Raw genomic sequence first — 72,089 nt, forward strand, 5'->3', positions numbered from 1 at the left:
ACTTTCGATCGGTGAAATCTTTATACGATCCAATTATAAACTTTATTTGAAGTCACATGTAAACATACTTTATATTATGGAAGCTTCGAAATTTCTCGCCACTTAATCTTGACATCGTTTTCACACGAAAGCTTCGAATTAATGATTATTAGAAGTGATACGCGTACTTTCGCGAAACAGTACATTCATATATAAGAAATCACATAAAGAAATAATAATTTTATAATAAATAAATATAAGAAAAAAAAAGGAATGAAAAATAGATTCGATTGTTTCGAAAAGTCGATCGAATTTCGATTATTTTCTAAATATAAATAGTGTGAACGAACGCGAGAGAAACATTTTTAAGACGACTTTTTAAGTGACGTAGAAAATTAAGAAACACTTTTAATCGATCGTAAAGTTTTATTCTGATAAAATTGGATGCATCTATACAAGTATAGACAAAGACCTGTTTCCACGAATCGGTTGAATGGTTTGTAATTGACAATACTGTCGCAGTTAATTAGAGGAATGCAAACAGACTTTATCACCGATCTCTGATAGTAGAAGTGCGTAACAGCACTGAAGTGATTACGAGTCGCATTAACCTTCCACAATGGCCGCTTTAATGGTGTCACGGTCGATGTTTTGTCCGTCGCTTCGCATTGTTAGGAGCCGCCACTCGGGGTAAATGAGTTTGCTGGTACCGGAGACGGCAAGAGGATGTAGTAACTATCTATCGCCGGTACAACGAGAGAGTGGAGAGAGTCTATGAGCTGGATCGTTCTATAGTATTTGAGGAACGCTAGACAAGGAATTCATCTTCTAGGTACTTGCTATCGATCCGATAATTCGATAATTCAAACGTCGTTGATAAAGACTTTTTATTAGTTTTCTTCTTCTTCTTCTTTTTCTTCTTTCTCCAATTTTCTTCGTTCGATACTCACTTACAATTTAGATATTAAAGGGAAAATAAGGGAGATATATTCGCGAGGGTCAGAAACGTTTGAAAAACGAACGTATCCTCGAGAATAAATACGTTCTCCTACTAAAAGCGTGGATTCCAATTTGCTAGAATGTTCGGAACACGTACGCCCAAGGGACTGTTATTTCTAATAGGAGATTTTCAAAAGTTGCACCCACAACCCTCCTCGTTAGGGAGGTCAGTAATTGCATGGTAGCAACGTGCTAAGATGCCTGTTCTTTCTTTCTTTCTTTCTCTTTATTTTCTTAGGATCGACCAGACGTTTCCTGAGCCCAACGACGAAAGGACCGAGAGAAAGAGATTGAAGAAAAGAAAGAGACGAGACAGGAGGGAAGTTAACGGAGACGAGGGAAGAGAGTGCGAAGAGGGTGAGAACGTTATCACTAGAGATCACGCTAATCTAATGCCTTCGTCGTCCTGTACGGACCCTCAGTCTGATCCAACCTGACTTTTTCTAACGATTCACTTCTTGCCCTCTTCTTTCTTCCTCTTTCTCCTCCTCCTCCTCCTCCTCCTCCACCTTCTTCTTCTTCTTCTTCTTCTTCTTCTTCTTCTTCTCCTTTACCTCCATCTACTCGTTTTTCTGCTCGTCTACGAGAGAATCATTGGCCTAGCACCAATCCGTGGCTACACAGAAGAGCCCATCCCCGTAATTATCCGATAAGCAAGAGAAAATGCTTAGTTATCCCTATGTCCGTTGAGATACATTCGGGACAATCTCCGTTCAATAACACCAGTTCGATGAGAGAAATGATAATTTGAATATATATTATGTATTTTATCAGCTACGATTTCCCATCGCGTTAATTTATTATTAGATTTCGATCGAAACAATATTAAATTTTAACGCGAGAATATTTTACATCGTTGTGTGTAACTTTAACGCGAATTTTGAATCGAATTGTCGTGAAATAAGACGTAGATCCTCGTTCAAGCAATTCTCCTAACTCGATCGTTAAGTTTCGAAGTTTGAAGTGACGTTTCTCGTGATAATGGACGAGTCGTTCGATTCGATCGGCGTTATCGAATCTGTCGATCATATTTTTCAGGTGGACATTTAAATTTCGATCGAAACAATATAAAATTCTAACGTGAGAATATTATACATCGTTGTATGTAACTTTAACTTTAAGTTTAAAGCGAATCGTCGCGAAATAAATCGTGATAACGGACGATCGGCGTTATCGAATCGGCCAGCCAGATTTTTCAAGTGGACATTTAAATTTCGATCGAAACAATATAAAATTCTAACGTGAGAATATTTTACATCGTTGTATGTAACTTTAACTTTAAGTTTAAAGCGAATCGTCGCGAAATAAATCGTGATAACGAACGATCGGCGTTATCGAATCGGCCAGCCAGATTTTTCAAGTGGACATTTAAATTTCGATCGAAACAATAAAAAATTCTAACGTGAGAATATTTTACATCGTTGTATGTAACTTTAACTTTAAGTTCGAATCGAATCGTCACGAAATAAGTCGTGACTCTTCGCTCCAGCAATTCCTTTAACTCGATCGTTAAGCTTCGAAGTTCGAAGTGACGTTTCCCGTGATAACGGACGAGTCGTTCGATTCGAGCGGCGTTATCGAATCGACTGGCCGGATTTTCCAGGTGGACCGTTAAATTTCGCCGACAAAACAATAACGAATCGTTCGCCCGAAGGATCGTCAAACAATAAATAATGTTTTTGCAATAAATAATCGTATTACTCCGAGTACGCGTGGGGTTTGGCCAGTGCGTTACGCTACGTTCTCCCAATGAACCACCGACCCTGGAAGTCAGGGGTCATGTGCGTGCAGTTGCGATGTTATCGCGATAATCGACGTTCGATAATATCCTCCAATAAATTTGACGCGATAACCAAGAGGATTTATATTATTGGAATACCTCCGACCATAAACGCCCATTAGGATGTGCTCCGGGACAATCCGTTTCGATTGAACCTTGATCGTCCGCGAATAAAACGATGTTGATCGCGATACCGTTACGACGGATTCCTTTAATCGTTATTTTCTTAATTATCTTTTCATCTTTCACTTTTTATTTATTTTTTTATCCCTCACCCCAACCCTCCACTCTTATCTCCCTTCTCCTACTAAGTTTAATGGGAAACGATAATGAAAGTATTTTTTTTTTTTTTTAAATTTCTGTTAAACGTTTTATCGCAGGAACACTATTTTTTATTTTCTTCTCTTTGCTTTTCTTTCTTACTTGATTTTTTTTTTTTTTTTTTTTTCTTTAACGATCAATAAGAACGTAATTTATTCCTCCCTTCTTCGGCGATCTTTGCCTACTTTCTTTCTGCTCGTATGAAATTTAATGGGGAGAAATAACTTGGTAGCCGGTACGAAGGAGGAGCAATAGAATTTCTAGTTGTAAAAGTGATAATACCGTGGACCGGCTGGGCAGAGTGTCTCTAGGATCCACGTACGATAGCTTAGCGACTACATCTACGCGTATAAATTTTATGAACTACCTTTATGATCGCATAAATGTTTTATGAACGTGAGAGTCTTTACAGTCTCCACTCGTATCGCTTCGACTACCGGCGATTCTCTTCCAAGTTCAAAGTTTACTCCGATCTTGGGAAATATCGAGTAGCATCGATGTAAATGATTGATATTTTAGAATTCGATTGTTTTAGACTTTGTCAAAGAATGACTCATTGATAGATTCCATTCTTTGTTTTTCTTTATAGACTTATTTCCGAAGTATAGAATGAAAAGTTTTATTCACCGCAAGTATCCGTTGTTTCTTACAATCGATTTTTTTTTTTGCTTTCTATCTCCCCTTTCTTGCAGAATTCTGTTGATTTTTTTTTCTATCGCACCCTAAAATATCGTCGTCATTGGGCTTAATCGTGTAATAAAATGTTTTTCTCTCCCCTTGTTTGTCTAGCCGCCTCCCCGGCGCTTTCTCCTCCTTGCGAGAAACTTTGACCGAGGAAAAATAAATAAATTGTCATGGAACAATGCCAGATATCTTCCTTTTCTCTCTTCCCACTATTGTCTATAATTTCTTCGAAAGCATTCTCTACTTTTTTTTTCATCTCTCTTCGTTAAGTCCAGTCCGATTTATATTTGCAAATCATTGAATAAAATAAAAATAGCGCTATTTCTATTCTTACTATGACTTTTATTTTTTTTTGGGGGGTGTTTTATAGGATATCTCGTAGCAAAGATATTTTTTCTAAAAAATTCTTGATAAAGTAAATCAATTTAAATTTATTTGATAATCTCTAGTGTAGTCTGGTAAATAGAGATGTTGTATTCGTAACACTCTTCAGACTTACTAGGGCAAATAGTTTGTATAATGATAAGTGGTGAAATGGATAGGACAGTAAGTGTTTTCTAAGTGTTGTGTTGTCTAAGTGTTTCGTTTAACGAGTCAGGAATGTCTTGCAGATTTGCTGGGCAACGGAACAAGAGAGATTGCTCGGTCGAGTCCGTGAAAATCTTAGGAAATCTGATTTAAACATCAGGCAGGAAGACTGAAATTGTTATTAACAATTTTCGATGAAATAGAAGCGTGAACTATAGTAAACGGAAGAGACACAGTGTATATAATTCAGCGACAACCAAAGGAGAATATGTAACAGCTTGAATTTTTCCAACAGTAAGTTCGAAGATTTTAGCGACGATAATAAACCATATACGTGGACATGGCAAAATTTTACTCTTTATTTTAAAATTGAGGTACGATAAAGGAAGGTGTCGAGCCTGTTTAGGTGATCGATATGTAAGTACTTCCGATAGCTAGTCCCATGTAATCTTTGAACTATTCTTAGCTGTATCGTTTTATTCGATAATACAAATATTAAGAAAAAAATATCTAAACATTTTCTATTTCGAATAATAAATTAAATCGATTAATAATCGACTCTAAAATTCAAGTAGTACGAAATTAATAAGTAATTAGTATCGTTACGAACGTAGGATTTTATTTAATTCATCGATTCATTTTATCCATGATCCATCGATTTTAACATTCGCTGGAGAATAAGACTTCTCTTTCCCTCCTTCTTTAAAAATGCAAGAAGAGAAACAGTTATAAAGTACGATATCGTTCAAAGGAGCGGTGGAAAAGCGCATTTATGAGGCACTTACTGTTTTAACTTTTACGCGCTCGTTAAACCAATGGCCGAGCTCGACTGGGCCGGGCACACCGCCGTGGCATACGCTTCTTCTCCTCCCACGCGTTTACTTGTAGCTTGTTACACAACGTGAAATCTCCTCGTTTACATGACTGGAGCACAAAAGAGAGAGAGAAAGAGAGAAAGAGAGAACTAGCGTCGACGTACATACCAAGAACTCACGATTATACGACGCGAAGCAAGGCAACCGCGTTTTCTCGCTCGCTCGCAAGAAAATAAAATCTGCAACATCTGCCATATACAAGAGCCGTTCGAAGTTGCCATAACGGCAAGTGATTTTCCACCAACCACCATCACCATCGCCATCGCCACCAGCATCACCACCACCAGCACCAGCAGCAGCAGCAGTAGCAACAGCAAGTAGCAGCACCCCTTCCGTGCTCTCAAGATTTTCGATGCTATCGAGTCGCGCGTAGAGTTTCTCATTTGCGTTTCAAATTCTAACGGCGCTTTCCCGCGGACTTAACTCGAGAAAACATTTTGCATGGGAGCGGTAACGGTGGACTTCCTATTCGGTATTAAGAAAGTGGAAGCTCGAAATTTATTTTACGATCGAGAGTACGACCGCGTGCTGCTATCACCATCCCCTCCTCACTTCTTTTGTTCCCATCTACTCCTCGTCGAAGCTTGGAAGAGAATGAAGTTGAAAATTGACGGAGCTTTTAAGCGTGTTTATGGGAAATTGGGAGAGAAGAAAAAGTATAAAGTAACAGAAGACTTAGACCGGTAGGAAACAAAACTGATATTATTCTGAAAATCGCAAAAGTCGTGAAATATAATCGGTGACGAGAGAAACCGCAGGTATTATCGAACAGGTTTAGATTCTACGCAACACGTGCGACAAATTCCAATCGGTCCCACGAATGTGCAAAAGTCGAATCAATTTCGATTGGTGAAAGAAGTGTGAGAATTCAGTATGATACAAAGAGAGAGAGAGAGAGAGAGAGAGAGAGTGAGAGAGAAAGAGAGAGAAAGAGAGAGGTGGAGAGAGTGTATAAGAGATAGCCGAGGATCGACGGGATGCAGGATGCATCGAAACGAAAATCGAGTCGATATCGTTTTGGATCATAGACCGATCGGCCTAGTTGAAACGAATCGGTCCAAGCCATGGAAAACAGTTGCAATTTATTCAATGCCGTATTGGGCGATCCGCAAGCCGAAAGCCGCACCACCGAATTGCACTCTATTGGGCCATAACAATTATTAGCATTGCAACGACGGAACATGGAAGTGGCACAATAATATGCATAGGGTGGGGCTTACACCATTTCCATTACATTAGCCCTCACAGAAGCGCTCGCGATCGTACCAAACGATCCGGAAATAAAGCGGAATTGCATATCGGAAACTTGCTTGTCTGGCTCATCGCCAACGCTAGAGCCTCCTAATTCTGTCCCTTTTTCCGAAAAATCGACACTTTATTCGTGTCTCCTACCTCCAACCACTTCTAAGTCTCGTCTGGCGTTAACCGTGCTACGGACCAATCTCGAATCAGCCAAGGTGCCTGTGTAAAGAGAGACGATATTCGGAGATAAAGGATAAAGGGTAACGAACGATTCTTCTACTGATGAATTCGTCGATTTATAAAAGGAACGAACTACTATTCCTATTTAAAATAAAACATATTTAAAACGTAGTATGAATAAATAAAAACTTTCCCTTATACTACTGAGATGACGTAGAATATCTAAAAAAAAAAAAAAGGACGAAAAAAGAAACGAAAAACGAAAACGTGCGTATCGCGAGATATAAATCGTGAATAATAAAAATACATAGGGCGCGTGCGGTTCGATTTATTTTGTTCCAGATCGCTTTTCGATCGTTAACGAACAGTCGAATCGATTATAACGAATCGACTGTTAATCTTAATTCGAGCATAGCTACGCGTCGCATGTGTACGCATCGTAGGAGCTACGACGCATGGCCACATCGCACGTCGAATCGCGCAATTAGAAATGGACAGACAAATCGCCTATCGCCGGTCGTACCATTGGCCCGGCGTAAACTGGTAATTAGCCGGGTACATTCGGTGAAAGCACTAACACGCTCCGTCACCGATTTAATTACTCTATAACTCTTGCCATCCAACCCCCTTCTCTCTCTCTCTCTCTCTCTCTCTCTCTTTCTCTATCTACCTATCTATCTCTCTCTCTAGTTTCAGGAATCAACAAGGCAGCTCCACGATATCATAAATTATTGCTAAATCGTCGAACGTCATTTAGACTTGCGTGTTCGTGCGCATGCGCATAACGCGAATGAGCCCTTTTGTGGGACGATTAACCGACTCGCTCTGTTAAGTCCGAAATACGTATCATTAATTTTCCTGTTTGAATTCCATTTAATTTGTCTACCATTATTTTCTATTTATAAGCTCGAACACCTGTCCGTATGTTTCGTACGTTCGACGGAATGGAAATTCAATTTTTTTTTCAATTCTATTTCTTTTTTCTTTTTTTTTTTCTTTTTTTATACAAATATTTGGCACCGAAGTTATAAGGATTATATTATATTAATTCGTCGCGTCTGATTATGGCAGAGTTATGATAACGTTGTCTAGTAATGGACATGGCCCAAACGTACGAGATCCTTTTCAAAGAAAATCCATTTGCTGCAGAAGCAGCCGAAACTGCTCTAAGTCGCGTTCAGGTTATACTCTAATAGCTGACCAGGCCAACTATCAGCGCTATTGCTTTTACTACCTTCATTCGCTGCCGTTGGCAACGGCCAATTATACCATCGACAGATATCACTACGTGAAAAAGATTGCAATTGCTGATATACTTTTTAAGCAGAAGGCGTTTATAAGCTCTTCTTTACTCCTACTTATCCGAGAAACGCCATTATCGAAATTCCTCGGTCTCTTTTGAGATATTTTTGAATTTTCTTACGATCGAGATCTTTTTTACGAGATTTTCTTGATAAAAATCAATACAAATTTTATTCTAATGATTTTAGACTCGCTATATGGAATGTTTAATTTTTAATGTCAAAGCTTATTGATTGGCTTGACAATGTTTTATAATTTTCTAAGCTTCATGTACTTTTTGAAAATGTGTATAGAACTAGCGTATTCCTTGTATTGATGGATGAAGCAAATAATTGTTAGAATAATAATAATGATAATAATATATAGATAATAATTTATAGAATAATATAAGAATAAAATAAATATATTATATATAACAATAGGAATAAAGTAAAACACGTATATGAACACGTTAAAACATAGTGTCCCAAATGGACCAGACGGTCCGATCCATATTTCAGTAACATATCGATGGGATCCCATAGAATAACTTTTTAACTTTCTTATTTTGTTTCTATTTTTTTCGTTGGAACTTTCATGACGTAACCCGAAAAGTTTTACCGGTGTGAATCCCAAAAGCATACAAGGACTTTGAGAATCATTGTCTTAACGCATTGTATATAGATCACGAGACATTTCGTGTTTCATATTAACTAAGAATTTATTAATTATTTAGTAAGAAATCAATTTATATTTTATAGGCGTATAACAGAAAAACGAATCTTAATCGGCAATTTCTCGTTTTATCTATTCAATTTTCTCGCAACTATTTATCTAAATTATCTAACTATTGAAACAAATCTAAATCTATTTCCGTATATAATTAAATATCAATTAATTGCGAATCCGAACGTAGAAATATAAAAACAAAACATTTAATCCATAACGCGTTACAATGCTTTTAACTTCAGTATTCACATTACAGTTACACCAGAATACATCAGAAAATATAGCGGATGAACAAACAATATTAAATCATATCGTATGAATAAGATATGATATCATATATCAAATAACAAATAAATTACTATATTAAATACGTCACAGTTGCTATATAAAGTATTAAATATCTTTTACAAAATTCAAGTTGTCGGTTTTTATCGAATATCCATTGGATATCATGGAAGACCAATGGACGATCGACGAAAACTAAACTAGGGAATCATGACTTAACTTTAACAAAATCAACGAGACCGTACATAGACGCGACCTTTTGTCAGAATTTCAAGTCAGTAGTTACTGTAATCTCCTTCCACGATGTCTACGGACCGCACTTAGTTTCTCGTTCCCACGATTCCTAAGTCCTTAATAGAATATCCGCGTATTCTCGTACGAGCCTTTCATGCGCGGCAAGGTATACACATACACATGTACATCCACATCTATATATACAGACGTACGTATATACATACATACATATGTATGTATTTGTTTCCTCCGAGTTTCAGAGAAAACTTTATTTTGAGAATCCGTAGGAACGTGCATCGTCGTCGTTACTATCGGCCATGCCATCTCCTTTGTCAAAATGGTGGTGTGACGGTAGTTGGACAGGCCGGGGATAGAACGATGAAGTTCCGGCCATCGACGCCCACGTTAAATTTTGCTCGGCCAATCCGCGATTTCGAGGACCGTACGAATATTCTGTAGCCTTGTTGTCCGCATCCATCGTCCGTCGTCCTCTGTTCCGCTTTTTCACTGAAACGTCGAGCTTCTCTGATCCGACTAATTTTGGACGTAACTTCAAGCTTCCATTATACGCTAGCCTATCTCTCAACGATATCTCTACCTTTCTCTTATGGTATTTCTATCTCTCTCTTTCTCTCTCTTTCTCTTTCTATCTTTCTCTCTTTCTCTTTTTCTCTCTTTCTCTCTTTTCATCATTATATATATATATATTCTTAATGTAATGTATTTCTTTTCATTTCATCACATATTTCATTAAATTTTTTTTATTTTTGCAACAATGTTCGAACGATCTATTAGAGTGTAGTTATTTATTATTAGTTTTCGTAGAATTTTTATTAATTAGATTAGATAGAGTTTGATCTTCGAGTCTATCTCTTTCTCTTTCTTTTTCTTTCATTTCGATTGGTATTACATTGATTATACGCATAGACATGCGTAAAACCGATGTATAGGGGAGTATACATTGCGCTCTCACAGATATATATGTACACACATATATATAGTTATTATTTATATTTTTATGTATTTATTAGGTAGTCCATCTATTTCGGCAAAAATAAATGATATTAAAATAAAATATAATTTCTACCTAGACGCGTGATTATGACTACGTTGACTTTTTATCATTTTTATGCTCGAACAACGTACATATATCGTCATGCCACCGCATAACAAACTGCAATGAAGCATTTCGTTAACGAACCGACATATGTTGTTAAATGTACGCAACGATGAATCCATTTTCCACGAGAGAGCAATCGAACCAATTTTCCGCAAGGGTTGCGAAGCGAATTCGTTTGGGAAAGTCAACGCGTGCATTATATTTCTCGTTTGGACACCTCCTAGTTATCGGAGAATCGACGTTTCTGAACGATACAACAAAGAGATCATTCTTCCATTCGTTCTTCCATGCTACTTAGGATTGGCTTGTTCTTTTTCGTGATAACCGATAAGAAGAAATAACGCTCCCCAAAATCCTACTTACGGACCCTTCTACTTCTCTTTATCCAACGTATGATTTCTTTTCCGCATTATTGTCTCATCTGGTGACTCGGTCAAAGGATAATCGTACTGTGAAAAAGGAAAAGAATCGATACACACATACATACATACTCACACACGCACCTTATGTTTATATATACATATAGGTGCTTATATGTGTGTGTGTTCTTATATATACGCGTATGTGAGTATCTATGTATATATAGTAGGTAAGTACATAGTACGGTCCATTCGGTTGGACGACAATCGGTCTGGACGATGCTTCGATTGTCTCCCTTCTTTTCGAGAATTAACGTCGATTTCACATATCCTGCAATCATCCTGTCGTTTCAAAGTACGAAAGAAAATGATCGACGACCTTTCTTTGAGGAGATCGAAGATACGTAAGAAGTATCTACACGTTCGAAACTTTTCAACTCGAAAGACGAACCTACAAGAGGGTGAAAGCTATAAAACATGTGACTGAGAACGATAATTTTTCTTGCAAAAATATCGATGTAGATAGAAATTGAGAAGAGGACGACAAGTAACAGATTAGAAGACAGAAAGAGAAAAAATGAGATTCGATAATCGATTACGAATTTTTCTTCGATAAAACTTCCTACAGATTTCGTCAACAATATTCTTTAATAAACGTTTCGCATACTTTAATAAACGTCTACAAATCCATGTTAAATTTAATGTTTGAAATAAAAGAAAATAACGACCCTGATTAATACAGTAGATACAAAAGTTACCGTATAAAAATTGTCACAGGACGTATATACGTGTTAAAAGATCGGACACGACTGTGTTATCAATGATTTTCAACTCCATAGACTCTCTTAACAGAACGGTCAATATCTTTCCAAGCGATTAAATCTGGATAAATTGTCATGAATGGACCGATCGAAAAAGTAGAGAATACTCGTTTCTATTCTAGCCCCGCTTATAACCCCATACCTCGATTATCTCAAAAGAAAGGGGAATTATCGGGAGACTAGCTCCCGATGAAAAGTTCGCAGCACGCTACGAAACCTCTACTCGCATGGAATTTCATTCTTCTTTATCTGTTCCCCGCTATCCCGTCGGTCTTTTTACAGCGTCAATCTTTTCCTTTTCATCTCGACGAAATGATCCGCCGGGAATTTTCTACTAAGTCCAGAGACATCGAAGCACGACAATAGTCTCATGATAGCATTATCAGTAAAGGATTGGCGCGCGCGTGCGCGCGTGCTCAAAAGAGAGACAGAAAGAGAAAAAGAGAAAGAGATACGTATGTATGTGTGTATAAGCGTACACGTATACGTAGTAGTATTGAAAAGAGAGAGAAGAGTTGAAGGGAGACGGCGTCAGGAACGTATTTCGTATTGTGCACGTCCCAAACCTGAAGCCCAAAATATCCACGAGAACATACGGATTCTCCTATACCCAAAGAGAGAAAAGGAGGCATAGAGAGAGAGAGAGAGAGAGAGAGAGAGAGAGAAAGAGAGAGAGAGAGAGAGAGAGAGAAGTGCACATATCCTACCGACGAGTCCACCAGCAACTCACCGTGTCACCAAAGCGTTATTGTAACGACGTACGTATTGTTCTCTTAACTTCGCAACTGGATTCCCTCCGGTTACCCACGTACGCATCTATCCAACCTCCGTTTTTATCTCTGTTTCTCTCTTTCTTTCTTTTTCTCCCTGTCTCTCTCTCTCTCTCTCTCTCTCTCTCTCTCTCTCTCTGTTTGTCTCTCTTTCTTTCTCTCTCTTTGCCTCTTTCTTTCTTTCTCTGTCTGTCTCTGTCTGTCTGTCTATTTCTTCTATCTCTCTCTGTTTCGTCTGTCTCTCTATCTATCTCTCTGTCTTCTCCTCTTTTTCTTTCTATTTATTTTTGTAGCGTCCTCGTCTGTGTTGCCATTCATAGAAGATAGAAACGAAGTTCGACGAAACGGTCTATAAGCCTATACGATAAATTTCGAGAAGCCACGTTTCTATAGACAGTTTAATAATTTTGAAAGCTTCAGTTATTTCCTGGACGATCGAAATTCGCTCACATTATTAGAAAAGAAAAAGATACGGTCAGGGCTGGGTTTGCTGGATTTGATTTATTTTTCGTTTTTCGATGAAACGTGGCGAAAGAAAGTATAGTCACGGTATACGCGATACGGCATATGTATGTCAACATATACACCGATGTGTTGCATGCGAATGAATGGAAGTAAAAAAAAAAGAAAACAAAATAAACGAGAATGATCGCGTAGGACGTAAAAGGTCCCTCGTAATTCCTCGTAAGTCGATGTACATAAGTCTTCGATAAGACGAGATATCAGAGATTGTGAGAACGGTTAGTCGTGGACCAACTGTGGGAAAAAGAGGATGGAGGTTTGCGGATCGACGCTCACGGTATAAAGACCGATCAACCGGAAAACGTCCAAACTCACAATTGGCCTCAGGGAATATTTCATTTGGTAGGAATTTTTTCGTCCATTTTCTTTTCCCAGTCGATTTACTCTTTTTCTCTGTCTCTCTTTCCCTCTTTCTCTCTGTCTCTCTTTCTTTCTCTCTTTTATTTTCTGTGTCACCATTCTATTCTATTCAGCAACAAATTCTGCTCGGAAAATATGGGCGAACGTCTAAACACAAATTGAAATAAACACGTAAGATAGAAAGAGACGAAGCGAAAGGGGGAAGAAAATCCTATCGCAAACGACCCTTGGATCGACGCGATCATCTGGAAAATTCGAAAACTCACTCTAGCCCAACTGGCGTGGTCACTCGACTGACTCGTTATCGAACGCATATAATCGTTTCCATGTGTACCTTTCACATCGATAGATAGTACGAATCAAAGAGGAATGATCTTGATTTGGAATCATTCGACATTGCGTTCTTTGCGAATAAGAAAGATCAGACAAATGATATTCGTCGAACGATATTTGTATCAGAAGAGATATTGAATGTGTTATCGTAGTTAGTTTCACTTTCAAGGACGATCGAAAAGGGTATACCATTTGAGAGTACTTTTCTTATATTTTGTTAAGGACCGAGAAAGCTAAAAAAAAAATTGTTATGATGTTCGATGCTTTCACGGTAGACGAGAAAGCTTTTTCTATTATCAAGTTTATCGACGTAGACAGCGTAGTTCAGAAAAAACAATATAGAGAGAGCGAGAGAGAGAGAGAGAGAGCGAGCAAGAGAGAAAAAAGAGAGAGAGAGAGAGAACAAATGCGTCCTGCCAAGTTGATCGTTCCGCTTTCCTTCTCAATATTCACGCGTCACGAATAAGATGATCCTTCGTATTTATTATCATCGAGAGCGTACCGAGCATAGCCCGGTCAACGAAGCGGAAAGCAATTCCGCGCGACACCGGCACGCCTCTTCTTGAAGCGTGAAATCCGAAAAAATCACACTCGCCAGGATGAGTAATTTTTGTTGGGCTCGGTACCCGAGGAAACTTTCCTTGTTTTATCGTTATATTAGGCGAGAAAAAGGGATAAGGGTGAAAAGGTCCAAGCAGGAATTGAGCTTATCTGGCGGCACCTTTGCGTAAAGGCTGCTTCTACTGGTCGATACTCCATATGGAAACTGTATAAACGTATGTCGTAGTGAGCCCCAAGGGTCTTTCTTTTTCTCTCCCCCTGTCCTTCAGTCTATCCTTCTTTTTCTCAAGCAAACGGCCAATCGACGTCCATCGACGTCGAGCTTGGCCGAAGGACCTTCTTAGTGAAATCGGTGACCCTCGTGATTTGACTACTTCCTCCGTCCGACCGAATTATCTCTGTTTGAATAACTCCACCGTAGTTCGCGACACTCGACGTTTGCAGAGCTTATTTAAATAAATGTCCGAACGTGACATATGCGACTTCTTTTTATCGAGGACAAGGCGTGTCAACGACGATGAGGAGCTTAACAGGCTACGAATGTCCAGACTTTTCCGAATCGAGTAACACGAGTTTGACTATCGTCTCTAGGCGACCCTTCTTCCCTATCCTGACGTATAGTTTGGAAAATTCGGGAAATCGATTGGACGAGGAGAGGATGTTGTACGTCTCTACTCTTGGCTTCTTGGGTGCCATCGAATGGAGATACCTATAGGGTCGTAAGAAGAATCGGAGACACCGGATAATCCGGTGGCTCTTGCCTAAGTCTATGCGTGTGTCCTTGGAAGAGAAACGAGAATAGGTACTACGCGATAGATGGAAAGAAGGAAAGAAAGAAAGAAAGGAAGGAAGGAAGGAAGAAAGAAAGAAAGAAAGAAAGAAAGAAAGAAAGAAAGAAAGAAAGAAAGGTGGATCCTTCTAAAAGAAGAATCGGAATCGGAGAGGTGTGTGGGAGGGGAAGGAGGTCACGTCGAGTTACTCTCACAGTCGTCATCTCAGATCAATCACGGAGTACGGGTAACGTAATCGGAAAGTCCTTTATATCCGACGAAACTAAGTTCCGAGGCAATTTGCGTCTCTCTTTGTAAGGAGTAAGGAGTAGGTTGGGTGCTAGTAGGAGGTGGAGGTCGAGACGAAGGAGAAGGGATGGAAGGAATCGGGAGAAAGAGGACCAAGGGTGTCTTCTGCAGAGGCTCCTGCGACTTTGCATCGCTTCGAGCCGGTTTCAGGCCATACCTCTTCTCCCCATTGCTTCTCTTTCGCGTATAAGGAATAGGGGACCACCCTTCCCTCCCATTTCCCTTCTTCGTTCTTATCGTACTCGTACTCTTTTCCTACGCGAGAATCCAGCCCTCCTTTCCTATCCACTTTCTTATATACGTCTCGTCTGCTCTCTTCGCCTTCCTTTTCTATGCCCTTCGTTTCCACTTTCTACGTACCTTGTTTCTTACCTGCCTTCTGATACTCGTCCCTCGTCCACAATTCCCTCCAATTCTTTTCTCGAAACAAGTTTGTAAAACCCAATTTTCCTGTAGGTTGACAAGTCATCTAGTCGCAAGCTCTAAACTCTCTCTCTTTCTTTCTTTCTCTTTCTCCTCTCTCTTCGAATGGTGTGTTCTATCTGTCTCTATATATGATATTTCTCCCTCTTTTATGGCGACTCTAACAATCTGATATCAAGATAGAGTTTAGCCTGACTCTTTCAATTCTTTCTTTTTTTTTTCTAAAACATGAATAAATTTTCAATTATGACCACTGTATAAAGATCTTTGCTAATTAAGCAAACATTGAAATCTTTATTGTCCGACGAACGTTTTGAATAACGCAAAGATATCTCGATAAGACGATTAAAATAAAAATACGAGAAAATTAATCCGATAATGTCACGAGACTTGCCATCCAGAATTCGATATATATCGCTGGTTGAGAAAGCGATAACGTCGAGGTTGTAATCAATCTTGAAGGAATTAGATCTTCCTTCACCACTAGCAACGAGAATAGTAACATCGGATCGATCTCATAAATTCTAGATACGAATGATTAATTAACGCTCATCGAGGAAGACTAGGGAGTTAACTTTTGTGCTTTGCTCGATTCATCCTTCGAATCTTGCCTTTTGAAGCGATCGAAATCATAGGAAAGGTCAAATCTCTCTCTCTCTCTCTCTCTCTCTCTCTTTCTCTCGTTCTCTATTTCATATGAATCTGGGTATAATACCATTTGGCCCGCATTTACGGCCGCTGCTGCTATCGGTCGCCGTCTCCAACGTCGACCGGCTGTGAATTATACGATTAATCTCTTACCGAAAATTGGGTTACCGGAGTGAGATTGCTCGGTTGAGGATATGGTCCGATAGTTATAAGCGAGCGAACGAAGAAAGGAAATTTCCTTCGCGAACCGACGTTCTCGAGTACCTACCACGAAATTCCAAGTTTCCCGAAGGCGTTCCAACCGATAATAATAATTCTTCCTGGTTATATGATTAATAACCGTGCGATATGAATCAATGACACTGAACGAGTATCATCTTTTCGTATTATCTTACGTTCAAAACAAATCAAATTACCTTTAGACTTCCGAAATGACAATAAAAGATTTTTAGAAACTACGCTTGCTCTTTTTAATATCATCGGTAGATTTTTTATTTAAGATTTAATAAGGAAGTAAGTAGGATTATAAAGAAGAAAGCAAATCGTTTTAATTTGAAAATGAAATTCCCTAAAGAAGTAATTCGGTTAAATCGCTTTGTAATTTGTGTACGCTAAGGACACATAACGTAGCTTACCTATTCGAAAGAACGATACTTTAGATTCCCCTTTGTAGATTACGTCGATCGAGTCGATCGTTAAAACACCGAGATCCTCCTTTAAACTTTTACGAGGGCTCCTCTTCTCGTATTTTCATTTGATATCTCTGAGCGAATCGAAAACGCAGGTGTACCGGACAATAAGGAATTCGTGTTCCGCTAAAGAGTCGAGAAGAGAGTAGAGTGTAGATGGTTCGAAAGAGAGACAAAGAGAAAGAGAGAAAGAGAAAGACAGAGAAAGAAGGGAAAAGGTGATCTCACCGATTACAGGGCGAATTTAGAGGAGATCCCCTTCATGCTCTCGTTCTGTGAACGAAGTCAAGTAACAATTCCGGGATTACGGCGCTCCCGAAATGAAATTTCATTCGCGAGGCCGCCGCCTTCTCCCGGCACATCGAAGAAGCCGCGTCGTCTCCCGAGGGAGTTGCCGGTATAGCAGACAGGGTAGTAGCCGGGAACGCGAGAGGGTTGCAGCCGAGTTCCCCGCTTTCCCACCATCTTCCTCATTCTCCTTCTCTTCCACGGCACCTCTCTTTCAACAACTTCCACCACTACTACCACCACCACCACCACCACCACCACCACCACTACTAGTACCATCAGAACCAGTACCAGTACCAACGTGGAATCAGTCGCCTCCGGTCTCTTCCAATTTTCTCTTCGTTTCGAGAAAAGCGGCGGGAGATGCGCCACGAGGGAGTTTACCGGAAGGATCTCGTCTTGGGACGATATTATTCCCTTCTTCCCACCTTCTTTTACCCTTTTTTTACCTCCTTTTTTTACCTCCTTCACCTTCACCCTCCTTCTGTTGAGCTTCTGAACTTGAACGCTCGACTCGAACGGCGAACTACCGTCGCGTGCACGAGATATTTCTCTCTCTCTCTCTCTCTCTCTCTCTCTCTCTATCTATCTCTATTTGCATCTCTGTTTTTTCCTCTCCTTTTCTCTCTTTCTCTTTCTGTCTCTTTCTTTTCCTGACATCACGTCGTTGCGTCTTAAATTCTTCCGCGATAGTTCGTTATGTCCCTCCTTATTTTTCTTTTCGATCGTCTCCTGCTAAGCGACTGACGCATAATCAGAGCACGCCACGAGACAAAAGACATTTGGAATTCGTGTTTTAGGGGGATGGAAGAGTTAGTTTTCTTCTGCTTCTATACGTATATACATATATACTCTTTCTTTCTTTTTTTCTTTTTCTTTCTCCCTCCCTCTCTCTCTATCTTCTTCTAAATAAAACATTCACTCCTTTTCCATTCTTTTCCTCTCCTTTTGCCGGAAACTGGAAACGAGGTGTCAGCCACAACAACCAACTGCCGCACCTTGTCACCCAACGACGACGACGACGACGACGACGACGACGACGACGACGACGATTTTCCTCTTTCCATCTCGACTTCCTACTAACTCGCTATTCATTTCCGCGAAAGGAAAGAAATGCCATTCGGAGAAAAGATTCGACTTGCTTCGCAAACGTATCTGAAAATTATTCGAATCCTTTTTTCGAAGGGTTCCTTCGAAATTTTTTTTCTTCTTTACTTATTAAAGAAGTACTCATAAATATTTTTGTATTTATTAAATGTGGAGTCAAGAGTGAATCCGTTGGAAAAATTTGTTCAGTTTTTATTCTATAATAATCTTTATTTGGAAAACATTATTTCGAAAATTATATAAAAGATTGGACTTGTTTCGCAAGCGTATCCCGAAAGTTATTCGAATCCTTTTTTCGAAGGGTTCCTTCGAAATTTTTTTTCTTCTTTACTTATTAAAGAAGTACTCATAAATATTTTTGTATTTATTAAATATGGAAAGTCAAGAATGAATCCGTTGGAAAAATTTGTTCAGTTTTTATTCTACAACAATCTTTATTTTGATAATATTATATTTAACTCTAGCAATAAAGAATTTATCTCAGTTATTTCAGTTTTTAATAACAAGATGAATCTAGATCTTACTAGTATTATTTTAACACATCTTTTAAGTAGTAGTATTTTTAGTACTAGCACTATTTGATATACCTAACTTTTAAGTGTATATATTAAGGATAATTCCATTTTGTAGTATTTAAATACGCTTTGTTATTTAAATACCTCATTACTCATTTGGTTATCTCATTTTCTAACGAAATTTTGATCCTTTATGTTATAATTTATTTCTCAAGATATATTCTGTCGTTTTGAAATCGCGAATCATAACGAAACAGTTTTCGTCTATCTCGAGCAACGGTACTCGAATGGTCGTATTAAGTTTGCAAGAAAGGAGGGAACGTGTAATCGAGAGCAAGCCACCCAAGCACCGCAGAATATAAACGAAGTGGAAGTTAATCGCCGCCATGGCGATTTGTTCAGGGATTATTTGGACAAATCGAGATAACTGTCCGAACACGTTTGGCCCATATAGGTGTAGGCGTAGTCTCTCGTTGATTAGCATGCCACAGTACGGAGATAAGCGGCCTAGCCACACGACGATATAGTTGACCAACCAATCCTGATCGGTCTATAGAGCATTTCACGTACGATAATCCGCGCTATTGTCGCCAACGTCGTCGGGACCGTCCATCGATATTTACACTGTTGTAAGCGTTATAAAAAATATTTTTTGAAAAAGAAAAAAAACCGCAACACCATACGGCTCGTTTGATAAAAATTCATTACAGTATATGGAGGACAAGGATTAGAAAACGAATAATAAGGGATTCTAAAATTCTTCTATCCAACATTAATGATTCTAATTTACTCGAAGTAATTTAGTTCTTCGTTGGAGTTTTCTTAATAGGAAGCACGAGATTCACAAAGTCTAAAAGTTACCAACTAACACGTCAAACAGCTTTCCCTATTTCTCTTCCCTTCTCTTTCTTTTGACACGATCAGCATTATACTATGCACGTAGTTAGTTGATTCGCTGGCGTCAGCGGGAATTGTACGAGTAGGTGCAGCTCAGAATGCTCCTGTTGTTGGTCGGCCGATGCTCCACGCCGGCGTGACGTAGATAGGAAGCGAACAATAATTGATCGTACCCCCTGAGCTCCCGCCATAAGCCCATGATCCTGTTATTGCAGATACGCAGGGCACGGGCTCCAGTTCGCCTACCTACGTATCTAAACGCATCCATTTTACTCTAGTCCCGTGCATGGGGATTTTGCAGAAAGCGTGGCCGTTGAGAGAAAGAGAAAGCAAGGAAGAAAAAAGAAAAAGCGAGAGAGAGAGAAAGAGAGAGAGAAGAAAAGAGAAAGAACGAAAGAAGAAAGGAAGATAACGAATTTGATTGATAGATATGCCGTGATAGTATAAACTAGTACCGATCCGGCGCGAAACTACGAAGAGAAATAATTAAAAATAGTAGATACAAATAAACTAGGCCGGAGGATTACATTTTGTTTTTCTCGACGATTATTCTTCATATCTATCGAGCCGGCAAATCGATTCTATATTTCTTCTTTGTCTCGCTTTTTTCTCGTTAAACAAGCATAGCTTTAGTTCGGCCAATGCTTTTCCAAATTTTTCTCATAAAAATCACTTTTAACATACACTCATTGCAACATATTTTCATTGCGAGGAATAAAGAGAACATTCAATATATATTCAATATATATATATATATATATAGGTATACTCGAAACGATTCGAATGAAATGGATTCGAAATTTTACACTATTCTATTGAAATAACATAACGATCGAGCTCCATTAATGGTTTATGATAGAGGAGAAATTGTTCAAAAATGTATTCGCTGCGAGAAGAAAAAAGTTAACGCGTTTGATCTAGTCTATTTTTCTTTTTTCTATATCGACCTCATTCATTCATTCATTCATTCATTCATTCATTCATTCATCTATTCATTTATTCGTTCTTTCTTTCGTTCATTCATTCATTCATATCGTTTTTATTTCCCAAAAAGTATCGATTGACTGCAACAAGAAAAATAAATTCGACAGCGATAATTTATCAATAACATTTCGAGCCAAATATAAATTCTACTTTAACTTGATACCGTGTAACAATCATGGAACTTAACAAGAGAAAAGGAAACACAGAGTGAGAGAGAAAGTGATAGGAAGAAGTAAAGAAGAGTATTAAAAAGAATATACAAATAGGATGGCACCACTTCTATTTTTAAACGTTGCACGTCCTTACCATATAGATTGTGGCCTACACATACCATCGTCCATACAAGTGTAGATTCATTTGATATATGTTGCTGCACGAATAGAAAAGAGAAAAATTGAAAGAGACAGTAAAAAAAAAAAAAAAAGGAATAGGAACGAATAAAGGCACAATACAGTGGCACAAAAGTATCGAATCACTGGCAATAGTTCGTTTTCGATGAATCGAAACGCTTTCTCTCTTTCTCCCTATCTCTCTTCCCCTCTCTCTCTCTCTCTCTCTTTCTCTCTCTCTCTTTCTCTATTGATAGGTATGTATAAACATCATTATTGTATTTCTGTACGAATAAGCTAGCAATAGTAATAAATAGAAGGCCACTAACCTTGTCTACAGTAATTACATGTTATTAACTAAACTCTTGATCAAAAAATCTCTTTCTATCTCTTTCTTTCTCTCTCTCTCTCTCTCTCTCTCTCTCTCTCTGTGTATATATACAGAAGTATGCCAAAGCACTAGATTTCGATCGCAAACGTATAAATAGTAAATCAGAGGATGGAATCAGGTGAGCCAAACGTAAACGTTTATCGCGGATATGTATTGATCCACGAGCAAATGTAATAGTTTAATTCATTCGCACCGACATTTATTCTGGCGGGACGTTATTTATTGATCGAATTACCGACCACCAATAATAGCAGGATTGGATTTAAAAGAACTTATCGTGAAAAATTAGGATTTTCTCTCTCTTTCTCTCTCTCTCTCTCTTTTTCTCTCTCTTTCTCTGTTTTTCTCTCTTTTTCTCTCTTTTTTTCATTCTTTTCCGTGTAACTGGATTCCACGAGTAAAACAGATTGTAACTTTTACCGTTCGGAGTCCGGTACATGCTAGAACAGAGTTATTTACCGTGTTAATTTTTTTTCTTTTTTTTTTTTTCTTTTTTCTGAACAAGGGGTCGGTCTCCTATCGTTCGACCGAACATTCTCGTTACACAAAACAACATTCTAATTGCCAAGATCGTATTGCAAGGGACACGATTACAATAGACGCTACCGGATTTTCGGGGGTTTCTAAATTGCCCTTCTAGTACCGAACAGAGACGTCGACTGGCAAATCTGTCATTTTGGAATAGAATTAGGAGGCGAGGAAGAAGGGAGGACGATAGACACCCTTCTCCGAATATAATCGTGCAAAACCCCCAGGAGGACGAGACACTCGTGCAAGCACATCTGTTCGTATTTTACAAGTGTCCTTTATATGACAATTATTTATCAAATCTTTTTTCACACAATTTTTCTTCTTTTTTTACTTTAATCGTTTGCCAATAATGGTTGTATCTGTTTCTCTCCAGATAATGATATAAATCTTTTAAATGATATTTGTAATGTTATGTTAACATATCAGTTTTTAATATTACGTTAATTCATCCAGTTAATCGTGAAAGTTTTCTTTTACTGTTAGCATTATATCATTTATATGTGACGCTATCATTTCAATTTCAAGGAAGTTGTTAAAGGTAGATCAACGAAAGATCGGTAAATACTCAAAGATCGATTTCAAGACGTGTTAGAGCGGACAGTGAGTTTCGAGGATTCGCAAATCGACTATTTACGGGGAAGCAAACAGGGCGATAAGCGAATGTCTACGGGGTGTAATGGGCCTCAGGGCTATAAGCGACGGGTTCCGCTCAAGATTTGCATGACAATGCTCCGTCATTACGCGCCCAGCCCAATCAAACGTCGAGCATACACCGTTTGCTCGGTGAGTGTTTATTAGCGATGCGTCGATGCAAATGCCTCAACGCTTCTCTCTCATACTCAGATTGTATATGTCACGTGGTTGCATTAATAATTCGCCCTTTCGTAGATCTAGAATCACTCTCCGCTTCTCTTCTTCACTAGAATTCACTTTCGATATCTTCAGAGAATGCAAATATTCTCGTTCAACGATATCTTATTCTTATTATAAACTTCGATGATTAATCTTTGATTGATTTAACGTAAATGATGATATCGAATAAAAAATATGTTTATACGTGAATTAAAAGCTATTATCGAATTAAAACCATCGAGTCCTGTTTATCTTTTCGTTCCATAACTCAAAATTCATTAGAAGAATTATTTTTTATTCATAACATAATTTTCAGTTCAAGAATAAGAATTATCTTTCATTCGTAATATAATTCTCAGCTTAAGAATTACAACTGTCGTGTTTTTAAAAATATTTACATTTATTTATAAGTATATACTGATAATAATAAAATCAAGAAGCTGTGACGTTGTCTTTAGAGAAATTTGAAAGGGTCAGCGTTCTTGTCGAAAGGAATATTAAGTAAGTGCAGCAGTTAAATTCTTTTCGGTCTGATTTCGATTCTTTCGGACTTCCAAGGAATTCGATTTCTTGATAAACGATGACTTCGGTCTTTCTCTGTTAGATAAATTTGATGCTTGCATCTTCTTGTCAAGAACTCGTAATATATTCTGCTGTTATTGCTTAACAACGAAACAGAATAATCTTTCATTGCTTTTAGGATCGATCGAAGATTAGAAACTTTCGGAAAGGTAATATGCTATCTGGTTTCTTTTGTCATTCAAGTCATTTAACTTTCATAACTTTGAAATATCGGAAAGTATGTTCTTTTTTTTTCTATTTTCTCGATTATTTATACATACATTTTTAGAAATAATATATATTTTGTTACACTTGAGTTAAACGCACAAATATTTTTCTTATATTTTTCTCCACTTAATCTTTTAATTAATGCATTCTAATATATCCTATTTAACGAGAGCATTTCTTTTTTATTTTTTTGACATTTCGATTATCACTTTATTATTAACCATTACATATTATTTGAAAGAATCCTTTTATATAGTTTCTCATAATTTTTTCTTTATTCTTTAGATACGAATAACAAACTCACTTCTATTTATTCTTTTCGTTATCTCTCTGTTTAAATAACCTCTCTTCTTTCAATATTTGAATTTTCCCAGTGTTTTCATAATTTAGCTACGCTAATCGACTTATACGGTATCTGTTAACAGACAATTCTTTGAAACGACTTTATACGACGTAAACTTCTTTGTGTTATCTCTATCACAGCAATAGATTACCAACAGAACAACCTGAATAATTAAATAGAAACAATAAAGAAGAAAGATGCGGTTATTCAAACGAAGTAAGAATATTTTCATCCTTTTCCGACGGAACATGAATACTTTTACACCAAATAAATGATTACTGCAAACGAATACACACACAAATATATTTTCATCCATAAAATTAATTGACTTAGAAAACTAGAATGTATTCGAGTTGAGATTGAATAGATAATAACATAAAAAAAATATTCGTGTTTAATCGAGTATCGTGTTTAATCGTATATGTAGATCTTCCATAAATAGTAATATATACACACACGCACACACACACACATTTTTTGTTCAGTCGATACCAGATAAAGTTGTATTTAGCAAAAAAGGATCGATATGGTAGCTGACGGTATAGGAAAACGTCAAAGGCAGACCATTAGGCGACATTTCGGATTTCCACCATAATTGCGCAATTATTGGCCAGAAGTTCGTCGCACGAAAATCCAAGGGAAAGTTCGAAAACCCGAAGGCGTTTTAGTCGACAGCGACGATCTCGACGGGGTATCTACGAATTGCTATTCCCTCCTTTCCTATCTCTCTCTCTCTCTCTTTTTCGATTCGCATACACTGGTCCTCTCGTCTATACTTGGCAAGCTGTTCTCGAGACTCGCAGTCACCATTGAGGAACAATAAATGATTATTGTCGAGACTATTACGAGAATGGGACATGGGGTGGTGGGTAGAGGTCCCCATTGGAACCGTTCGGTGGTCAGTTTCTCTTTCCCTCTCTCTCTCTCTCTCTCTCTCTCTCTCTCTTCTCTTCTCTCCTCTCTTTCTCTTATACTCTCCAACTGGATGCATGTGACCGCGTGTGTACAAGCCGTACCCGTATATGTGCCACCATTATTTCTCGTATCTCGCGAGTCCATGCACGACTTCGTGCCTACCATCTACCCTTTCTCTCTCTGTCTCTGTCTCTCTCTCTCTCTTTCTGTCTCTCTCTCTCTCTCTCTCTCTCTCTCTCTTCCTCTTCTGTATCCCTCTGTCTCTCTCTGTCTCTCTTTCTTTTCATCCACTTCAACCCTTTGAACTCTTCCTTCCTTATAACAGGAAATACTCGAACGAACAACCTGCATTCACTTCAGTTGACGAAGATAATTATTTTTATCTTGATTTTTCTAGGAAGAAAATAATCCGAACGTGCACGTAAGATTTTGATGTAATCGCAATATGAAATATTCGTTTGAGATCGTTTCGTTCATGTTTCGTTTACGTTCCGTGCAAAGTTAAAACAAGGTTCGATTTTCTAGATGAATAAGCATACATAGAGTCTTACATAATTTAGTCGACTAAGGTGATACGACGGTCTTGAAATTAATTCCTAGACGCAATACTCTAGAGAGAGAGAGAGAGAGAGAGAGAGAGAGAGAGAGAGAGAGAGAGAGAGAGAGAGAGAGAGAGTGAGTGAAAGGACGTTTATTCGTGGCATGTCTAATCGTGAAAGTTTGACGATTGATTAGATTACTGCTAGTCGATCGAATGAGATTGGTAATTAATAGACTTATCATTGTCAAATATATCAGGTAATGTGAGGTCTATGAGATGCATTTATGTTCTAAAGGTTTTTAAGTTTCTTTTCTTTTGTTTTTTTGTAAAATTATTTACACCAGCTTACATCAGAAAACTGAAATTATTTTTCTTATTATTCATCTAAACTTTTCTAAATACATATACATTTTATACGACATTGATGCTATGATTGCATGACCACTATGAATTATTCTTCAGGTACTTTTTTATTTATCCGTTGGAAAATCGTTGATGCAAAAGCCACGCGATTGAAAAATGAGCGACTACAGAGAGTGTCCTTCAACATTGTCAGGCAATCTTGACACGTGATGACGACATGAACGGTGCTTTCATTCCATCAATTATCGAAATGACTGAAACACAGATGCCGTTTTTTAGTTTTTCAATATTGAAACGAAACAGCAGTCAAAGCAATGTTCAAGTTTCAATGCGTCAAGTTTTCTAAAAAATAATTAGAAAATTTATAAAAATTAAATGCACGTCAATGCATAAATAATTTAGTTTCTTAACTAAATTAATTTGAATTTTAAGCATGGACTATAAGGGATATCTATATGGAAACGTTTAGATACGATTATATATTGCATTTGTTAAATTCTTTAAAATAAGATTCGTTCGAGTGCGAAAAACGAATTTTACGTTCGTTTAATATTTACAAAACGATTTGAAACTTTCGGCGAATTTTTTTCATCGCGAACATTATAAATAGAGCAAATATATATGTAATATCTTGTACGATCGAACATTATTCAAAATCATTATCATTACATCTAATTTCATTGGAAATGAAAGTATCCGATCTTTGATCTTAGATCACTTTTCATTATCTTCCTTCATCTTTCAAAGATTTTTTTATTTTTTATTATTTTGATGATTTTAAATCAATGCAAATCAAAGTCGGGAAAGAATTATTAGATTACAGAGAACGACGTGAAGATATTGTAAATGTTTCGATAGAATAGAAAAGGAAACGAAACAGCTGATCTTTAATTTGCATACTTATCCAATATTTGTATTATCGTCGGTGAAAAAAAAGTTTCTTATAGAACAAAAGTTCTATAACGAGATTAGAAAAATAAAAAATTTGTATTATTTTTGTAAGATTTATAAAATAAAAAGAGAGATAGTCGTGTTTCGAAGTAGAGTCATTAAACGATAATAATATTAATTTAATTAACTCTATAGAAGCGCATGGTTCTGTTAATATTAATTTAATTAATTCGTTTAAAGTATATATATGGAATAAGGAGTATCATTTTTATTACGCATAATCATATTGCGTTTGAACGTATTATTCATAAATCATTTTATCAAATTGCCAGGAGATACTAGATGGCTTTCGTATAATTGAAACACTAGTATCACTCATAATGTAGAAGGACCTTCGTTAAGCACGATGGAAAAAAAATTAATGCAAAATATGCGAATTGAACGAGAACGTCGAAGCTTGGATACGTAATTTTGATGACGCTAGCAGTAGTAGGTCGTAGGCTTCGGTCGACATTACATTGATGGCACGATATAATTGAAATACTATTACGAGAAGTAATATTGTTAAATTATGTGGACTACTAACCAAATGGAAAGTGTTGAACGCGTAAAGTCAATTTTATATGCTAATGCGATGCAAGTGACGTCATATCGTACGTTAACAATTTTCGTGTTACACCGAGAGTATCGTTCTGAAAGTCCGAATATCTCGTTCGTAAATTAACGAAATGAAAACAGCAGCAGGTGAAACGTGTACGTATATATCGCCGGTTTACAATTAAGTAAAGTGCATTTTAAATTATAGAAATGAAACGACGAACGATCGATTTAATCGAAAGACTAAAAATCAAATCACGGAATTAATTTATTATACTCGCTCATTATTTTAATTTTTTATTTTTTATTTCTTACTTTTCTTTTCTCTTTCGTCAACCAATTATGATCTCAAAATATGCTGAAAAGTATAATCGATTATATAAAAATGCTTGCGTTTTAATAAATGTACTTAAACAATTTCACTGTATTAATTCATTTCAAAAAAAAAAAAAAAGGAAAAAAGAAGAAAGAGAATCGGAAGAGAAGAGTATTCCTCTTGCACTTATCAACAGAAAGAAAGAAAAGAAAGAAAAACTTAATTTATGCCAAAGGAGACTTTACGAAGTTATATCCGCTTCACTCGTTTCTAAAGTATCCGTGAGTTCGTCCATTCGCCCAGTTTAACAAGACCAGTTTCACGTGCTAACTCGTGCGACGATGTTCAAATGTGCGAAACGTGAGTTTTGCCCGTCTTTACTATAAATCCTAACGTAGACACTAATTGCACTGCGTGTAATGAAAGATAAGTACAAATAACGTGACTACATTCTAAATAAAACTCATCGAGTATATACATATAATTACATACATACATACATATATACATATATATATATATATATATATATATATATATATATATATATATAAAACGAAAGCTAGCGAAGACAAAATTTTGTAAAGATAAGAATTACTCTTTATTTATTAATTCATAATTTCAGAGATCGATGAAACAAAACAGAAGAGAATTAAAATATTGCGAAATAAGCAAACTTTAAATATTCACAATATTGTTGTTATTATTATTATTATTATTATTATTATTATTATTATTATTTCGAATAAATTTTCTACTTTTCTGTAAATGAGACTAAACGATTCAGTCTTTTTTTCTTTCCTCCTCATTTTTTTTCTCGCAAGGTAGAGAGAAAAGAAAAAGAAATAGAAACAACGTAACTGCGTTCCAACAGTTCCTACAGGAAGGAACAATAATTACGTACTTCCACGCGTAGACTCTATTACGATTTATCGCTTATCCCGGAGTTCCTTCCAAGAGTTAATCGCAGTTTGGGTCCTTCGATAGTATACTAGCTAAAGCTACTACCAGCATTGCTCTCACCCTTCGTGTGTTCTTCCCCGGAAAGGATGTGATGCCGGTAGATAGATATACGAACCTTTAGGTGATTACTTTTCGTAGTTACTACGTCGTTTCTCTCGTATCAAGTCGATGCATTTTCTCGGCTACGACGCGTGCAATTACTTACCCCACCGTTAGCGCCATTAGATAGCACCTTTTGTAAGGAGGGCTTTGAAAAAGAAGTTAAAAGAAGATTTTCGTTGATGTCGAGAAAGGGATGAGAGATCGAAAGATTACTTCCAAAAATGGAAGAGAGAGAAAGAGAGAGATGAAACATGCGAATAGAGCGAAGATAAGACTACAGTACAGAGGGAGTCTTTCCCGAAGCTCGATTATGATATAAAGTCGTTGGTGTGAGCCAAGTGAGGAGGCTGGAGAGGGATGAACACCCCTCTTGATTGAGTCGCCACCTCCATCGTGCCGTGAACACATGTGCTGGTGGCAACGCTCTGATTGGAAGCCAGATGGGCTCTTCAGCCTCTTACCTTCGCACAAATCGGTACCTTCTTTTTCTTCTTTTTCTTTTTCTTTTTCTTTTTTTTCTCTTCTCTTCTATCTCCTCTTCTCTTTCTTTCTAGCTCGGATACTTCCTCTATTTCGAAATACTCGAAAATCCTCGATGAAACATCGAAGGTATGGGTTCTCGAGTTTTCTTCACTGCTGAATTTTTCGAAATATGTCCCACGACAGACTCGATTGAAACAATAGATACGTTGATCGACGATATTTTCAAGGAGTACGATATTTCATTCGATTCGAGTTTTGAATTCTGATCGTCGGTGAAGATAACAGAGAGACAGGAAATCGGGAGATTTTCTAAAGGGAATTTCGTCCTCATCAATTCTATTCCTCTTTCTAAAACTTGCGGCAGTTTAGACGCGTTCAAAGTACTCTGTATAGCTCGAACGGCTTAACTTTATGGAAAGTTATGTGTGTGTGTGTATATAATATATATATATATATATATATACATATATGCGTATATATGTATGTATACATATATATATATATATATATATATATATATATATACATATATATTTGTCTGTGTATACGAAGAAAATGGGTAGGTACCTAGTGAAAATCTTCGCGCTTTACATTTAATATGATTTCTCGAACTTTTAGGAGAAAACTTCTCCCGTATCCGTTCTTCGTAGGAATACCGAGGACAGTTAGAATACATTAACGTATTGGTGTATGAAAAACTTTCCTTGGTTTATCCGGACTTGGAGAGATGCCGTTATATTGAGGCAGCAGGAATAATATTATAGAAAAAAATATTTAACAGTTGTTCGTGTGGCGTTACGCCTATGATTTTTCTTTTCTCTGCGTCTGGGTTGCGATTTGTCCATTCGATTTGATTCTTTAGTTTCCTATTTTTTTTTATTTTTCATACGATGATATACACGCGTGTATTATTGTCTTTCATCCCCCTTCTGTTTCACTTCATCTAAGGAAGAAAAAAAAGGGCAGAAAGAAAGAAAGAAAGAAAGAAAGAAAGAAAGAAAGAAAGAGACATAGCCATTGTTTGAAAATAATAAGCCATCTCGACGATAAGAAATCTGCCGAGCTCTAGGTGTCTCTCACCTGTATCCGCTTAAGCTCTTGGCACTATAGCGCGATCTTTACTCTCGGTTTGTCGCGTCTGAAAGAGAAAACGGCACTCCTTGTTCGTCGCTCCCTCATTTTTCCTCGCGGTAACGAGAGTTCGAGAAGAAAGGAAAGATGAAGAGTGAGAGAGAGAGAGAGAAAGACAGAAAGATACACACACACACACACAGAGAGAGAGAGAGAGAGAGAGAATGAAAAAGATAAAACGAGTACTCCTCGGATCTATTAAGAATGGTTTTGACGGTTGACTGAAAGACGGGCGAGAATAAGAGAGCCACTAACGAAGCCTCGCTTCCGGCAATTAGCCGTTTCGTCTGATGACTACTACTCGAGTTTATTTAACTCCAACACCCGAAGGTGCTATCCGAATCCGGTTGAAGGCCCGTAGTGCAGTAGCGCTTTCTTTAATCCCGTATTTACGAGGACTTGGAATTAGAATGCCAAGCTAGTCCAGTTTAGCCCTTTTAGATTTTGTGTTCGTTGTTAAAAGTAGTTTCGAACGGTGCACCACTACTAGCAGTGCACTATTCAGTCCGAGAATTCTTCGATCTTATCGTAGAATCGGTGAAAGGAGGGTGGGAGGAAGGGCGGGCCAAGGAGTCGAAGGGAGTGTCGTCCAATTTAAAGAGAACTTTTTCTCGAAACGTCCGAGCTCAACAGAGAGAAGAAAATAGAAAGTAAGCGGGCTTGTTAGGATGTCCAGATCGAGCAGGATGAGCTTCGAAGGTGTTCGGATAGCTCGGAGATATACAGTCGGAGTAAGAGAGGAGAGTCATGGTTTGGGGAACTGTACCCGTCGGCAGTCCCCAGGGGAGGTAGCGGCAGCCTTGTTGCAAGCTAGAGCTAGCCTGTGGTCGCTGGCTTGTTAGATCCAGTTTGGGGTTGGTGGCCATCCGAGGAGGGGGTTAGCCTTTGGAGGAGGGCGGTACTCTTCAGTAGACCGCAATCGGGTATGCAATTTACGTGGTGTCCGACCTTCGCGGCCCTCTTCCAGCCCTCCTTTCTACCTTTGCGTGTCAAACCACCCTCGTACGACCGTCCATCCCAACACATGTATTCGCACTTACACTAGAATTAGCCATATCAAGGGCTTAGCTTAGCTTCGTCAGGAGAAAGGGACACCGATGTTGCCAGATTTTCTATGACACGCAACAGAGGAATCGTCATGCGGAATCGGAGAGTCAAAAGGTGGTATTGGTGAAACGGAAAAGGAAAACCGTGGCCTGTCGGGAGCAGAAGCCTCGACGACGTCTAAGCAAGCATTGGGTTTCTTCCTTCTCGATAGTAAGCCAAGAGAAGCTTGAGATTTCATATGGTCGAGAGCTTATCAGCGTCGGTAATGACGCGCAGGAAATTGAAGGCGGAAGCAGATGGAACGCCCTGGGGAAGTGGTATAAGAGCCACGATGAATAACGTACCCGTTCGGAGACCCCGTCGAGACTTTAAAACCGTTTCCATTTCTATCGCTCACTAGTTTCGAAACGATCGATATATTCGATTCTTCCTTTCGGTTTATTTAATACGAAATAAAATTTAGTAGGTATTTCGACATGTCCATAGCGAATGTATTCATACGTTCTATATCCAATTATCTAAAAATAAAAGAATATATATGTGTGTGTGTGTGTGTGTGTGTGTTAATAAATAATAAGAAAATTTGGAATATTCAATAATTAATTATTTTTTACTGTTAATTACATCGCATCATAGATTGTATTGATTTAAAAAATCTATCTAATATATATTTTGTATTCTAATCGAATATAACTGGTTTTGGAGATAAAAAATTAGCAATTTGTGTTTATTAAGGTTTCTATTTTTAATTTCGTGCTTTTGAAGTTTACAAAATTCTTTTAAATTCTACGTCCCATATATATATAAGTACACATTTATTCTTGGAAAAGTTAAAGCTCTCTTTTTATCGCTTAAATCGAAATAGTTCAACTCTCAGGTGTCGGATCTCAGGTCGTGCGACACGTTCCAATGTAAATGTCAGGATAGGGCGGTAAGACCTTAGCGTAATGCTCATGTAAATCGGTCGAGGTTGCACCGAATGCCGAGACCAGTAGCATAATTCGCTCAATTTACAAGCATTATCGCGAACGTTGCATTTAATCGCGGAGAATTAGATTACACCGACGGACAAACGTTTCTACGTCAAATAGATAGTGCCATATAGGTGGGTACTCCGAATGTACTCATATAGTATTTAGAAGTACTTACGATGGTTTTATCGATTCGTGAATCGAGAATCACAGAGCGAAAAAGAAAGAGAGATCATCTCGACTAAACTGATAGAAAAAATTGTAAAGCGCACTTCGATGTTAATTTTATAATAATAAATTAAAAGCAAGAATACTGACAAAAAATAGACTTATCGTGAAACTTTTCTATGATATTCATATTTTTATTTCAGTATGATAAGTTGAGATAAAATCGTTTGAAGGAATATAGAAACTTGTTTCCCGCTTACCTCGTTTAAGATACAATATATCGAAATATTGAAACAATACTTAATAATCTTGTTGCAAATTAAATTTCAAATCGAGTGATTTCCCGAAGAATAAAAAGTTAATTTGATCAATGAAGTCATGTTTATTGTATGAATAAAAATTATTCTTTTTATATCAGCGAAGGAAACCTGCGTTATAAAAAAATAAATTTCCGATATAAAAAGATAAATAATATTTTATAATAATGATATTATATGAAATTAAATAATAATTCAGAAAAATATTTTTCTATAATTTACAAACAATAATAATAATTTTGGACCCTAGTCGAAATATAATTAAAATGAAGGTAATAGAATCGAATAAACGAAAACAAATAAACATTAAAATATCTATTTATTATATGAGCATCTTTTATGACATATTGTTGCTTATATAATCGATGTTAGTAAAATATAAACGATATTAGTAAAATAGTGAGCAAAAATTATTTTTATCGGGATAGCAAAGTCCAATTAGAAGCAAAATTTGTAAAATATATGAATGACAAATGTATTCATACATTTATACTCTTCATGTGTATCAACATAAATTTATTGAAATTTCATAAGAGAGTAAATAAAAAATAATTTGTTAAATTAGAATCGAGATACAATAGTCGAACAAATTTAAAGATTAAAAAAAAAGATAACGAAGAACTTCCCGAAATGCGTGAAAAGCAAATTCAGCGGCATAAACATTGTCATTAACAACATCATTGTATTTGATTACGAAATGATTTAAGATTTCAAAGGAAAAGAAGCCGTATCTGTGAAACTTTTTAAAGGGGTGTTCAACGTCGAAATATAAGGTTTTCTTAACGTCACGCGATCGGCAATAATTGCTTCGATAGTTTGATAATTAGAAACAACCTATCACGTATCTTCTTTTTTGATATTTGATACATGTATCGATTATCTCAGAAGATGAAAACAAATTTCTCGCTATGAATTTGAAAAAGAATATCAAAAATATTTGATATAAATTATTTAATATCGCACATCGTTCAGATAGTCATCGAAGATCCATTGATAAATGGAACCATTGATAACGGAGAAAGTTTTTCATATTGATATAGACTGAGGATATTAACAGAATTGAAAAATGGCAACAATTCGAAAGAATAGCAGGTTCCAGTGAATTGTTGAATGTTTTGATGAAACGAGAGTATTGGTACTTGTTTAAATTTATTTTGTAAATCTAGACGAAATAAACAATTCGTACTGATATCGATATCTTATCGTCCGTTCATACGACAAACGAAAAATCCTAATAAAAGATCGTGTTATGTCAAAAAAGGTAACCTACGTGCTAGTTTTACGCGCACGTTCCGAACACGTCGTCATCGTTGTCATTGTCGTCGTTGTCGACGTGCACCTACTTTCCTACGGATAAAATTTATGTATGGAAATATCCGCGTGAGCATTACGCATGTGGAATATCAAGACCAGCAGCTGGAGGCCCTCCTGTGACGACACTTCGTAGGAAAATGTATTTTAGCGTGCACAGTCGAGGCGCTAAGGTGGAAATATCGCGTTCGAGCGACCCTTTTTCCCACTCCGCGATCTCTTCTTCCTTTAGCTACCCTTCCCAATACATGGAAACACAGCTCCTCCAGGCACGACTTTTTTCGACGAGCATAGGCATCGAGAAACTAGAAAAGGGAGATAGAGAGAGAGAGATAGAGAGAGAGAGAGAGAGAGAGAGAGAGAGAGAGAGAGAGATCTTTTTTACATTCTCTTTCTCTATCTATCTCCTAGATGGTATGGAAATCTCATGTTTTATACACGCACGAGATGACAGTTTTATGAGTGGAAGACAGATTGTAGAGGATATTCAAGAGGATTTGATCGGAGAGATATGCAAGTAAATTATAACGAAAAAATATCGTTGAAAAGATGACGATGGTTTTAATAGATATTATTGAATTCTAAATTGAAAACAAGTGTTTATTATATATTATATATTTTTTATTCACACGAAAGCATTATAAAGTATTTAATAGCAATCCTAGAAATATTACAGTTTTAGAAATATATATAAATGCCTAGTTAGATTCCAATTGTTCATCATAATACTGGCTATATTAATTGTTTCTTTTTTTTTTTTGTAAATTATGGAAGATAGCTATTATAATAAGCGGTAAATAGTGTTAGACTATGTGGAAGATTTAGATGAAAATTATGATGAAGATTATGTGGTAGATACAACTTCAATTGTAGTAGATTCAATAGTAGATGCAGTGGTAGATGGAGAACTAGATGCAGTAGAAGATTCAGAAGTAGATTCAGAAGTAGATTCAGAAGTAGATTCAGCGATAGATTCAGTAGATTGTGCAGAGGTAGATGGAGTACTGGATGCAGTAGAAGATGCAGCGGTAGATGCAGAGGTAGGTTCAGTGGTAGATTCAGCGGAAGAGTCAGTGTTGGATTCATCGGAAGATTCAGTGGTAGAGCTAGTAGAAGTACTACTCAAAACTGTTGTTGATTTGGTACTGTCAGATGATGTTGTACTAGTTCCAACACTTTGTGATACTACATTTGTACTTGATTGAACAGTAGGTTGAACAGTAGAAGTCGATGATTTGTGATGGAATCTGTGATGAGGTCTGTGATGAAGTCTGTGATGAGGTCTGTGATGAGGTTCATCACGAGACGAATGTGGAAATAGTGAAAATAGTGGAAAAATTCGGAACGGTCTGAATGGTTTACGTTCAGCCGGCTTAGATTCAACTGATTTAGATCCACCTGATTCAGATCCATCTGGTTTAGTTTCGGATGGTCCAGGTCTGCCTGATCCAGATCTACCTGGTTGCGAAATTGCTTCGTCTGGTAGAATTCCAAAATTGAATTCGAATTTCGCTTCTGGTTGAATGCTTTCGATGCGAAATGGTGAAAGCTGCCGTCTTTGTCGACCAAGTCCAACGTTAAATGAGGCATTTTTAGAAATCTGCTTAATGTAATAAAAGTAATTTTAAATAGGAGTAACTTTTGTTTTTATTCTATATGGTTCATATTATCTGATATATAATTATCTGATGATGTAAACTTACCTCAAAAGGAAATAGGGACAAGCTTTTTCCAAAGTTGAAAACAAAATCCAATTGTGCCGAGGCACAAGTCACAATGCCAAATAGGCATATTACGGAAATCTGCATGATTGCTAGTTTTCTATTCTAATTCTGCTATACTACATCGATCGTAGTATATATACCCTTCTCATGAATGAAAAGTAATTAATTTTGAAGAAGATAAATTTTAATACGTCAATCGATCATTGGACAATAATCAACTATTAAAAATACTTGTTTCGCAATTATTACGAAGCCAAGTCTGCAGAAAGCTATCATTCATGTCAATAATAATGATATCATGTTATGAAAAATGTTCTTTGATGCAATCGTTACAACATATGTTAAATAACTAATTTATTGTTTTCAATTAAACGAGTTAATTTTGAAGAATTAAAAAAATAGATACAAAATAAAGTCATTATATTAAAAAATACAAACATTAAAAATATACAATAATTGTATTAAAATTATCACATATATGAAAAAGTAATAAGAATGACATACTATTATTTGATGTTATATTCAAGTATGCGGAAAAGATCATTATTTCTGGAGTACAAATAATGTCATTATTTATCCTTCATGCGAGTATCATTGTTATTGGCATAATATATGGTACAACGTCATTAACGTTTGTCGATTGAATAATAAATTGATTTCTATTCACAAACTGCGTATAAATATCTCGCATGAATTTTCAAAATTCGGAAGTGAAATAAGAAACATCCAAGCAACCATGAAGGTAATAGCGTTCTCTCTACTGTACATTGTGGCTTCTACCACAGCCTTTTCGGTAAGATTTTATAATAATGAAAAAATAATTATCGAATGTTTTATTGATTGTCTATAAGAAGGCTCTCTTAAAATTATAATTAATATTACAGATAAATTCTTCTTTTAAAACGAGTGCAGCATTAAAAGGAGGTTCTATCATAAGCAAGATTCCAAGTCCAGGAATAATTGGAGCTATTGGAGTATCACAATCAGGAGGTAATACAGAAATAAAATAAAGAGAAGGTTTTTAAAAATAAATGCGGCTGCAAAAACAAATTTTACTGCTTAGGCGCAGCGGCAGGGCTAAGTTCTAATGCAGGATCAAGTGCAGGAGCAGGCGCAGCAGCAGGTGCAGGTGTAGGTGCAGGTGCAGGTGCAGGATCTAATGCAGGATCAGGTCTAGGAGCAGGTTCTAATGCAGGAGCAGGTTCTAATGCAGGATCAGGTGCAGGAGCAGGTCCTAATGCAGGATCAGGTGCAGCAGCAGGTTCTAATGCAGGATCAAATGTAGGATCAAGCATAGCAGCAGGCATAGCAGCAGGCGCAGCCGCAGCCGCAGGAGCAGGTTCTAATGCAGGAGCAGGTCCTAATGCAGGATCAAATGCAGGAGCAGGTCCTAATGCAGGATCAAATTTAGGATCAAGCATAGCAGCAGGCATAGCAGCAGGCGCAGCCGCAGGAGCAGGTTCTAATGCAGGATCAAATGCAGGAGCAGGTTCTAATGCAGGATCAAATGCAGGAGCAGGTCCTAATGCAGGATCAAATGCAGGAGCAGGTCCTAATGCAGGATCAGCCGCAGGAGCAGGTTCTAATGCAGGATCAGATGCAGGAGCAGATCCTAATGCAGGATCAAGTGTAGGATCAGGTATAGCAGCAGGTGAATCAGCAGGCGCAGCCGCAGGTGCAGGAGCAGGTCCTAATGCAGGATCAGCTGTAGGAGCAGGTGAATCAGCAGGCGCAGCCGCAGGTGCAGGAGCAGGTCCTAATGCAGGATCAGCTGTAGGAGCAGGTGAATCAGCAGGCGCAGCCGCAGGTGCAGGAGCAGGTCCTAATGCAGGATCAGCTGTAGGAGCAGGTGAATCAGCAGCCGCAGGTGCAGGTTCTAATGCAGGATCAGGTGTAGGAGAAGAAGGCGCAGAAGAACCTAGCTCTGAACAACCGACCGAAGCACCTAGCAGTTCTGAACAATCCAGTGAAGCACCTAGCAGCTCTGAACAACCATGTGAAGAACCTAGCAGCTCTGAACAACCAAGCGAAGCACCTAGCAGTTCTGAACAACCAAGTGAAGCACCTAGCAGCTCTGAACAACCATGTGAAGAACCTAGCAGCTCTGAACAACCAAGCGAAGCACCTAGCAGTTCTGAACAACCAAGTGAAGCACCTAGCAGCTCTGAACAACCGAGCTCTGCCTCACCAAGTGGATCGGGTGTCGGTGCAGGAGTAGGTGCAGGAGTAGGTGCAGGAGTAGGTGCAGGAGCAGGCTCAGGAGCAGGCGCAGGAGCAGGCGCAGGCGCAGGAGTAGGTGCAGGAGTAGGTTCAGGAGCAGGTGCAGGAGCAGGTGCAGGCGCAGGAGTAGGTGCAGGAGCAGGTCCAGGAGCAGGCGCAGGAGCAGGCGCAGGCGCAGGAGTAGGTGCAGGAGTAGGTTCAGAAGAACCTAGCTCTGAACAACCGACCGAAGCACCTAGCAGTTCTGAACAACCGACCGAAGCACCTAGCAGTTCTGAACAACCAAGTGAAGCACCTAGCAGCTCTGAACAACCATGTGAAGAACCTAGCAGCTCTGAACAACCAAGCGAAGCACCTAGCAGTTCTGAACAACCAAGTGAAGCACCTAGCAGCTCTGAACAACCATGTGAAGATCCTAGCAGCTCTGAACAACCAAGTGAAGCACCTAGCAGCTCTGAACAACCGAGCTCTGCCTCACCAAGTGGGTCGGGTGTCGGTGCAGGAGTAGGTGCAGGAGTAGGTGCAGGAGTAGGTGCAGGAGCAGGCTCAGGAGCAGGTGCAGGAGCAGGCGCAGGCGCAGGAGTAGGTGCAGGAGTAGGTGCAGGAGTAGGTGCAGGAGCAGGCTCAGGAGCAGGCGCAGGAGCAGGCGCAGGCGCAGGAGTAGGTGCAGGAGTAGGTTTAGGAGCAGGTGCAGGAGCAGGCGCAGGAGCAGGCGCAGGCGCAGGAGTAGGTGCAGGAGTAGGTGTAGGAGTAGGTGCAGGAGTAGGTGCAGGAGCAGGCGCAGGAGCAGGCGCAGGATTACATGTAGGAGTAGGTGCAGGAGCAGGTGCAGGAGCAGGCGCAGGCGCAGGCGCAGGCGCAGGCGCAGGATTACATGTAGGAGTAGGTGCAGGATTAGGTGCAGGAGTAGGTGCAGGATTAGGTGTAGGAGTCGGCGCAGGAGTAGGTGGAAAAGTAGGTGCAGGAGTAGGCGCAGGATTAGGTGGAAAAGTGGCTGCAGGAATATCAAATCTAGCTGCAAGAATAAATGGAGGAGCAGGAGGTCGTATAAGAGTATTTTAACCAGTTATTCTACCTACCATAGCATCTGTTTATGGTCTATCACCAAACTACGTTTGCCACTGATTTATCGAATTACGAGAAATTATTTAATTCTATTCAATGTTGTTTTAAAAAACCAACAATTTAAATATGAAAAATGTAATTATAATTATAATTATTTGAAATATAGTTAGTGAGCAAAAAAGAAATCGTAAATTTCTTCCACAGCATCAAATAAAATAAGTTTATTGCAACAAAAAAATTCCATAGGAAAAAATCAAAGTAGCCGAAATTTCATAATACATATATTTAAAAATATTGGTATATACAAAAGTTTCGTTTGCGAAGATTCCGTTTGCAAAAGAAAAAAAATTTGCTAGGTGGTTGAATCCAACACTGGAGGAAGATCTTCCAGAAAAGTTCGACTATCGCGTAAGAATCCGAGAATCTGGAAGTGCGAGCATGTGTAGGGAGATCTTGAGCGATTTCATCCTGAAATCATCCCCTTGTATAATATTTCCCTCACACCATTGGCTTTCTTCATTCATTTTGTACGGGGTTCTCACAGTTGAAGTCTCCTTCGCAAAGTTTCGCGAGACTTCAACCAAAGCAAAAGACGCCCATCGAGCCGAACTCTCAACTATTCCTCAGATCTTCCATGTCGACAGAAGCAAACCATTTATTCGCTTCGACGATGCACCAACCTAGGAAAAGTGAAGGAAGGAACTCCCTTATACGTAACAGCGAAGAAAGCGAACCTTTTTCTCCATCTCATCGTTCTCATCCTCGTCGTGCTTTTCGCTAGCTTCGCGCTTGGAATTCAGCCAATTCGTGCGAGAGTGCTCATGCTTTTTCACGAAGAAGCTATTTATCCAGGCGTTCGTTAAGCGACGAAAGAAACCATTCTGGCTTTATCCCGTGACAACTTCGACTACCAGGCACCGACGATTCATACTTTCATTATTCTACGTCTAGACACGCGAGATTCCATCGACTGAATCTCGTTTCTCGAATCAAATGAAAATCATTCCATCTCAACATAAAACCAGTGGTGAGCTCCCGAAAAAATCGAAAGCATTGATAACGATCTTCATAACGATGTTAACAATCGATTTTATTTTTTGAAAATCTAACCTCCGATGTTCCTCCGTTCAATTTTTACATGAATAGAACTGTTTCATTTCTATTCGTGTTATCGATTGATACTGAATGGTGACGAAGCGTAACATGATTAGAATGGAAGAAAGTATTCACACGGTTTTTCGCTTTTTTCAGTCGGAAAACTAATTACATCGTTTACGCTCGCAAGTAAACGCTCGATTAAAAGCAAGTACAACTACACCACTTTACCAATACATTGTTCCGGGCACAGATAATTTTATTTGAAGATGGTGTAGAGTCTCCAAGGATAGACGAGCCTTTTTTGCTTTTTTTCTCTCTTTTTCTTAACACATTACGGATCAATAGTTTCTTTGCTAGCTTTACCCAGTGGCCACTCATGTTTTCGATGAATGACTAAAAAAATAGCTTTTACATAATTTTTAAAGCTACGCTTTAAAATTAAATACTCATTGCATTCTTGAAGTTATTTATTACATATTCTTATATTACAAGGCTAATATATTTTTAACGCAAATACGGGAATTCTCGTGATTGGCCACAAGCTCTAAAATAGAAGACAGAAGAATTCTCGTGATCCGTTCGCAATATATTAAAATCGATATTTTAATACTAATATCACGTATGTTATCGATATCATCCATTACGATCCCTGATTAAAATCTCTCTTTGATTTGGATACTACAAGTGTAAAAAAAAAAAAAAAAAAAAAACAGAAAAAAACCATTTCTTTTCAGAGCAAGTAGTTATAAGCGTCACGTGTTCAGTCTTTTAACAAACTATTACTTTCATTCGGGATTTCTCTCATTTAATTCAACATATGACACAAAAGGGATCCCTAGCGATCGTTCAAGACGAGAAAGTGAGAAACAGAGAGAAAGAGAGAAAGAGAGAGAGAGAGAGAGAAATAGAGTAGGCACGTGCGTGATTGGCAGAAATTCATTTCGAGCGATTTACATGCCGCGCGGAAATTGCGTGTCTGCGGTACGCGCGTACTGCTCCGCGAGGTCCTTTGTTTAGATGGCAACGTTTGTCATAGGCACTCTCTCACTTCGTACGTGCTACCAAAGGGTGTAGGTGAGCGTGTAGGTCGTCTTCGTCGTCATAGGAAAGCAGACGCAAGGGTGGCTCCTAAGGTTTCTACCATGCAATATTGGGCACAGATGCAGACTACCGAGATTGCCGACAGCCTTGATAATATCTCGAAGACGCCTTAGACGCACCGCTTACGCGACTGGTGCCATGGACACTCTTTCGCACCCTTTTATACCTAAGAAGAACGAATTCGTCTCAACGAATCGACGAACCCACTGTGAATCCTTCTTTCTTTTCCTGTTTTTTTTTTTTTAGGGGAATTCATTATTTTTCAATTTTGATAAGAGTCCTTTTTGCTTCTCGACTTAATGTCCCTGATTGTTTTCAATTACGAGATGATCAGCGAGAATCTGATTTATTCATTGATCATCGTTGAAAAGTAAACTTCGAAGATAAATGTTACTTCGATGATCATGACTTCGTCGACTAGTTTGTAATTTTCTTTGAGAATTGTTCAAGCATGTTGTAAATTCTAGAAAAGCCAAATTTCTTCCTGTTCTATTCGTATTATTATTACAATCTGTTTTAATTTCATCGATTGGATACATCAGATAACAATTTCATAAATAACTTATGAAAAATTAGAAATCCGATCGACGAATTTTTTGATCCCATTGGAGTCTCTTTCGTGCAGACCAATTTCCATATACGATTTAAGTATACATTTTTTTATCGACGGGATGGCTCAGTTGCATCATTGCACCGATCCCTCCGTTTCTCAATCTCTGGACATGCACATCAGCAGAGTCTGATATTTGCCTATCAAACAAACTTTATAACGAGATGAACGCGTGCAGCCTGTTGACGGAAAATATTGGACGTTCGTAAGCCCCGGCATTGTATTCAACAAAAGATCGACCAGTTTGTTCGCTTTTCAATGGACGGACGTTCCTCTCCTGTCCTTTCTCTTCTTGCAAGGGAAGTCCTGGTTAGGACTATTTCGAACCCCTATCTCGTTCGACGAGCTCGTGTGCGCACACGCACAATCTTCTGCATTGAATAAACCAATTCGAATGATATTGGATGCTTCTGACACCGATTCAGGAAATATCAATTTAATGGTTATAAATTTGACGCCTCCTATGAAACGTATTCCTCTCTTTTTCTAGCCAATCCCTTTTCTCTCTTTCCTATCTCTCTTTCTATCTCTTTCTCTCTCTCTTTCTCGTTACTTATCGTTTTCTCTTGTAACAGACAAACGTAAATCCCACCCGTCGAGAGGAGCTCGGAAGGTCCTTTGAGAGTCTTCTTTTCTGGACAAGTACATCTTCGTGTATATCCTAACGATCGTGTCTAGATCCCTCGTGAGTGCCCTTGCATTGTATCCTCATAGGAAGCCTCAACATCGCGACGATCAGAATTTTCTTGTCGTAGACAACCGAAGAAATTGTTAGCGATGTTAAGCTCGATTTCGGACAATTAAATTTGATTGGTTGCTCTTGCTAGTGTCTTTTTTGTTCTAAATGAGTGGTGACAATTGTTTGAGGATGTCTAAAGATTATTTCCTAAATAGTTAATGAGAATGAGGAAATATTTAGATAAAAATATAAGTTGAGAGGATTGACCAAAGTGTGTATGTGTATGTGTGTGCATGAAAGAGAGAGAGAGAGAGAGAGAGAGAGAGAGAGAAGATATATACCTAGCTATGTGTTCGATCGTTCGAGTTAGAAATGCAAATTAATCGGGAAATCGTAATCGCGGAGCTATCTATTTGGAGTCGGGGGTTATCCTTCTCGCCGGGATAACATCGAACACTGAAGCCGGTGGTCCCGTAATGGGATAGCCTCCAACGCAATACACCCTTCACTGAAGCGGAAGAGAAACAGGAGAACGGCATTATCGGCGAAGCCGTTGCCTGGAAATCCCGGCAAGAAGCATCGGTGCTCATCATCAGTGTGCGGTGCACCGTCATTGCGGCCTCGGACCATCAGTTATAGGAAGGTAGATAGCTAGCTAGCTAGCTAGGTAGATACATAGATAGATAGATATTTAGATAGATAGATAGATAGATAGATAAATAGATAGATAGATAGACAGAGATAGAGAGAGAGAAAGAGAGAGAGAGAGAAAAGATAAAAGAAGACAGACAAATAGATAAACAGAGGGAGAAAGAGAGTGAGAAAAGGCAAAGACAAAAAAACAGACAAGATAAATAAAGGGAGAAAGAGAGACAGAAAGAGAGAAAAAGAGAGAGATAGAGAAAGAGAGAGAGAGAGAGAGAGAGAGAGAGAGAGAGACTGGATCTGTTTCTTGTGAACGGTTACAACGTTCAGGTTGTCCAAAGCCCAAAACCCAATTATCCGATTGCGCTATCCAATTCTGAAGTACCATCGATACAACCAATAGTATCATCGACTTCGGAGGAGGCACTAGTTTCCTTCATCATCGACGTATCGACGTACTCTGCTAGAATCGATCGTCATTGATGACCTTCTCTTGATTTCTCTTTGATTCTCATTGAATTTCCTGCGATCGTGTGAGCACTATTTGATGCTACCGCTGATATGGGTTGTCCTCCTGTTTAATCGCTAAGTTTTCACGAGCTCGATCTAGTTAACAATGAGTGAGCGAGCCAGTGACTGACAGAGAGATAGACAGAGACAGACAGAGATAGAGACAGAGAGAAAGAGAGACAGAGAAAGAGAGAAGGGGGTTTTCAGTCTACATTGGAGGATTTAGGCGTGTGATCCTTGATGAAGAGGCCATTCCGGCAGGACGATCGTAACCACCGTGCAGGGATCGGACATTAGGGATAGTCGGTGCTCCGTTAGACGGCTTACGAGGCAGTTACCAGGCCGTTACCATGTCGAGGGTACTACTTGTCTCGAGAGGCCACCGCTTTCGAAGCTATCTGCTCCCAACTGTCTAGAAACAAAGGATCGAACCTACACGAATCACTTCTATCCGCTCTATCAATCGCTTGGATAACCTTCGACGCATCGATATTTCCATTGTTTTGTGATATTCCATTCGTATACAGACTTCAAACGAATATGATCTAAAGCTTGGCGAACGGTATAGGCTTCACTTGATTGAATTCATTTGAATTAAATTGCTACATCGTTTTTCCAATGTCGAATCGATTCATTTTTGGAACACATTGATCAAGCGTTCTTTTACCTTTTGTATTGAGACAAATAAACGAAGACTTTAATAGTTTTAAAATGCTATTAACATTTATCATACACGTTCGAGCAACGAAAAGGACAAAGTGACAATGGAGAAAATAGAGTTTCTATATTCGACGTGTGAACGCTGCTGATATATTGATGCTTTCGAATAGAAACGTTTTATTATGTTTTGATGCAAGAGAGCTTCCTGAGGAAGTAGAATGCGCAAAGTACGAGAAAGAGAGAGAAAGAGAGAGAGAGAGAGGCAGAGAAAAGGGGGAGAGAGACAAAGAAAGAAGATGAAAGAGGCGCTTCTCTACCTCTCTTCTATGTTTAAATCCATACAAGCGCTGCAATTTGTAGATAAAACGGGGCTAGAACATCCAAGGCTGCTAAATGCAGCTTCTCGGACGGTCTCGAGGTCCTGGACGACTAGAGAACCACTTAAATCACGAGTAATCATTTCTGACCACTCGCAGTCCGAAAGGGCAAGGAGAGGATCAGATGGATGCCAGTTTACAGCGGGCAGCCACCTCTGTCTTCTCCGTACTCTTACTTTTTCTTTTCGGTAAACGACTTTAGTTTCTGTTTTTCTTTCATTTCATCTTACCTCGAATCGATATTACGTGTCGGGTCAATTCGAAGAATGTGAAATTTCATTCTATAAACGATTATAACCAAAAGTCTTCCCGTTTAATAAAATTGTTAGATAATAATATAATATAATGTTAGTAAGTAATCTTAATTAAAAATTTTAACAAATAAATCAAGAAGAAGGATAATAAACTTACAGTCAATCAATTTGTTCCCGATAGTTAATTCGATTAAGATTGTATTTATTAATTGTATCAAGTATCGAGAATAATTTAATCCATCTAATTTCATTTATAGAACGAGGTATGTGTCTGTCGATTTTATTTCTTATTAATATAACGAAGTTAGGACGATGGAAATAAAGAACGATAAAATTTCGGAAGCAAAAGCCGAATTGGCACACGCAGAGAGAATTCTCGAAAATTTAACGGATTCGATCGAATCTCAATCAAGAATATGTATTTCGAGCGTCGAAAGCAGCCGCCGCAGCTTTCGTCGAAAAATCAAAAACACGTGCACGTATCGGTGCGCGCTCTCGTCCGATCAAAGTACATAAGCCAAAAGCGGAGAACCGAAGTGGGCCAGAGCGAGAGCGAATCCTCGTTCGGTCGAACGATGCATTTCGCCGACAAAAATTTACCCGGATATTGGCTGCCATGCTTTTTGCAAATATCGGCACGAATCGCGTTTGGTTTTCCCTAACGCGCGATATACTATCAAAAATCTATAAAGCTATATTCCTGTATCCGTAGATACATATTTACAGAGTATAGACATACAAAGTATTATATTTAACCAGAAAGATTAAAATATCGATTATATACGCAAATAAAAGTGGAATATTTCTCAATAAATAATCGTATTGTATAAAACAACAAAACCTTATGAAAACCTTATGAATAAGAAAACAACAATTCTTTTCTCTAAGATTACCTCGTGGGAATCGTCTTATTCATTTACCAATAACAAAGATATTGTTCCGTATTTTCAATTAAACCTTCCGGATACTTTGTAATATCGATAACACTATGTTGACTTTAAAATATCCGAATACAGCGCATGAAAAGTGGTCGGATGTTACGTTTCCGTAGATAGAAAAAAGATGTAAACAATAAAACATTGTTTGTTAAAAAACGATAGTCATGAGGGTATCTCCGTTGTATCCACGAAACGAGTTTCGATTCGCGAAATGCGCTCTCCGGCGTACAAACGCGAACGATAACGGGATGCTGCCTTTCTATCTATGTATATATATATGTGTGTGTGTGTGCGTTTGTGTGTGTGTTTGTGTGTGTGTTCGTTATACGATCGATGTCATTTGCCTAGGGAATTACAGCCCTCTGTCACACTGACTAATCTACTTCGTTACACGCGACAACGTAACTCTGTCACGGCTACCGACAGCCTCCACCCTCTTTTACCTTTTCACCCCTTCTTGCACCATTCGGCTCTGTATTTTTTTTCTTTCTCTCTATTTCTATCTTTCTCGTTCTCATCGTCACTGCTCTCCGTCCATTTCAGTCCCTTTTTTTTTTTCAAGGGAAAGGAGCAAAGGAGGAAGGCGAGGTGGACGGGGTTGAAAGGGAAATCGATGGATTTACAGATCAAAATGCTTCTTCTGAGTTTGCTCTTTCGTATTATTCCACGTGAGAGGTAAGATTTTTCGTTTTCAGGAATGAAGGAAAATATGAAGGATGTAACGAGAACGGGCCGCGTTACTTACTATTTTCTCGTATTTCCACGAAAATACAAAGATGGGTCATATGTATGTATGTTTGTACGTATGTGTGTACATGTAACCCCTATACCTGTGCATACAGAGATCGTTTCGAGAAAACTGCAAGATAGAAAAGACGAAACTTTATTTTCCGAAGCAGCAACGCTATGACGAAGGATTCGCGGTGTTGGATTTCGAAGGTTCCTTGAGGGATGAGAACAATCCGATTGAAAGTACGATTAATCTTTTCTGGCTACGGTTTCTTTTGTAAGTTTCAGAAATCGGAAAAAGTAAGAGCGTGAGACTTGAGACGGCATGATATTTTGTTGCTCGTAGAAATATGAGAAACTCAATTACGCCGTTTTTTTTTTTTTGTTATTAAAGAAACTTTTCAACGACGATGTTAAGGAATTTAAAAGTCCTAGATTTATTTATCTTCTTATATATTTGTGATGTGTGATTTATAAAAATCTAGAATGATTCTTATACTTTATTACGATTGACAAAATCGATTACGTGATTAGCAACAAAAGTAAGTACTTATTATAATCTTATTAATTAGTTGTAACAACGGTGTAGCTTCATTTAAGTTTGAATAATATTACATCATTGATAAAAATTCGTTTTATTCTTAAAATTTTTCGTAACTTTCTTTTCAACGCGTATCTTATCCTCCTATTCCAAATTGCACTGTTTGGTACTACTCTTATTTTCGGGAACGTATCTTCAAGGCCGTCGGCTAAATCTTCACATCTTCGTTCTGCTTGGAGCACTTTCTTACTTTCATAGAACTGTCTTTTATCCGCGAACTTACCATAGTTTGTCAAAAGACAAAACTTCGAAGTAGATCATATCTAGATCGAGAAATCTACTTCCTTGTCTGTTATAGAACGTCGTATAAAAAGTTCGAACAAGAAAAGTGAATGGAGTTACATACGGTGATTATTTTTTTCTGGGGGTTTTCATTCACCACTTAATTTCACTTTTTATAATTACCATAAATAACGAAGAATCGGTTAAACAAAAATTGATACGTGAATATCGAAAGAACATTTTCGTATAGGTACTCTTTTTAAAGTTTGAATAAAACGCAGTAATCTTAAGAAAAATAAACGAAATATGCTATATATAATGAAGTAACAATTTTAATAGTGAATTAGCAAAAAGATACAAACTATGTTCGAGTGAATGAATCGTTGAAATTGGCTACATAATCGAATACTTGGCCGTGTAATTAATATTTGTCGATAATTGGGAGATAAGTCGAAATATTTCAGAATGCATGGGAGAGAGAGAGAGAGAGAGAGAGAGAGAGAGAGAGAAAGAGAGAGAGAGAGCGAATAAATAATTATCATGTTACAAAGAAAGAGATAGCGAGAGAGAAAGAGAGAGAGAGAAGAATATTGGCTACCACATTTAAACCCCTTGTTTTTCATACAACGAACAAAACGATCTGCATTACCACGAATGGCTACGTCGAGACTGCTCTCTTCGTTTTGTTAGATTTTTTTACATTGAGCTAAAGTTTTCAATGAACACTTAACTTCGATGAAACTAAAATTTGAACTATCGTCGTCGTCGTCTTCGACGTCGCAGCGCCCTTTATTATACGCTCTATAAATCGCGAGTCTCTTTCTTTTGCTCTCTTTTTCTCTCTCCTTCTCTCTTTTTCTCTCTTTCTCACTCGTTCCCGTCAAAATTGGAAGCGCCGACGGAACTTGGGAAGCCGATTAATCAAGGAGATTGAAGGTACCTAGTAATTACAAGTCTTCAGAGAGTCAATGGAATGAAAAGAAAGCGGTTTTACTACTGTCGGATTATCACTCATCGTTATTTTATTTTGTCGTCATCTTAGAGAGGACTCTAATAATCGTCTAATATTGATTTTAATTCAATCTTTTCTCTTTCCATTTCTTCTCTCTTTCTATCACAATAGAATAATAATAATAAAATGAACGACGATGATATTGCGTTTTGTTAATGACTGTCTTTACTTACACGTAGAATTATCTCGAATATAATAGATCGAAAGAACTATCGAATCTCGAATGATCCAGTAATAATCTAAATAATAAATTGATAATTTATCGAATAAAATAAGGTGAGAGGGCGAAAGATAGGGAGTATTGTTATTTGTTAAACGTTAATAGTATCTACATATTAATTAACGTTGTTCGTCGAGAGATTGACTTATCTATCCTTTTGCTTTCTCGTTTCTGCTAATTCTATTTCTCTTTCTCCCTCCCTCTCTCTCTCTCTCTCTCTCTCTCTCTCTCTCTCCCTCTCGCGCACGAATAATCCCAAATTCACACGCTCTTTAACCGGCCACCCGCAACTTCCACCGAGCATATATTTCGTTCGATTGCGTTTCCACGTTTCGGAAAGGCTTTCAAACTCGCTCGAACGACCATTCCTGATAAAAACTTAAATACGAAGCGATAATTAGAATCGGATTCAATCGGAAATTCGTTCTCTGCCGGTATAAACACTTTTATGAAACATAAAGTAGTCTACGAGAGAAAGAGAGAGAGAGAGAGAGAGAGAGAGAGAGAGAAAGTGGACGAGAGGGAGAAAGAGAGAAAAGTAGGAAGGGAAACGGAGAGAAGAGAGTGAAGTGGCAACCGTTAATTTGCATAAATCCGCCGATAAAAAGATAACGGTCGCCGTTGATCACACGCTTAATCGATTACCGCGGATTTAATTGAATCGGCTGAATCTCTGTATCAAGCGCTGTGCAAACAGGCCTGAGCTTTCGCGTTTCGCCCTCGTCATGCTACTACTCGTTGCAAGAGTATAGAAGGGGAAAGAGAGAGATAGATAGATAGATAGATAGAGAGAGAGAGAGAGAGAGAGAGTAAAAGAGAAGGGGTGAGAGAGAGAGGGTTGTGTACACTCGTGGAAGGAGAGAAAGCTCGCTAACGCCACGCATAAATTACAATAAACGCGAATCGAGAAAATTACGAGCACGGCCGCGTTGGCGCGAAAATATTCATCGTGCTTTGGTTCTACCGGCATTGCCACAGTTATTTTCCTCCTCCCTCTCTTTTCTACGTTCAGTTACCATCCCATCCAGTTGCACCCGCTGGTGGTGCTGGTCGATGATTAATAAATCAAACCGTCCGCATGTCAAACAGGCATAATTGTAATTTGCTGCGATTGCCGAGCGAGTGCGCGTCGTTCGGTCCTATCTCGAGAGGTAGCCCCTTTTAAACGGGGAAGAGGAGGACTCGGTTGTTTCTGTCATCCCCAATACTGGAAAACAATGGTCGATTCACCGGCCCTTCTCTACGAATTAAAATATCCCATAATCCCGGCGGTTCGAATTATTATTTCACTACCGATTTCGTCGGAAGTCCAACCTGAGAATTATATTCCAGGTAATATTAATCCTTTTGTAATTACTTGAATAAACATAATTTAATTGTTCATACAAAGCAACGGTTTTGAACTTCCGATGAAACATTTAATCTATTTCAACTTATCATTCATTTTATTAGGCAGATGTCTAGTTTCGCTACGTCTAGACGTTACGTCGAAGTTATTCTATCCTGCGATTGCTACCGATCGCGGGCACAGCTATATTCCGTTGCATTGTTCATCCGCTGATTGGAATTTAAATTTTATTCATAGGCTCGTTTATATCCAGCCAGTTATGTATTCAAATCGGACGGTCCGCGCTCGATATCTTCCATACACCTACATACGTATTATATATATGTGTGTGTATATGTATATATATAATATATATATATATATACATATACGGGCATTCACTATACCCTTTCTAGCCCTTTCGATAGTCGACATGCTCTCGATAATTCTACTGATTTCCACCGGGATCATCGGATCGAGCAGAATTCGAAAAGTGAATATTTTCCCATGTTACTACCGCTCTTCCTTCTATCTGTCCCACGTTATACATACATATGTATATCTGAACGTTAAAAATTAACTTCTCGCCGTTATAAAATCCTCCTGAATCGGATAAAGTTGATCGAAAAAACCGTGCGAGGTTATAAAAGTTAAAGCGACTCTCTTTCACAATTAACGGGAGATAGTGTGAGATAAAAATCAAGCATCTCATCTTTACTATGTCCGTATGGTGAATAAATACTAAGCAAAACACACAAAATGTATAATGTGTCAGAACGGTATAAGAATGTATAACGAAGTATGAAACAATATTTGCAATGTATGAAAAGAGGGATGATATGGACAAATACGTTTCGAGCTAATGAGAATGCATACATCATCAAATAATAAATGATGTAACGTGCAATATGGAAGCCATACGACCCCCTTTTAATGTAACAGCTTCGTACGTTGCATGTGCACGCGTATGCATCTTTGTATGCACTATGGTGTGACTTTTATCACTTTTAGAAATTTTCTGGATATATAAGATGAGCAAAAAGCCCAGAATAATATCAATTATTTATAGACCATTCCGACCGATGCACCAGCACCTGACTTATAATGATTGGTATTAACTAAATTTAATTTATTGATGTCTAATAGCTAATCCGTAGCATTAAATCGATTAATGTCACCGCTCGAATGTCGACGAACAGTATAATACTCTTTTATAAGATTATAGGTAATGAAGGCTGATTATTACTTTTCAATGCAAATTGTGGAATGATGATCGATGATAATTTATTTTTAGCGTGTATTGATAGGTGCCATCGTTCCTATAATTAATGTTGTTTATCAGAAATGCATCTCGTTCCATATAATCCCGCTTGTAAAAACGAAAAGGTGATTCTAAATTCTAACTCAATTATTTATTCCCGGCTATTTGTTTGTTCATGTTCCATATTGGTAAATCGACCGTCATCGTATTAACCGCTGTATAAATATCATCGTATCAATTGTAGTATACCTTAATATAAACATAGACCATTGTACTGGATCGAGCATCTACGAACTTCCGCCATACGGAAATACAATCCGAAATATGTACATTGCTGTACACTGTTCGTTTAGTCTGATTTCAAATTTCGATCGCCGTATCGTATGTTTGAGATCATTAACGTACTAGAGTTAGTTTGCCTTATTCTCCTTTATATTTATTTCAATTTTGTATTATTTTTTTTTGTAATCTATTAATCAATTTTGTTACTTAAATCGATCTCGAGGATATAAATTAAATCTATGTGTCTATGATCCTTGATTTAAAATTTTGAAAGAATCCAATACTATTGATAATTATTTAATAGAGACGTATAGCGAGATTGTAGACTCTAAATATAAAGTGAAAACTATAGAAAATTGATTAAACAATAATCGAGAATGTTCTATTAAAAATGATTACTATCAAGAAGTTATTATGTTATGTAGAAAGAGTATCGTGTTAAGTCGATCATTAAAAAGCTCTAAGAATTCATAAAAATTAATATTTATTTTTCTCTCGAGGTTTCATGAAATGTTTCTTACTATCGCTTATAGAATAATTATCAATCATTAGAAAGCTCTAAGAATCCAGAGAAATTAATATTTATTTTTATTTTAAAATCTCATGAAATGTTTCTTACTATCGTTTATAGAATAATTATCAATCATTAAAAAGCTCTAAGAATCCATAGAAATTAATATTTATTATTGTCTTAAAATCTCATGAAATGTTTCTTACTATCGTTTATAGAATAATTATCAATCATTAGAAAGCTCTAAGAATCCAGAGAAATTAATATTTATTTTTATTTTAAAATCTCATGAAATGTTTCTTACTATCGTTTATAGAATAATTATCAATCATTAAAAAGCTCTAAGAATCCATAGAAATTAATATTTATTATTGTCTTAAAATCTCATGAAATGTTTCTTACTATCGTTTGTAGAATAATTATTAACTAACTTCCTCGCTCGCAAATATTAATTATTCTGAACAATATATACTTTCAGTTGAGAAAACAGTGTCTTACACTGGATTCGCGAGGATTTACCTTGGCATTGCATTACGAGAAGTCTTTTCTGGCTTTTCCTTCGTCTTTACTTTCCACGTCCTGCTACCGTCGTCTATTGCGGCCGTCTCACGTTTGTGCCTTATTCCAGACGAGTAAGGGGTAAGTATTTGGCATGACGTCAAACGTGGATATTAGGATTCCCCCAGGGTGGTGACCAGCTAAAGGGGGCCAAGAAAGAGAAGAGGAAAAAAGAAGGATGGCTATATGGTAGCCGTTCGTGCGTCACATCCGTGACCGGCCTACGGGTTTATCGTGGACCTTGCAACCGTCGTCTTCTCTTTACTACTTTCGTTCTTCGTCTTTGCTCTCTCTCTTTCTCTCTCTCTCTTTCATACTTGGAAAGAATCTTTATTTTTGGCACATACTCGCTTCGTTCCTTCTTCTTCCTCTAGTATCTCGGATTGAAAACCTGCCATCCACCAAAACCATTTTATTCTCTTCTCTCTCTCTTTCTCTCTTACTCTCTCTTACTTTTTCTGTCTCTTTCTCTCTTTCTCTTTCTCTCTTTCTTTCTCTGTCTATCCATCTCTCTCTCTCTCTCTCTCTCTCTCTCTCTCTCTCTTTTTCTCTATATCTTTAATATCAACCTTTACCTTTTCTAATTATCAATCAGGTATTATTTTATTTGTCATGAAAAGATCTACAAGCCTACTCCTCTCAGTCGCCGACAAAATGAACGACAAAAAGACGAGATAGCACGTCCTCGGGTTTCTTCGTTAGGAATTGCAAATTTTCGCAAGTTTTCGTTAGGGAAATTCAGTCTACAGTGGCACTGCTGTCGTTCTTGTTACTGCTGCTACTGTCATGATCGTTGCTGCTGCTGCTGCTGTTGCTACTGCTGCTGCTGCTGCTGCTGCCGTTGCCGTTGCTACTGCTTGGCGTATACAAAGTGGTACTAAAGGATAGAGTGGATAGCCTAAGAGTAGAGTGGTAGTAGAAGAGGGGCCTCGAATACGGCGCTTCACGGTAAAAGCACAAATATTTGACGGGTAAATAGAGTGATACTTGATGCGGCGCTGGTTGGTGCCGCCACCACCCTCGCTGGCTGCCGTATCCGCTACCCCTAGATTGGGGAGAGCCAAAGGAGAGGATACTTATCTCTTTCTCTCTCTATCTCTCTCTCTCTCTCTCTCTCTCTCTCTCTCTCTCTCTCTCTCTTTATCTGTCTCTTTCTCCCTCTTTAGTTCTATCTCTCTTTCTCTTTATTTCTATCTATCTCATTCTTGCTCACTTCTCTGTATCTCCCCTCAACGTTCCCAACTTGAGTGAGAAAGAGGGAGAAACAGAGAGAGAAAAGGTAAGAGAGGGAGAGAGAGAGAGAGAGAGAGAAGCTGTTTTAGAAACCCTTCTGCATCGGCCACTCGGTTTGCTCTTGCCGGCGAGATCCACCACGCCTGGGTAAATTGCAAACATTAGCTTGCGACTTGCAACTCTTTGGCGCACGCGGATGCAAGTGCGACGTACGCGGAATACCTATAAGATTATAGGGTCCACAAGTCACGGTTTTAGAATCAATAGTTCTATTCATTCTTCCTTTCTTTACGAAGAATCGTTCATTCTTATTCATTATTTAATTGTACAACACGATTTCGATCGGTGATGTAAACAAAAAAAAAAGAACTATCGCATAATAAAATTAATTGTTACGATACACGAAAGAGCAAACGAAGTTGCGTTGCACTATTGTTTGAATTTTAAACATACGTGACTCAATAATCGAGAAAAGGGAAGTGATAAGAGGCAATATCTTTATTTCTCACTACTCTTATTGTCAAACATAATTCATTCTCAAAGTGATGGAATCCAAACTAATCGGTTTTTCAAAAAGATTGATATAATACGACTTATAATAAGTACTTGTCGTGGGGTGAGTCGAAGGAGGAAAGAAAAGGGGAGGTATCATTGAATAGGATGTTGTAATAAAAAGGGGACGAGCGAGTCAAGGGCAGCGATGCTGATAATACGTTCATAATAAATCGCGGTTAAGCTGTTATGGAAATCTTTCGGAATACGTTTCATCGGAGATCTTTCGAATTCGAGATAGAAATACAGAGACTCAGTTCTATGTTTCAACGAGCTTAATTCTGTTTCTTTACTTTTTGATTACTTTGAAAAATGAGAGAAGAAATAAGCACAATCGAATACTTCTTTTGAATATTTGTTTGAATATTGTTTAAATATTTATTTTGAAGTAAGCATGATCAATAGATGATTTGTTAAAAAAAGAATTAAAAAGAGGTATTAATCTAAAAATTAGTAACATCTATCGTACCTTCGATATCTAACGATGGAGACAACCTTCGTTAGACACGCTTCTACCACACTACGAAGCTTTGTGCTTTTTTAATCAGCCGTGACTCTAATGGCGTTTTCCCTCTCGCGAAATCGACCTCTCTCTCTCTTTCTCTCTCTCTCTCTCTCTCTCTCTTTCATTCTCGTGATCCCTTCTTCTATCCTTTTTTTTTTCTTTTTTTATTCTTCAATATAGGCCGTTCTTTTTTCAAGCTCCACCAACAGGGGGTCCCTCTTACGCGCTCATCCATTGTGCGACGTCGATGAGAAAAGAAGAAGAAAGGACGACGAAGGATCGATGAGAAGCGATTGTATGCCCTTCTTTCTCCGATGTTGTAAAACGCGATGATTTCGCTCGTTATGACGGCTCCTCATCTCGTGATAAATCGTCGATTCGATTCTTTCGATGAACCACCTTCTACATCGAGAGGGCTATTAGTCTTTCGAATTTTATGGGCGTATAATGCGATGATATCTTTTTTCTGAGATCCTAAAGGAAAAGGGCTGATAAAGGCTGATTCAAGATCGTTTTCACTATCGTAATTGCGTTTTTATTCTTGAATTCATGAGTCGAAGAATTCGTTTTATTCTAATTACGTATACTTACACTCTTTTTCTCTCTATCACTCTTTCTCTATCTCTATTATTCTTTAACAGAAAGTTTTGTTTTATCGTCGTCTCGACGATTTTGATTAAACCAAGGAACCAACCAACCAGAGAAGAAACTTCCCCCCCCCATCGCCCTTCCAAGGTTAGCTGCATAAGATAAACAGTATTCAATTAGAAATTCCTCACATACTAATGCCATGAGCTAACAACTGTAAAACACGCCTACGAACATTTTCTCCCTCACCCTTCCTTTCTCTCTTTCTTTCTTCATCTCTACGATCATTCTCTCCCTTCTTTTTCAATCTCTATGTGTCTGGAGAATCAGGAAACTAGAAGAAAAGAGGATCAACTGTAACGCATTCAGACTAACGACGGCCTAGGTAGGAATGAGAAGAAAAGACAAAGATGAGAAGGAAAACGGATAGAAGAAGGACGAGAAGAAAGGGAAACGAAAGGGAACAGTGAGAAAAGACGATGAGAGAAAGAGATCGAAAGGGTGAAAATAGAAAGAGAGAGACAGAAAGAGAAAGAGAAAGAGAGACAGAGAGATAGAGAGAGAGGAAGAGAGAGAAAGAGAAAAGGACATAGTTGAAGGAAGCAGTTCTGATTGGTGACGGCGGCAACGGCGGCGACGGCAATGGCGTTAACTGGGAAAGCTAAGCTTGGAGTCAGCTCGGCTGCTGCGTCGTCATCCGTGTGACAACTTATAATTTGATAGAAAGCCGTTTCGTAGCGTGCACGGTTCGTACTGGTTGAGCACCCATCCCTCCGTGTCGCCTTCCTTTCCGTTTCCCCTACCATGTTCACTCTCTCACTCCTTTCCTCTCTTCCATATCGGACTACTCTCTTTCTACGTTCAACGCTCACTCACGTTACTACTACCCTCTCTATCTTTCCCTTTCTCTCTTCTTCCTGAGTAAAAGCTAGCAGAGTTGAATCCAATGGACGAGAGGACTAGAGGACGGTCTTCTCTCTCTCTCTCTCTCTCTCTTTCTCTCTCTATGTGTCTCTCTCTTTCTCTTTCTCTGTATGTCTATCTCTCTATCTCTCTTGCACCAATCGGTACAGGTGGGTGACTTTTCAGTGGATGAAACCGTGCTTCTCGTACTGCAAAGTCAATGGTAGAAAGGGTGGAAAAGGAGGACTTTCGAGAACCGGAGGAGGGACAGTTTAATTCTCCTGATTATATCGCGATGTTTGCACTGTGCTCAAGCAATGGCTCCGCATAGTTAGCTGCCTGACTGACTTCACGGCGCTCACGCAATTTAACCGTTCTACGAAATTATGCATGTAAGGCAGTGCTTTCGCGCTTGAACGTAAGTCGTGAATTTCTCTAACTTTCCTTCCTTACCTTATATTCCTTTCTCACTTTATCTCTTCCGTTCTCATTTTCGGTCTATCTATTTTTCTTTCACTCTAGTTTTTCTATGGCGATTTTTCATATTCGAAATTTGATTTGAATCCTTACGGGATAATTGAACCGGCAGTATTGTAATTTACATTCTGATTTACATTGTTTCACGTTCGTAACTTATATTTTACTAAAGATAAGATATTGCGACGAGAAGCTACTTGTTATTGCTTTGAATCCTGACGGGATAATTGAACCGGCAATATTGATAATTCATATTCTGATTTACATTATTTCATGTTCGTAACTTATATTTTACTGAAGAGAAGATATTCCGAAGAGGAGCTGTTTGTTATTGCTTTGTGATAATATTGTCTTTCATTTTCTCGTTGATTATTATTTCATCTAACTAATGTAAATTTTTGATTTACTATTTAACTGATTTATAAATTATTTATCAAATTATATTTTTTTTTCTTATCTATTTTTCAAATGATCGGATATTGCGTATGGGTTGGGTTCTATTGTCCTCTACATCATCGTCTTTATGTAGATTCTTTTTCTGCACGAGAAAAGATTAAGATGGAAATTTAGAGAACAAAAAAGAGACACAGAGAGATAGAAAGAGAGACAGACAGACAGAGATAGAAATAGAGAGAGCAAGAGAAAGAGAGAGAGAGAAAGAGAGAAAAAGAAAAAGAAAGATATAGTAGTATGAGGAGAAAGGGAGAACGAGCTTGCTCAGCAGATTGGTATCAATGGAGACAAATTGAGTTGGCCGGTGATCGATGAAGCTCACCGGCCGTGACGCGAAGTTACAGTAACGTGCACGTTCTCTCTCTTTTCTCTACATTGCTACATTCTCTTTCTATCCTTTATCCATCTTTCTCTTACATCGGTATTCGTTAGAATCATATCTTTACTCACAACGACAACTAGGACCTTTCTACCATCTTCTTCTATCCCTAGAGTTTACACAACACTTACAAACGATGCACCAAATACTATGTAGGAGAGTGTTGCCAAATATGTACCGACCTCTTAAATCGTATCTTATCAAATTTTATCTTATTATTAAATAGAAACGGTAGCTGATAATAAATATAGGAAATAAATGAAATAAATCAATTTGGTTTATAATTATGTAATTAAATATAATCAATTATGTAAATACAATCAATTGGTAATATATATATATATATAGACTTTCAATTTATAGATTAAATTTATATATTGCAGATCGTTTTGTTTTCTAACAATAGCATGACTTATGTATTACATATTAGTAGCCAGAACTGTTTTAAATATTCCTTCACTATTTTTATCAATTTCGTTCCATACGCAATTTATTATGTATTTTAAAATTTGTTGTAAACATTGCTAATTGGAAATTAAGTGTTGAAACGATCGATTTGTGGATACTAGTTACTCTTATTTTTTATATCAATTTTTAATTCATTCAATTGTTTGGACCACACATGGCCAAACTTTGACTTTTTATCGCTTTCTTTGAGCCTCTTGGTTGGATGACCAATTTTTTAAATAATTTATATAAGAATATCATAAATTGCTATCTGATTTTTTTCTTTTTATTTAAACAAGTACAAAGAAATTTTTTTTATAAATTTTCTTATGTCAGAATTTTTTCTCTAATTAAAACAAAAGTACTGTACAAAATTGATAATATGCGATAATAAGTTTTATTTATTTCAACATATCTGGACTTCTGAAATATATCGAAACGATTTAAATAGATCGATTTATATTTTTTAATATCAAAATATAAATTTTTATTATATACGTGTTTCTAAAAAAGAGAAATATTATCATTAAGAACTAAACTATCATTAAGAATTGCTTAATTATTAGATGATTAAATAATTGTTTAAAATTGCTAAAAAACGTAGAAATAATAATTATTCTAACGATTAGAGAATGATATTTTAAATATAAATAGAAAAAATATTTCTTTCAAATTAAATATAACCTGTTTCTGTCTTTTATATACATCTCTTTTAAATATGTGTCAGTTTGAATATCTTCACTCCTGATTTTATAATGGTTTATGTCAGCAGTGAGTCCAGGCGTAATTCTTGACCGATTTTGATGAATAAGGTCTCATTTATTTTAAAGATGAAAGTTTAAACGAGGGTAGATTTCTTGAAATTTTGAAGAAACTTTTTTTTTTATATATATAAACTATTTTCGAAAGAAGAGCACATTTCAACACGAATTTTTTCACAAAAAATGAAGCTTCTTCAAAAATTCAAAAAAGTCACCTCCTCGTTTACACTTTCATTTTTTAAATGAAATTTTGTTTATCAAAATCGATTAAGCCTGGATTCGTTGTTGATGTGAACGCTGTGTTCAATATTTTTTGAGGTTTTTCGTGAAAAATAACTTTCCCTTAAAAAAAAATAAACCTCTTGAAATTTATAGTAAAATAGAGGATCCTCCTATTATAATACTGATTACGCTATTATAATATGATTACGCCTATTATAATACTGATACTATATACGCTTGAATGATACATGTTTGCTTTTCTTGAATTAACTAATTATCTGCTTTTTTGTATGCACACGCTAATCTCAGATTATTTGATTCATTCTAAATGCAAAAAAAAAAAAACGCATTTTGAGCTATTCACACAAAACTACGGTAACTCCGTCGATGATTGTGTTACTTATTTTGTTCAAAATAATAAGTAGCGAATACTTATAAATTATATATCGTTTTAATAAATTTTCAAAAGATGAATTATTGACATTACGTGTTTTGATTGTACGTCGGACTTAGATCAAATTAATAGAAAGACATTAAGTATTTTAAGATTTATATGTACAAATTTATATTCATAAATTATTTTTAAAAAATTTAATTGTTTATGATTTTACTATATTATTAATTATTTTTACATTCTTGTCGGCATTGATGACTAATCAATGAATCCGCACTTTTTATTCGATATCGATTTCATAACGAAATTTTACATATAGTAATATTTTTGCGAAATAAATAAGAAAATCAATAAGAAATGAAATAAAATTGATACATATATGAAAATAAATATACATACATATATCACCTAAAATCGAACCGTAACTTATAGAGAATCGAAAAATAACATTTGTAGAATTTATATGGAACCGATATAATATCAGTTTTGAAGAATCAAAACTAAAATTGATATCTGACCTTTATCTACATATATCTGTAACAATTATAATATATTTTTTTAACTGTTTGGAAAACTGTTTCAAGAACTGAAACTGATATAATAACCATTTTCAACCCCAATGGAAACATACTAATCACGCACCACTGATTCATCAGTTGCGAGAAGTAGGGTAACCAATATACACGGTACACGTTACTCTTTCTTTCCCTTTTCTTGCTGATTTCCTTGATTAAATAACAGTACAGAAAAAAAGTGAAAGAAAATAGTGAAACGAGCCGTCTTTACTCCACCTATATTATCAGCCATCAAAGTTTGACTTCCGTTTAATTTTTTCGTTTCATTCCGATTTCTACGAAGTTCTAACTTAGAATACCAATTCTTAAAAAAATTTCACTTTAAAAGAAAGAGAAAGATATATTACATTTTCTTTTCAAATTCTAAAAATTTGCTAGTTTATCATTTCATGGAGTGACGATTTTGTAAAAATTTGCTAGTTTATCATTTAATGGAGTAACGATTTTGAGCGTTATCCTATTAATCTTCATTGTCAATATTTAATTAATTTACTTTGCCAATATCTAAGATAGAGTATATTTATAATGTTCGATTTTGTAGAATCTTGAAGACATCGAAATCCTTTATATTATACTCCATTTGATTTCGAATTTATATTTAAATGATAATGAAGGAAAATAATGATAAAAGGAAAGACGAAATCGTATCGTATTATCGAAAACATTGATTTTGGTTATAGAAGACGTTTCTAGAAATGGATGAACGTCGTTATCACGTAAACAGCAAATATAGCCTGATTACATTTCCGATTTGTTCACACCCGCACACGGCCCTTAGCGCCTTGCAGTACGAGCTCGCTTTCTATCGTTTAAGTATGCGACGCGTTTCTCCGAGCGATGTTATCGGTATGCGAAGTAGACGATAGCGGCTATTGAGACGCGGTGTGTAAACACAGACTACAGGCTTTTAGTTGATTAACGCACGCCGACCGTGACTCGCTACGAATCTCTCGAGTACAATGAAAATAGCTTCCGCCGGAAAGACGAATTACTCGAGATTATTGACTTTCGACCTCCTCGTCTTTCTCTCTCACATTCCATTCTCTTTATTCGTACTCCTTCACGATTTCGACCTACCCTTCTTTGATTCTTAGTTTTTTCGTCGAAGGAAAGAAAGCAAAAGAGAAAGAAAAGAAGATACAAGAGAACGAAATGCAGATTTACTTCGTTTCTCTTCTTTCTTCGAATCGCACGGATGCTGTATGGACCATGAACAACGATACGGTATTTGTGCAGTATAGAGAGACATCTCGATCGATTTCGATGAATTTGAATTATATTGTCAAGATCGACATTTTTAAGTATTTTTTCACCGATACATATTATCGTTTCTTAGCTTCAGTTTTTTAGATTAGGAGACTATCTAATAGTATTTTTGTAGGATTTAAATTAGATTTGGTTTGGATTTGGAATTGATAATAAATCAAGAAATAATTGCAGAGTGTATTAAATTTTTATTCAACCCTATTAGATTTTGATTTAGTTAATAAGTGGAAATATTCCCGTCGTTATATAAGAAAATGTCATTATATGATCCTCAAAATCGAATTTACATCGAAATAGTAACTCCATATATATATATATATATATGTATATACGTGTTTCATAATAAGTAATATTAATTCACGTTTATAATTTACTATCAGATATTTATAGCTTTCACGATTTAAACATTTGTATGATTTCTAGCATTCCGATTTGTTGTGTATAATTTAATCTATTTCTGCATGTAACAGAAAGTAAAGTTTCGCAACTTCGGTCCGAAACTGGTTCAATGAAAAGTTGTTTGCTATAGCGTCCAATGTCTCCAAATACCCACAGTACAGTACAAGTCAATCCGTTCTATATTTACGTTCGTCAATCTTACTTTTGTCAATCTTACTTTTCTACGATTTTCTTCTCGTCTGTTATTCTATCTGTTCTTATAATTCTATTCCTTGTAATCTCGTCCTTATAATTCTATTTTTGTAATTTTTGTAAAACTGTTCCTGTGTTTGTAAATTACATTTCGAGTCGAGTGAACGTCGGCGTTGTAACTTTATCAAAAATTACATATTATCTTCAAAATACACGCACCTAAATTAATCGCATTTAAATTAATCGCATCTAAATTAATCGCACCTAAATTAATCGTACGAGGTAGAACTAGGTTTGATGTTTCTAAAATGAATGTAGTCGAATATAGTGCAATATATAGTGATATATTCCGCGTGTGATGATTATGCTTCGTGATTGATCTTCGATGACGCGTATTCTGTGCTCAAATCCTGATGCAGAATAATCTGTGTGTCGACGAGATGGGCGATAGATGTCAAGACGGCTACCAGAGAAGATGGCATCTTTCGACTTAAATAATTAATCGTATTCGAGGAAAATGGTTTATTACGCCGTTTGAATTTATATAAAATGGAGTATTTGAGAATTGACAAATAAGTGTGTAGAATCGATTTGAATAAAACAGTACAAAATAAAATATCAAATAAAACGTTACGAATATTTACAAAAATAAAACATTATAAAAAAGAACATTTCAAAAATTGATAAATAGAATATTAAATAAAATGTTACAAAAATTTAGAAAAACAATTTTAAACAAATTTTAAATAAAACGTTTAGAAAAATTTTATTTGTGTTTTAGTATTTTTGTATTTTTGTATTTTTATTTTAGAAAAATTTATTAAAACAGTTTCCCATTGTACGATGTCATCGAAAAATAGCATCGAACTACTGTGCGAAGTTTTTAATTTTTTCCTTGATTATGCTGGAACTTTCTTTTTATAATTATTATAGGATCTAAATCCTTCGTTATCGAAGATTCTTGAGTGCTCCGTTCAGATTTTTCAAGAATTATTAAATTGTATAATTGCCCGTGTACTAAATTCGTCGCAATAGTAATCGAGTTGTAACAAATGAAAATATTCTAAGAATAGACTGCTAAGTATACAAGACTATTAATACAGTATAGTTTAGAAACGAGGCTAACTTCAATATTTTATATGTGTAGATATTTATATATCGGATTGAAAATATCGACTAACTATTCGGAGAAACGCTCAGAAAAAAAAAAAACTAGAAAAAAAGTAAAAGAAAAAAGAAAAATACTTAGAAGGAATTTAAACATAAAAAGGATGAGAAAGAGAGTGAGTTCTTAATTGGTCGACGATTTATTTAATTTCGAAATTATTTAAACAATCTCACTTATATATTAATATTTTTGTGGTATTAAATGATCGTACTGCATCACGACTAAAAAAATAAATATTTTAAGGGTAAATTTAGGACAGGCGTTATAAATCGTTTGGCTTAGAAGCCTATCTCTTAAGTGGTTTAATTCTTGCATTAAATATGTTTCCTCGGGTTGCATCATGATTATGTCGAGATTCAAATGATTATCATTAATGAGTTAAATTTAGGTTGGGCTATATAAAAATGCGGCCGCCTTTCTCAGAATGAAATGTAATTTAACCGTAATGTAACCTAAATTGAATTGAAGTTTTTTGCGAATATCTCGGAAATTAAGGTCGAGTGATAGTTATATGCATAAGAAAAATATTCTGAGAATGTTGAAATGTTGAATGTTGACTTTGACAACATATTTCAAAGTAATCGAGATCAGTGAGGTATCCCCTATTCTGCGTAATTATCGTAGATTCGTTCAGAATATCGAATTATTTTTTTCCTTTTAGTCTGCTTTTATACCTTTGTTTGCGTCCGTGTGCATATGTGCATCTGTGTCCGTGGTGGATTCGTTAAACGTCCTATTATGTAAAGATGGTAATTTTCCTAATTTATTATTACCCCGCTACACGGGAAAAGTTTTCCTAGGTAATCCGAGATAGCCGAGTCAAATTAACTTTCTACTCGCTCGTATAAAACATTATCACCATAAGAATGAATTGGCAAAGCGCCGGGATATCTCCGGCTCGAATTCTAGTAGAACTGGGCTTACCATTTTAGAATCCATAAAAACTTATTTTTCAAGTACTTGCATACTCGTCTCTTTCCCCCTCTTTCACCCTCCCTCTCTTTCTAATGGAACACGTAAAATGTTTATTCCTGTTTTTTTTTTTTTCGTTGGGCAGCACGATATATTCTATATATACTGTATTAATGGATAATGATCTACTTCATATGGAGAGGATGTTTGGAATTTTTGGAAAATATTAAAAAATTTAAATAAGCTTCCAAATGGATTCCTGACATTGTTTTATATCGTTGCGCTCGAATAAAATTTTTCATTAATATCTTTCTTGTTGTCATCAATAAAAAACAAATTTTTATTTATTCATTTATCGAGCATTTTTTTTTTTAATACTGTTTTATTGCAGTTCAACGTTCTCGACACGCGACATCATATATCTGCTGTTATAAATTAAATGTAAGATAATTTCTTTTTTATATTTCTTTAAATGATAATTTTTTAACTTTCTAAACAAAACTTTAGAAATTTTATATATACGTATAAACATATATATAATAATGTATTAATTATTAATTTCTATCACTATTTTCTTACACTTTTTATTCTGTAATGTTTTCTTCTTTTTATTCTACGATTTTCCTTTCATCCAGATAACATTGCATCTTACATAAGATGTACGTTAAACGATATTTGCTTTAAAAATTGCCTATGTAAAAGTTATTTATAATTAATCATTAAACATTAAACAAATTACGTGATGTTAAGATGGAAAAATATACCGTTTTAAAATGATCAACATCTGATGTCTTTATGGCTTTTACTTCCGGAGATATACCTACGTAAAGAAAAAGTACATATTTACAATGACACACTGACCTATATAATTTCTTTAAAGAGACAGTGATAAAGTGACCTGTTTAAATTCCTGGAAGTTATATGACTCAGTCTGCTGATGTACAGTTTCAAACAGTTTATTTGCTTTTACTTTATGCGGAAGGAAATATCTTCGAAAGCAAAAGTTATAAAAACATGAAACGAAAATATTCGAAGACTTTTTTAATCGATTTCCTTAGTTATTAAATATTTATATTCTTATCTATAAAATTATCGATTTATACTAAGAATGTAGCTACGACAACATATTTAACATTTATAAAATGTTAACTCCAATAATGTGAATTTAATTACGCACACACACATACATATGTAATGTTGTAATATATTATTATTATACAATTATGAAGTAGAAAATGAAATGAGTATAACGTTACTTTTCTTCGCATTATGTCGTTAATACACACAGTGTCCTTGATGTACACACCTGATGTTCGGAATCGTGCAAACACTACGACCGTAATATTTAACTTTATCAAGTGTTTCAGTGAACTCTCATAAATTAGAACGCTTCTAAAAATGGCTACGGTCAATCGATGTTGTGCACATTTGAAATTTTTATTTAAAATAATTCACAACAAAAATCGAGCGAAACAATTTCCAAAGAAATTCTCCCATTTTAAAACGGATAAAAATGTTTCGTCATAGAAAAAAAAAGGAAGAAGTAAAAAAGGGAGAGAGAGAGAGAGAGAAAAACTGAGTGAAAGAGAGAAAGAGAGAGAGAGAGAGAGAGAGAGAGAGAGAGAGAGAGAATATATATTATACTAGTTGAATAAGCGAAAGAAAGAAAAGGTCATAGTCAGCGCAGTAGCATTTAAAACCGGTAGACGCCATAAGAAAACGTAGGTATTTCGTGCCGACAAATATGCGTTAACCGGTCTCCGCACGCGTTCTCGCTCGTTTTAATTTCGTCATAAAGAACTAGCTCGTTTAAACGATGTACTCCAACATGTGTACAGTTATCTTTTGCAACGACCTTCTCTCCCTCTCTCTCTTTCTCTCTCTCTCTCTTTCTCGCTCTTTCTCTTCTGCTCTCTTCGTCTCTCTCTCTCTCTTTTTCTCACTCAGGCGGCGCAAGTCTACCTGCATCTCGCTCTTGCAAAGCTTACAAATCTTGCAACGCTCGCAAATACCTACATTCGTGCACCGGGATTATAGTATTCGAGGGTCTGGAACACGTAGGGGAGAAAGAGGAAAACGATATGTACCTATACGTAGGTGAAAAGGGAAAGAAAGAGACAGAGAGAGAGAGAGAGAGAGAGAAAGAGAGAGAGAGAGAGAAAAAGAGAGAGTATACGAAAGAGGAAAAGAAGGAAAGCGAGGCGAAGAAGAGAGAGACGACGAGATAGGTCGGATAGAAACGTATTGCCGGCAGGAAATGAATTTTTACGATATTTACTTTAGAACTTTTTTCCACGCCGGTCGTTACCGACTTCCGCGCGGCGTTTTCGCAACAACGAGCGCGGTACTCTGAGTACTGGTCTCTCTCTCTCTCTCTCTCTTTTGCTCTGTCGTTCTTTTTTCTCTTTTTCTCATCTAGTATCTCGCTTGTACGATATCTTTCCTTGACGCTAAAACAACCCCGAAGGCAAATCGCTCGCGATTGATTTCCTTCTCCATGTTCAGTCTCGATAAAACACAGAATATCGGTTTGGAAAACGGAAATATTTAGAAGCTTCGGCCCCCTATTGGAAAGTATTTTCGTTATTTCCTCTTGAATACTTTTCTGAAGTTTCCAAATGAATCTTCGATCGATGTCATTGTGTTCGATCGTTCGCGAAAGTTTTCCGATTTGATCGTTTAATTTATAATTTTAAAACGATTGTTCTTTTCATAAGTAATAAGAAAATCATTTAATCAGTTAAGCTGTGTTTCTATATAACAAATGTTAGGTAATGGTACGAACAGGTAAAGGTATAGGTGTATGGTATACGTTGTTAACAGTATTGTTAATAACGTTGCGATATCTTTGTATCGTCGATTAATAAAAATTCTAAGACAGGCGATATATATATATATATATATATATATATATATATATATTTAATATATATAATAGCTACTGGTTTAATTATCCTACGTGGTTAATTTCAGCTAGGAACCGCACCAACCATAACTAATCCCGATTGGTATACATCATTAATCTGTGACCTGACTTCGAGCAATTAATGGGCTTAAACGGCTCATGGTCCATCAGTGTTATCTCCCATTATCTCGATAGCAAACTAAGCTCGAGAGGTCTTCATTTGATTCTCTAACAATAAAATTACCTTTAATGACAAATCGATCTTTTAACGATCACGATTCAATTAATATCAATTATATTTATTTAATAGACGAATTAGAACGAACGAAACGTTAAATAGACAATCGAGACAGCGATAGAACGGGGGAAATAATCAAACTGTGATTTCACTGTCGAAGATTTATCAATGACGTGTACGACTTTGTAGCAATGACATCGTGTCTCCCCTTCCTCTATTGATACTGTTACACTGTTGATCAGAGATTGGCGGCAATCGATTAGCAATTACTAGCGGATAATTACCATGCTGATCTATATGGAAACCATGCTCGTGACGAAGCTCTCGTAGGTGTGCCACGAATTACACTATATAGCCATTCTCGATGCAAAATGGGAACTGGTTGATATTGACGTTTTCTCTATGTAAATACTCTATTATCTCTCTATAACAAAATTTTCATAACCAGACGTAGAAAAACATTTTGATGATCTTATCAAGATATCTAAATAACCCAACGAATACATACATACATATTGAATATAATATCTTCTTAAATATTGAGAAACTAATCGAAGTAGAAATTCTAGTATACGTCAATTCTGTTCATCCCTATGCAATATGTGCAAAATTTATTATACAATGGAATGCCATCGGAGAATTCGATTCTTTGTTTTATCCTTTATATGATGAACCATAGAGCTGGGTTAGAGATACAGCTGTCTGATTCGATCTTGCAAGGACGATGCGATTGCGGTTCGCCAACAAGCCGATAATTACTGGAGCATTTAATGTCAACTCTTGATGTGCTGCCGTGAGAGGAATTCGCTAGATATAAACATATCCCCATACAATATCCGTTAACCTTCGAGGGATTCAGTTGTAGAAGCGCTAGGTTCATCTAACGCAATAGTTCTATCGGTTCAGAGATGAGAATGATGACGACGACGACGACGACAACGACGACGACGAGGACAACGACGACGACGACGATGAGGAAGACGAAGACGACGAAGATGACTTTGCTCGGCGTCAGGTAGGTATCTAAAGCAACTGTGGGAAACTTCGTAACCAAGATAAAGCCGAGGCTTCTCTTGCAAGCTCGAGAGCGTTCACAAGCTCCTAAGGGAAAGCTATAATTGCATGAAAACGCATCGCTTTGCGATGCGGGAAATCTCTACGAAGACTTGTTTCAATAGCGTGCAGAGTTTGAGACGACCGATTAGAAGACATCAAATGCATACATCCCTTCGTTACTTCGTTCGCTCTTTGACATGAATCAAATCGTCTTAGAGAGTATTTATTAGCTTTAAAGTTTCATCTACGTTCAAATCCTAGATGAAAGTCATTCATAAAATCTGATCATAGTCGTATCGAAGATTTAATGAAAGTCATAAGGTAATGACAAAATCCAGTGATCGTGAAAGCGACCTAACTCTTATATTTCGTCATTTTCGAACGATCATTCCTTTCGTACGTTTTAATAGAAAATGAACGATCGATCGAATCTTTCCAAGTTTTCAGCTATTTTCTCTTTTATAATTACTAACACGTAATTTATGGAAATATTGGAATATCTATCAAATCGTTGACAAATATACACTTGTATTCCGTACTCACCGATAAACAGGACTGTACGATGAACAATTAATAATTTACTACATCGTAATCAAATCAATACGTAACCGAGAATGATCATTTATGATAATTACATTATTTAATAATTCGGTGCATTAATGATATTACTCGGAGAAAATTGATAATCCTGAATATTTCATGAACGTGACGATAACAGAAAATAGAAAGGAAGCTTGACGAGGTAGATATAGAAAAAGTTAACGAAGCCTTCGTTTCGTACAGATCGTATTTCGGTCTTCCTATAAACCTATTTTTCCGTGCGAAATTACTCTAATTCGGTTCGGTGTCGATCGCCGAGTTTCTAAACGTGAAATAGAGAAAAATTCTGAGTATTATCATGATAATAGGAGGCAACGTTTTGCATCTCTGGCCAACGTGTTCTCTTTCTCTCTATCTCGTTTATGCACGGTGGCCGTTACGAAGCAGGAAGCGACTGTAACAACGAGCAGAGTCGTGACAGACCACGACCAGAGAACATTTCCAAGCGGGCGAGCTTCGTCCTTCTATCCACACCCCTTGACACCACTCCTCTCACCCATCTGCGTAACCGTCGACGTTGCATCGCTGGTGGCGACCCCCTAACGAACCGCATTTACATTTGAAAGGTGCGCCAATTACCTCGGCTACGTTTTACTTCATCGACATTGTACAGACCGCGCGGTTGCACAGGTTCCTATCCCCATTTTCTCATCCTCCTCAAACCTCCTATTCTTCTCTCTCTCTCTCACTCTCTCTCTCTCTCTCTGTCTGTCTCTATCTATCTCTCTTTCTCTCTCTCTCTCTCTATATATATATATATATATATCTATCTCTCTGTGTTTCACTTTCTATCTCTCTCCTTTTCTCTTGCTCTCTCTTTCTTACCAGTCAGTCTATCCATACTTGGTCACTTTCCTCAGATCGCTACTCCCGTGTATATTCATTTCAATTATTTTTTCCACACCGTCGTCCCACTGCATTGTCTACTTATTCGCTCTAGCTAGTCCTTTGTGCATTTGATTCTTTCTTTCAGTTTCGTGCTTAAAGAAGCCTGGCTTTTAAAGACCGTCATTAAAAAGAACCTACGCAAACATATGATTGTATATCGTAACGGGTTGACGATGATCGTTTGTGCGAAATAGTTAAATGTTTTGTTTAAGACATGAAAAGATTGGCAAAGGATCAGTCGTTAAATCGTTGTGCTCTGCTATACCTTTTCACACTCGAACTCTTTCACGGTTTCGTAACTCTCTCTCTTTCTCTCTCTCTCTCTCTATCTATCTCTCTCCCTCTCCTCTCTCTCTCTCTCTATCTATCTCTCTCCCTCTCCTCTCTCTCTACGCAAACTCCTGCGGCGCACATTTCCGACTTTACAGCGTGTTTGGTCCGACCTGTAATTAAATTCTCTCGCGTTGGCAAATCATTCAACCATGCCGTTGAAACGTCGTAATTAAGACTGTGAGTATGTGTGTAATTATTACATGAGCCGTCGGCGGCGCGGTGCTTTTCGACTATCGCAAAGGAATTAAAAATGTAATGAACTTCTTTGGACAACGACGTTATTAAGCATACCGTTCTTGAATTTTATTCCTAAAACCCCAAATGATAACATTTTCTCGTTCCTGTTTATTTTCTTTCGGGGGATACTTTCAAAGATTAATTCGAAAAATACCAAAATTATTATCGTCGACGTGTAATTAAAATTACGAAATACTTATCGTATTTTCGTTAGAATGATTTATCCTCCCAAAAATCTAATAATTATCTTTCAACGATATATTAGTTCTCTCAATTCTTCCTCCTATCCAACCTCCTCCTTTAATTCTCGTTATAAAACTAATTTTTGATACAGAGATAAGATAAAGAGATGCATCCATTTCTATTATAGCCAAAGGCAAGAAGATTACACGTTTTCTCGTTTAAAGCGGTCAGGGATCTCTCGGTGGAAAACGACGATTCAGCTATTTTTGTTTGACCACAGACGCGAGAAGAGAGGCAACCGTATGCGCTTTGAAGTTTGAACTTTAGCGCGTCGCTAATTCTCACGGCAACCGAGGAATTAACGCCGCTTGTCGACTAGAAATGTGTTAGACCAAGCTGACCTCCTTTCCCTCTTTCTCTCTTTCTCTTTCTATCACCAAATTCTCTCTCTCTCTCTCTCTCTCTCTCTCTCTGTCTTTCTCTCTCTCATTTCTCTTCGTCGAAAACGAAGTAAAACGAATATCATAGAGAAAACGCGTACGAGTCTCGGTGTCATCTCGTCGTTCCGTAAAATTTTCGAAGGAAGTACTTTTCCAGGATGAAAATTTTTCAACGATTTATATCAACGTCGTTCTCGTCCTATCAGAAGAGCAGACGGTCAAAATTTTAACTGGACAGCGGGCCCGTTAGAAACGACGTATGAATTTACACATTTAACGTCGTTACAAGGGTTCTCGCGGAACTTGCCTACAATTTCTCTTCCCGAAATAGACCTCTGTTTCTTTCTTTTTCTTTCTTTCTTTCTTTCTATCTTTCTTCTTCTCTTTCTTTTTCTCGCATCGTGCAGGTTGCAGAGAGACAAAGTTTCGTGTGAGGACAGAAAAGAAAGAAAGAAAGAAAGAAACAAAGAAACAAAAAAACAGAGAAAGAAAGAAAGAAAGAAAGGAAGGAAGGAAGGAAGGAAGGAAGAAAGGAAGGAAGGAATGAAGAATGAAAGGGTAGAGAAGGGTGCTGTTAGTGGTGCTACTGCTGGTGGTACGAGGGTGATATTAATTTTCGTCAGAGCTGCCGTCTCTCATTTCTCTTTGCACGCGGCGTTTCGACGTTGCCGCCCCTGCTTTGTCGCACGCTCGTTAACCGCGCCGGAGCATTTTTAATTTACGTTTCCGCGTCAAGGAGGAGAGAATGGAAGTGGGAGAGAGAAAGAGAGAAAAAAAGAGAGAGAGAAAGAAAGGGTCGACGATTTTGTGAAGTGTCGTTGAATCTGTTGAAGATACGCGAGTTTACTCGCGTGTAATGAGACTTTTTTCCTCCTTTTTCTACTTTTATCATGCGAAGCATCTAAGTTGGCAAAGAATGGAACGGTTCGGTGATAAGAATGGGTTTTCGTTATATCACGAAGCGTGTTCGTTATGAAAAATCGTTTGATTCTGAATTTCTTTGGAAATTATCGAGGGAAACTTGAAAGATCTTTTGAAATCGATTGGACAAGGAAGGAAACGTTTTCATACCGAGGAATACTTTTTTAAATACAGGAAAATCGTTTCGAAGTGCAAACTTTTATGAAAACTTATATTCTAGAAAAAATAATTGTTATTTGTTGTTGACTAAGATCAAATGTCATAATGGAAAATATGTAATGTATTGATAATAATTTTATTGATCGATAAAAAAT

General features: G+C 37.1%; 2 protein-coding genes across 52 annotated transcripts; one reads left to right on the forward strand and one right to left on the reverse strand.

The window, feature by feature from the left end:
- Positions 1–34,550: 34,550 nt before the first annotated feature.
- LOC127062189 (putative protein TPRXL) lies at positions 34,551–35,773 on the reverse strand. Of its 2 annotated transcripts, none has more exons than XM_050989940.1 (2): positions 35,648–35,773; positions 34,551–35,547 (listed from the first exon to the last, which is right to left on the reverse strand). In XM_050989940.1, the coding sequence occupies exons 1-2, from the start codon at positions 35,750–35,752 to the stop codon at positions 34,789–34,791; spliced, it is 864 nt and encodes a 287-aa protein (XP_050845897.1). In that variant the 5' UTR covers positions 35,753–35,773; the 3' UTR covers positions 34,551–34,788. The 2 variants fall into 2 exon arrangements, with proteins under 2 accessions (XP_050845897.1, XP_050845898.1); XM_050989941.1 differs by having other exon boundaries at positions 34,552–35,544.
- A 577-nt stretch (positions 35,774–36,350) lies between these two features.
- LOC127062096 (fibroin heavy chain-like) lies at positions 36,351–39,147 on the forward strand. 50 transcript variants are annotated; one of them, XM_050989707.1, is made up of 6 exons: positions 36,351–36,461; positions 36,553–36,658; positions 36,732–38,444; positions 38,475–38,498; positions 38,577–38,606; positions 38,679–39,146. In XM_050989707.1, the coding sequence occupies exons 1-6, from the start codon at positions 36,405–36,407 to the stop codon at positions 38,948–38,950; spliced, it is 2,202 nt and encodes a 733-aa protein (XP_050845664.1). In that variant the 5' UTR covers positions 36,351–36,404; the 3' UTR covers positions 38,951–39,146. The 50 variants fall into 50 exon arrangements, with proteins under 50 accessions (XP_050845664.1, XP_050845672.1, XP_050845671.1 ...); XM_050989715.1 differs by having other exon boundaries at positions 38,577–38,600; positions 38,745–39,146; XM_050989714.1 differs by having other exon boundaries at positions 36,732–37,127; positions 37,158–37,247; positions 37,422–38,444; positions 38,475–39,146.
- Positions 39,148–72,089: the final 32,942 nt, after the last annotated feature.

Source organism: Vespula vulgaris, chromosome 3 (genome assembly GCF_905475345.1).
Source record: "Vespula vulgaris chromosome 3, iyVesVulg1.1, whole genome shotgun sequence".
Taxonomy (NCBI): Eukaryota; Metazoa; Arthropoda; class Insecta; order Hymenoptera; family Vespidae; genus Vespula; species Vespula vulgaris.

What these genes read in the sequence shown, in the direction of transcription:
- LOC127062096 (XM_050989685.1), top strand. Translation starts at nt 36,405, where the DNA reads ATGAAGGTAATAGCGTTCTCTCTACTGTACATTGTGGCTTCTACCACA. An exon ending in CTTCTACCACAGCCTTTTCG is followed by an intron (nt 36,462 to 36,552) that starts GTAAGATTTTAT and finishes TTAATATTACAG; the next exon opens with ATAAATTCTTCTTTTAAAAC. An exon ending in AGGAGTAGGTGCAGGAGTAG is followed by an intron (nt 38,421 to 38,474) that starts GTGCAGGAGCAG and finishes GCGCAGGAGTAG; the next exon opens with GTGCAGGAGTAGGTGCAGGA.
- LOC127062189 (XM_050989940.1), bottom strand. Translation starts at nt 35,752, where the DNA reads ATGCAGATTTCCGTAATATGCCTATTTGGCATTGTGACTTGTGCCTCG. An exon ending in TGTCCCTATTTCCTTTTGAG is followed by an intron (nt 35,548 to 35,647) that starts GTAAGTTTACAT and finishes TATTACATTAAG; the next exon opens with CAGATTTCTAAAAATGCCTC.